Source organism: Bufo bufo, chromosome 3 (assembly GCF_905171765.1).
Source record: "Bufo bufo chromosome 3, aBufBuf1.1, whole genome shotgun sequence".
In the NCBI taxonomy this organism is placed as follows: domain Eukaryota; kingdom Metazoa; phylum Chordata; class Amphibia; order Anura; family Bufonidae; genus Bufo; species Bufo bufo.
This window is the reverse complement of record NC_053391.1, coordinates 233,896,085-233,968,173: the sequence shown is the minus strand read 5'-3', so window position 1 is coordinate 233,968,173 and position 72,089 is coordinate 233,896,085. Positions and strand designations below refer to the sequence as shown.

Here is a 72,089-nt window from a genome sequence, read left to right as displayed (position 1 = left end):
CTAGTTCTCCTAGCCAGATATACATGGCCCTGGCCACGGATGTTGCTGCTATATTCGTTTTGATTCCAAACATCACAGACTCCCAGGACCTTTTTAGTAGCCCATCCGCTTTTCGATCCATTGGATCGCCTAGCTGAAAGGAGTCCTCAAAAGGTAAAGCGGTTCTCTTTACCACCTTGGCTACGTGTATGTCAACCTTAGGGGTCTCATTAAATAATTTGCATTCCATCGGGTCAAAGCAGAGTCTATTTCTGAACTCCTTGGGGACCCCTAGCCTCTTCTCTGGATCAGACCACTCTTCCATAATCATCTCCCGTATGTTTTCGTTTATTGGGAAAACAATGGAAGTTTTTGATTAAAGACCTCCAAACATCTCGTCTTGGACAGTACAGGGCTTAGGGGTGTCCTCAATCCCCATTGTGGACCTGACGGCCCTAAGCAGTTCCTCCATTTCATCTGAGGAGAAGAAATATTTTTTATCTTCCTCCACGATCTACCCTTCTGATAGGTGGTCCTCGTTATGTATCTGTCTAGATGAGACGGAGGCTTCTTCCGCATCCTCGGCATCAGAAGAGGAAATAACGGAGAGCTTGCGCTTTTTGGGAGGGTTAGGGGTACTGGCGGGAGTTGACATAGTGGCCAAAGAAGACTTCATCTCGTCCAGAATAAACGACTTCATTTCTGTAAGAATATCTGGTTGTTCTTCTTTCCAGATCTCTGCCGTGCAGGATCTGCACAGTCTTTTCTTGTAATTCTCGGGGAGCCTTTTGGAGCACGCATTACATTTTAGAAATCTCACTTTTGTTTTAGACTCTTTAGTGCCCTGGAAGTTAGGGAACAACCAGATATTCCACAATTAGCAACTAAACTATAAGTGCTGACTTAGTAATACAACCCCCCCGGAGGGGACTCACGGTATTAATGGCAGAAGGATCAGACCCTTCCTGGCGGGGAGTAGGTGTCTCTGACATCGTGGTGCTTGCAGGCAAAGGCTGGCTGGAACCGCGATTCTTTTAAACATTCCCCGGGTTCTGACATCATTCAGCTGCGCCCCGGGCTGTTGGCGTGTACCTGCGCCGCACCAGCCCTCTATAGGTATGTGCGTCAGCGCGGCCCGCCTCCTAATGTTCGCGCTCCATGCGCCGCACTTACTCGCCTGGCCGGACACGTCATTCTAGTAGGGAGGACGCCAAACGCAGCGTGCAAACCTCCCTGTGAAGCCGGCAACCCAGACTGCTTCCCGATGTAAGGAAGGGGGTCTAAAGGTAAGGAAGGACCGCAGGCCCCAGCATAAGCCGAGACGAGGGTCCTTGTTGCTCCATGCTGTCCAGCCTTAGCCCCTTCTGCGGGAGGATAGCAGGAGATTCCTGTGAAAGAACAAAGTTACTACCCTCCTGATAGGAGGGCTCTCTCCACATGTTGGCCCCTGTAGGGGCAGGAAAACACTGAGGAGGTGGAGGGGTGGGGGGAATTTAAACTCTCTTCATGTGTTCCTGCCCCTACAGAGGTCAAGGGTCAATCTCATTGTGGGCCGTCATGGTGGATGAAATGGAAAATATGGTAATTAATTATAACTTTTTGTGAATTGGGACATTTAAACTTGCTTTTTTAATTTTTTATTCCAATTTAAATCTAGTAGGAGTCGGTTCATTTTTTGCCGACTCCAACTCCTCGACTCCGACTCCACAGCCCTGGTAAATACTGTATATATAGGGAGGAGTGTATATAGTGTATATAGAGGGAGGGCTGGAGGAGAGTATATAGCGTATATAGAGGGAGGACTGGAGGATGGTATATAGTGTATATAGGGGAGGACTGGAGGAGGGTATAAAGTGTATATAGGGGGAGGACTGGAGGAGGGTATAAAGTGTATATAGAGGGAGGACTGGAGAAAGGTACATAGTGTATAGAAAAGGAGGACTGGAGAAGGGTATATAGTGTATATAGGAGGATTGGAGGAGGGTATATATAGAGGGAGGAGGGTATATAGTGTATATAGAGGGAGGACTGGAGGAGGGTATATACTGTATATAGAGGGAGGAGTGAAGGAGGGTATATAGAGGAAGGACTGGAGGAGGGTATATAGAGGAGGAGGGTATATAGTGTATATAGAGGGAGGACTGGAGGAAGGTATATGTTGTATATAGAGGGAGGAGTGTATATAATGTATATAGAGGGAGGGTATATAGTGTATATAGAGGGAGGACTGGAGGAGGGTATAAAGTGTATATATAGAGGGAGGAGGGTATATAGTGTATATAGAGGGAGGAGGGTATATAGTGTATATAGAGGGAGGAGGGTATATAGTGTATATAGAGGGAGGAGGGTATATAGTGTATATAGAGGGAGGAGGGTATATAGTGTATATAGAGGGAGGACTGGGGGAGGGTATATAGTGTATATAGAAGGAGGACTGGGGGAGGGTATATAGTGTATATAAAGGAGGAGTGGAGGAGGGTATATAGAGGGAGGGGTGGAGGAGGGTATATAATGTATATAGAGGGAGGAGGGTATATAGAGGGAGGACTGGAGGAAGGTATATAGTGTATATAGAGGGAGGGCTGGAGGAGGGTATATAGAGGAGGAGTGGAGGAGGGTATATAGTGTATATAGAGGGAGGAGTGGAGGAATGTATATGGTGTATATAGAGGGAGGAGTGTATATAATGTATATAGAGGGAGGGTATATAGTGTATATAGAGGGAGGACTGGAGGAGTGTATAAAGTGTATATATAGCGGGAGGAGGGTAAATAGTGTATATAGAGGGAGGAGTGGAGGAGGGTATATAGTGTATATAGAGGGAGGACTGCGGGAGGGTATAGAGTGTATATAGGGGGAGGAGTGGAGGAGGGTATATAGAGGGAGGGGTGGAGGAGGGTATATAATGTATATAGAGGGAAGAGGGTATATAGAGGGAGGACTGGAGGAGGGTATATAGTGTATAATATAGAGGGAGGAGGGTATATAGAGGGAGGACTGGAGCAGGGTATATAATGTATATAGAGGAGGACTCGAGGAGGGTATATAGTGTATATAGAGGGAGGACTGGAGGAGGGTATATAGTGTATATAGGGGGAGGACTGGAGGAGGGTATAAAGTGTATATAGAGGGAGGACTGGAGAAAGGTACATAGTGTATAGAAAAGGAGGACTGGAGAAGGGTATATAGTGTATATAGGAGGATTGGAGGAGGGTATATATAGAGGGAGGAGGGTATATAGTGTATATAGAGGGAGGAGGGTATATAGAGGGAGGACTGGAGGAGGGTATATACTGTATATAGAGGGAGGAGTGAAGGAGGGTATATAGAGGAAGGACTGGAGGAGGGTATATAGAGGAGGAGGGTATATAGTGTATATAGAGGGAGGACTGGAGGAAGGTATATGTTGTATATAGAGGGAGGAGTGGAGGAGGGTATAAAGTGTATATATAGAGGGAGGAGGGAATATAGTGTATATAGAGGAAGGAGGGTATATAGTGTATATAGAGGGAGGAGGGTATATAGTGTATATAGAGAAAAGAGGGTATATAGTGTATATAGAGGGAGGACTGGGGGAGGGTATATAGTGTATATAGAAGGAGGACTGGGGGAGGGTATATAGTGTATATAGAGGAGGGTATATAGAGGGAGGGGGTGGAGGAGGGTATATAATGTATATAGAGGGAGGAGGGTATATAGAGGGAGGACTGGAGGAAGGTATATAGTGTATATAGAGGGAGGGCTGGAGGAGGGTATATAGAGGAGGAGTGTATATAGTGTATATAGAGGGAGAAGTGGAGGAAGGTATATGGTGTATATAGAGGGAGGAGTGTATATAATGTATATAGAGGGAGGGTATATAGTGTATATAGAGGGAGGACTGGAGGAGGGTATAAAGTGTATATATAGAGGGAGGAGAGTAAATAGTGTATATAGAGGGAGGAGTGGAGGAGGGTATATAGTGTATATAGAGGGAGGACTGGGGGAGGATATAGAGTGTATATAGAGGAGGAGTGGAGGAGGGTATATAGAGGGAGGGGTGGAGGAGGGTATATAATGTATATAGAGGGAAGAGGGTATATAGAGGGAGGACTGGAGGAGGGTATATAGTGTATAATATAGAGGGAGGAGGGTATATAGAGGGAGGACTGGAGCAGGGTATATAATGTATATAGAGGGAGGACTCGAGGAGGGTATATAGTGTATATAGAGGGAGGACTGGAGGAGGGTATATAGTGTATATAGAGGGAGGACTGGAGGAAGGTATATGGTGTATATATAGGGAGGAGTCGAGGAGGGTATATAATGTATATAGAGGGAGGAGGGTATATAGAGGGAGGACTGGAGGAGGGTATAAAGTGTATATATAGAGGGAGGAGGGTATATAGTGTATATAGAGGGAGGAGTGGAGGAGAGTATATAGTGTATATAGAGGAGGAGTGGAGGATGGTATATAATGTATATAGAGGGAGGAGGGTATATAGAGGGAGGACTGGAGGAAGGTATATAGTGTATATAGAGGGAGGACTGGAGGAGGGTTTATAGTGTATATACAGGGAGGACTGGAGCAGAGTATATAATGTATATAGAGGGAGGACTGGAGGAGGTTATATAATGTATATAGAGGGAGGACTGGAGGAGGTTATATATAGTGTATATAGAGGGAGGACTGGAGGAGGGTATATAGTGTATATAGAGGGAGGACTGGAGGAGGGTATATAATGTATATAGAGGGAGGACTGGAGGAGGGTATATAATGTATATAGAGGGAGGACTGGAGCAAAGTATATAATGTATATAGAGGGAGGACTGGAGCAGAGTATATAATGTATATAGAGGGAGGACTGGAGGAAGGTATATAGTGTATATAGAGGGAGGACTGGAGGAGGGTATATAATGTATATAGAGGGAGGACTGGAGGAGCGTATATAGTGTATGTAGAGGGAGGACTGGAGGAGGGTATATAGTGTATATAGAGGGAGGACTGGAGGAGGGTATATAATGTATATAGAGGGAGGACTGGAGGAGGGTATATAGTGTATATAGAGGGAGGACTGGAGCAGAGTATATAATGTATATAGAGGGAGGACTGGAGGAGGGTATATAATGTATATAGAGGGAGGACTGGAGGAGGGTATATAGTGTATATAGAGGGAGGACTGGAGCAGAGTATATAATGTATATAAAGGGAGGACTGGAGGAGGGTATATAGTGTATATAGAGGGAGGACTGGAGGAGGGTATATAATGTATATAGAGGGAGGACTGGAGCAGGGTATATAATGTATATAGAGGGAGGACTGGAGCAGAGTATATAATGTATAAAGAGGGAGGACTGGAGGAGGGTATATACTGTATATAGGGGAATGAGTGGAGGAGGGTATATAGAGGGAGGACTGGAGGAAGGTATATAGTGTATATAGAGGGAGGACTGGAGGAGGGTATATATAGTGTATATAGAGGGAGTACTGGAGCAGGGTATATAGTGTATATAGAGGGAGGACTGGAGCAGAGTATATAATGTATATAGAGGGAGGACTGGAGGAAGGTATATAGTGTATATAGAGGGAGGACTGGAGGAGGGTATATAGTGTATATAGAGGGAGGACTGGAGCAGAGTATATAATGTATATAGACGGAGGACTGGAGCAGGGTATATAATGTATATAGAGGGAGGACTGGAGCAGAGTATATAATGTATAAAGAGGGAGGACTGGAGGAGGGTATATAGTGTATATAGAGGGAGGACTGGAGGAGGGTATATAATGTATATAGAGGGAGGACTGGAGGAGGGTATATAGTGTATATAGAGGGAGGACTGGAGCAGAGTATATAATGTATATAGAGGGAGGAGTGGAGGAGGGTATATAATGTATATAGAGGGAGGACTGGAGGAGGGTATATAATGTATAAAGAGGGAGGACTGGAGGAAGGAATATAGTGTATATAGGGGGAGGACTGGAGGAGGGTATATAGTGTATATAGAGGGAGGACTGGAGGAGGGTATATAATGTATATAGAGGGAGGACTGGAGGAGGGTATATAGTGTATATAGAGGGAGGACTGGAGGAAGGTATATAGAGGGAGGACTGGAGGAGGATATATAATGTATAAAGAGGGAGGACTGGAGGAAGGTATATAGTGTATATAGGGGGAGGACTGGAGGAGGGTATATAGTGTATATAGAGGGAGGACTGGAGGAGAGTATATAATGTATATAGAGGGAGGACTGGAGGAGGGTATATAGTGTATATAGAGGGAGGACTGGAGGAGGGTATATCATGTATATAGAGGGAGGACTGGAGGAGGGTATATAGTGTATATAGAGTGAGGACTGGAGGAGGGTATATAGTGTATATAGAGGGAGGACTGGAGGAGGGTATATAGTGTATATAGAGGGAGGACTGGAGGAGGGTATATCATGTATATAGAGGGAGGACTGGAGGAGGGTATATAGTGTATATAGAGGGAGGACTGGAGGAGGGTATATAATGTATATAGAGGGAGGACTGGAGGAGGGTATATAGTGTATATAGAGGGAGGACTGGAGGAGGGTATATAGTGTATATAGGGGGAGGACTGGAGGAGGGTATATAATGTATATAGAGGGAGGACTGGAGGAGGGTATATAGTGTATATAGGGGGAGGACTGGAGGAGGGTACATAATGTATATAGAGGGAGGACTGGAGGAGGGTATATAGTGTATATAGAGGGAGGACTGGAGGAGGGTATATAGTGTATATAGAGGGAGGACTGGAGGAGGGTATATAGTGTATATAGAGGGAGGACTGGAGGAGGGTATATAGAGGGAGGACTGGAGGAAGGTATATAATGTATATAGAGGGAGGACTGGAGGAGGGTATATAGTGTATATAGGGGGAGGACTGGAGGAGGGTATATGGTGTATATAGGGGGAGGACTGGAGGAAGGTATATAGTGTATATAGAGGGAGGACTGGAGGAGGGTATATAGTGTATATAGAGGGAGGACTGGAGGAGGGTATATAATGTATATAGAGGGAGGACTGGAGGAAGGTATATAGTGTGTATAGAGGGAGGACTGGAGGAGGGTATATAATGTATATAGAGGGAGGACTGGAGGAGGGTATATAGTGTATATAGAGGGAGGACTGGAGGAGGGTATATAATGTATATAGAGGGAGGACTGGAGGAGGGTATATAGTGTATATAGAGGGAGGACTGGAGGAAGGTATATAGAGGGAGGACTGGAGGAGGATATATAATGTATAAAGAGGGAGGACTGGAGGAAGGTATATAGTGTATATAGGGGGAGGACTGGAGGAGGGTATATAGTGTATATAGAGGGAGGACTGGAGGAGAGTATATAATGTATATAGAGGGAGGACTGGAGGAGGGTATATAGTGTATATAGAGGGAGGACTGGAGGAGGGTATATCATGTATATAGAGGGAGGACTGGAGGAGGGTATATAGTGTATATAGAGTGAGGACTGGAGGAGGGTATATAGTGTATATAGAGGGAGGACTGGAGGAGGGTATATCATGTATATAGAGGGAGGACTGGAGGAGGGTATATAGTGTATATAGAGGGAGGACTGGAGCAGAGTATATAATGTATATAGAGGGAGGACTGGAGGAGGGTATATAGTGTATATAGAGGGAGGACTGGAGGAGGGTATATAATGTATATAGAGGGAGGACTGGAGCAGGGTATATAATGTATATAGAGGGAGGACTGGAGCAGAGTATATAATGTATAAAGAGGGAGGACTGGAGGAGGGTATATACTGTATATAGGGGAATGAGTGGAGGAGGGTATATAGAGGGAGGACTGGAGGAAGGTATATAGTGTATATAGAGGGAGGACTGGAGGAGAGTATATAGTGTATATAGAGGGAGGACTGGAGGAGGGTATATAGAGGGAGGACTGGAGGAAGGTATATAATGTACAGGGAGTGCAGAATTATTAGGCAAGTTGTATTTTTGAGGATTAATTTTATTATTGAACAACAACCATGTTCTCAATGAACCCAAAAAACTCATTAATATCAAAGCTGAATATTTTTGGAAGTAGTTTTTAGTTTGTTTTTAGTTTTAGCTATTTTAGGGGGATATCTGTGTGTGCAGGTGACTATTACTGTGCATAATTATTAGGCAACTTAACAAAAAACAAATATATACCCATTTCAATTATTTATTTTTACCAGTGAAACCAATATAAAATCTCAACATTCACAAATATACATTTCTGACATTCAAAAACAAAACAAAAACAAATCAGTGACCAATATAGCCACCTTTCTTTGCAAGGACACTCAAAAGCCTGCCATCCATGGATTCTGTCAGTGTTTTGATCTGTTCACAATCAACATTGCGTGCAGCAGCAACCACAGCCTCCCAAACACTGTTCAGAGAGGTGTACTGTTTTCCCTCCTTGTAAATCTCACATTTGATGATGGACCACAGGTTCTCAATGGGGTTCAGATCAGGTGAACAAGGAGGCCATGTCATTAGATTTTCTCCTTTTATACCCTTTCTTGCCAGCCACGCTGTGGAGTACTTGGACGCGTGTGATGGAGCATTGTCCTGCATGAAAATCATGTTTTTCTTGAAGGATGCAGACTTCTTCCTGTACCACTGCTTGAAGAAGGTGTCTTCCAGAAACTGGCAGTAGGACTGGGAGTTGAGCTTGACTCCATCCTCAACCCAAAAAGGCCCCACAAGCTCATCTTTGATGATACCAGCCCAAACCAGTACTCCACCTCCACCTTGCTGGCGTCTGAGTCGGACTGGAGCTCTCTGCCCTTTACCAATCCAGCCACGGGCCCATCCATCTGGCCCATCAAGACTCACTCTCATTTCATCAGTCCATAAAACCTTAGAAAAATCCTTGAGATATTTCTTGGCCCAGTCTTGACATTTCAGCTTGTGTGTCTTGTTCAGTGGTGGTCGTCTTTCAGCTTTTCTTACCTTGGCCATGTCTCTGAGTATTGCACACCTTGTGCTTTTGGGCACTCCAGTGATGTTGCAGCTCTGAAATATGGCCAAACTGGTGGCAAGTGGCATCTTGGCAGCTGCACGCTTGACTTTTCTCAGTTCATGGGCAGTTATTTTGCGCCTTGGTTTTTCCACACGCTTCTTGCGACCCTGTTGACTATTTTGAATGAAACGCTTGATTGTTCAATGATCACGCTTCAGAAGCTTTGCAATTTTAAGAGTGCTGCATCCCTCTGCAAGATATCTCACTATTTTTGACTTTTCTGAGCCTGTCAAGTCCTTCTTTTGACCCATTTTGCCAAAGGAAAGGAAGTTGCCTAATAATTATGCACACCTAATATAGGGTGTTGATGTCATTAGACCACACCCCTTCTCATTACAGACATGCACATCACCTAATATGCTTAATTGGTAGTAGGCTTTCGAGCCTATACAGCTTGGAGTAAGACAACATGCATAAAGAGGATGATGTGGTCAAAATACTCATTTGCCTAATAATTCTGCACGCAGTGTATATAGAGGGAGGACTGGAGGAGGGTATATAGTGTATATAGGGGGAGGACTGGAGGAGGGTATATAGTGTATATAGGGGGAGGACTGGAGGAAGGTATATAGAGGGAGGACTGGAGGAGGGTATATAGTGTATATAGAGGGAGGACTGGAGGAGGGTATATAATGTATATAGAGGGAGGACTGGAGGAAGGTATATAGTGTATATAGAGGGAGGACTGGAGGAGGGTATATAGTGTATATAGAGGGAGGACTGGAGGAGGGTATATAATGTATATAGAGGGAGGACTGGAGGAAGGTATATAGTGTATATAGAGGGAGGACTGGAGGAGGGTATATAATGTATATAGAGGGAGGACTGGAGAAGGGTATATAATGTATAAAGAGGGAGGACTGGAGGAGGGTATATAATGTATAAAGAGGGAGGACTGGAGGAGGGTATATAGTGTATATAGAGGGAGGACTGGAGGAGGGTATATAATGTATAAAGAGGGAGGACTGGAGGGGGGCGGAGCTAGCTGCAGAGCTTACCAGAAGCAGCTTGTGGGAGCTCTGAAGAAAGTGTGGTTATAAACTGATATAACTCGGCAAAATCAGGCTTAATTTCGCCTAAAACATCAGGTCCTGACTCAGGTCATCGCCTGGATCAACAGGATATAATTTTTTTCCTGAAGCTGAGACGGCGAGAAGTTGCGGCCTACAAAACCCTGGTGAGCACCGGACTTTATTAGAGCGCCCGGGTTGCAGAAGCCGTGCCCCGCGGTTTATGTGCCACCTGCCACCGGATTTAATAGAGACCCTAAGCGAGCGATTGGGCTATCTAAAAGGAGTGAAGCTCAGCAGGCTAGAAATCCTGTGAATCGGCAGCGCTGCTGGATGCGGGTCTGACAGAGCCTAGGACTGGCGCAAGTAGATCCGGCCTAAATCGTGGCCGGCCTGAAAATAAAAAGACATCAGAACACCACTCCGGACACCTCTGATCAAGCGGTCATAGGAGCGGTAAGTGCCCTGAACAGCCCCTAACAAAGCGGCAGTGAAATATAAGATCTTTACAGAACTCTTACCTGCTCCAGATAATCGCCATTAGCACTGAGCAGACTGGACCTAGTAGCCTCACCACCAGATAGATCAATCCGCCGGCCCTAAAAGAAGCGCGGCATTCAAATTGAATGCACTGCTAATGTTCATAGCAGAGATCAGCTGCAGCCAGAAGAAGCCATTAAAGCTGTTAACTAAGAAACACATCTACTGTTATATAATTTAAAGGCACAGCAGCACAATACTGATAAGGCACATAAGCTCCCACTAGTGCCATCAGCCAGTAGTGGTCTCTGACTAAAGTGTTATTACAATCTTGACTCTGCTACATTAGGCTAAACTGCGGCAGAAATCCTGCTTTTACCCGCGGTTTATGATCTATGAACAGTCAACATAATAAGAAACCCTAAAAGGTGATTGGAAAACATCTGAGAGGGATATGGAGCTGATATAATATGCAATGAGTGTTGCTCCGGAGCCCTGACCCAGCTATATTCACAACTCATTCAGACAATGAGATGAAAAGATACTTATTGGGCATCACATCAGCCTCCTCTTCTTTTTTTCATATATATATGTAACTAAAGCAGGACAACTACCCCCATCTGTTAATTTCCTCTTGAGTGATTTCGGATTACGGTTCTTTTGAGAGATTATGGGTAAATCCAGAGGTCATAACACAGAAGATAAGATCGCTAAAACGCCAAGAAAACCCTCAGACCATCTTAAAAATTTGCACAATACACTTGCAAACGACGAGCCTAGCGGCGCCAAAATGAAAAACAAAAGTAAATTCTTTGCCTCTCATGACCCAGGCTCAGAATCTGAAGAAGAAATCCTAGAACAGGATCAGAGTGATCAAGAAGATTTAAAGAAATACATTAAAACACTGCCGACTACTGACCATATGAGGGACTTGTTCAAAGAATTTACCAATACCCTTAAGACAGATCTGGCAGAAATAAAAGCCGATGTAAAACAAATATACACCAGAGTTTCCACTCTTGAAGACGCAAATGAGAAAATTGCTCAACATGCGGCTCAACTTGAAGACACGGCACAAAGACAACAAAAAGAACTCTATGAGCTCAAACTACATGTTGATGATCTAGAAAATAGATCAAGACAAAATAACCTACGTGTCAGAGGTTTAACTGAGCAAGTGGAAGATAAAGATGTTCACGGTGTTCTCCAGCAGATCTTTCTTGAACTATTAGGCAAAGAAGGGGAAGAAGACCTAGGAATTGAACGGGCGCATAGAGTATTTAAACCAAGGAATGCTCCTAAAGACTCTCCAAGAGATGTTTTATGCTATATTTTGAGTTTTCGTCTTAAGGAGGACATTCTCAGGAAGGCTCGCCTAGCCAAAAGTATTAACTACGAAGGTGGGGAAATCACTATTTTTCAGGACATTTCCAAATATACACTTGATAAGCGCAGGCAACTGTCGACCTTCACTAGAGCGCTGAGGGAAAATAGAATCAAGTACAGATGGCTATATTCTTTCGGGATACTGATAACGCACAATGGCAGACCTTTTACGGTCAGAACACCTGACGAACTGGCAACAGTTATCCCTAAACTCAACATTGGACAATTTGAAGTCCCGGACTGGACCCAGGAAAGTTCTACGGATCCATTCCCAGGCCTACCTGAAACTGAAAGATGGGAAAGACAGTATACGCCCAAGCAGAGAAGGACGGGAGGTTTTGAGACGCCTCTCCCCAAAGCACCCAGGAAAAATGCCAGGGGGTCCCTGCCAGGCTGATGTGAGCCATATATTCTTTTACAATGTCATACAACTGTTAATGTTTACATGTTTCTATCGCACTGCTCTGTCTGAAATTTAATATGTCTTTATTGCTGCTGGGTTGGTACACCAGGTTTTCACTCGTCACGTCTTCTTAACTCAGAAATACTGACGTAGTTTGGTGACGGTTGGTGTCCCTACCCTTGTTGTGGAGGCACTAGGTGTTACCTGAATATATTGGATTGTTCTCTCAATATATTCTTAGAATGCCACTTGGTGTTACGTACTTTATCTCCCCCCCTCACCAAGTGGATTATCCAGTGTGAAAAACTCTGACCCACTAGGTTCTTGACGAAGTCTCCTAGTGGATCAGACACTGTTTTGTTTCCCTCAGTACTATACTCAAAGGTTTGAGGTGTACTGACAATGTTATCGCTCTGTTCTATGTTTACATACCAGTCGTCTAAACCACTAGATAAGAAAACAAAGGTATATGTAACATGACAGAAATATCATGTGTTTCTTTTAATGCAAATGGCTTGAATATCCCAGCAAAAAGAGCCCAAGTCCTAAGGCTTTTCCATAAAAACAAAGTTGATGTATTACTGTTACAGGAAACTCACTTTAAGAAATCCTTCACTCCTATTACTAAGCATTACTTTTACACACAATGGTTCAATGCATGCTCACCAACACCAAAGAGAAAGGGCGTTTCAATAGTTTTTAACAAAAACATACGCTTCATAAAATCGGATCTAATGGTGGACCCAGAAGGGCGGTTTATTTTTATTAAAGGGAAGATAAACGAAAAATTATTTACCTTCGCTAGCGTTTATGCCCCTAACGATAACCAAACTCCCTTTTTTAAACATCTATTTAACAAACTGGAGGACTTTGCAGAAGGTTCACTGATTGTAGGGGGAGATCTTAATATTCCCCTGGAACCAAACCTAGATAATTCTCAGGGTAGAACTCACGTTGCTGCCCGTACTCTGAGGGTAGTTAAAAAACTTTTCCAACAAAATCAGTTGGTGGATGCTTGGAGAGCAATGAATCCTACAGTTAAGGATTATTCATTCTTCTCCAAAGTTCATCAAACATACACTAGGATTGATTACCTTTTTGTCAATCAAAATGACTTAGGTTTTATCAAAAAGATTGAATATGACCCGATCCTGCTCTCTGACCATGCCCCGCTTAGAATGACCTTGACCTATGGCCTTACCAATAAAACTCCAGGACTGTGGAGACTGAATGAAAGTTTGCTGTCGAGAAAGGAGAATGTGGCTCTATTGTCTAGCCATATTAATAACTTTTTTAATGAAAACCTGGGAGATAGTAAATGTAACGCCCTCATCTGGGAAACTCATAAGGCAGTTTTGAGAGGCGCCCTAATTCAGATAGGTGCGAGGGAGAAAAAGGCCAAACAAAAGGAAATGGATGAAATTTTGCATAAAATTAGACTTTTGGAAAGCTCGCATAAAAAGGCAGTAAATAGTGTATGTGAAGTGGACATTACACGCCTAAGAATAAGACTGAAGGAAATTTTGAATGCCCAATCACAGAAATTTTTGTTTATGGCTAAATATAAGCACTACATGTATGTGAACAAATGCGGAAAGGCCCTGGCGAACTTAGTTCGCAAGGCTAGATCTGCCACGAATATCCCCAAAATCAAACCGGATCCTACCTCGAATAAAATCCTTTATGAATCAAAAAAAATTGTGGAGTGTTTTAAAGAATACTATAGCAAACTTTATAATCTAAACAAGGCAGAGAACAACCCAGAGATCAGAAAAAAAGCAATTGGTAAATATCTTGAGAATGTCAACTTTCCTGAATTATCTAAACTTCAACTAGAACAATTAGAAGCCCCTTTTACAATAGACGAGATTAAGCAAGTTATTAGCTCGCTAGAAAATGGGAAGTGTCCTGGGCCAGATGGCTTCTCAGCCAGTTACTACAAAAAATTCTAAGATGTATTGGCCCCTTACATGGAGCAGTATTTAAATGGTGTCTCTCTGGCCCCTCTGCTCAGAACAGAATCTACGTTGGCTCACATTTCAATTATTCCGAAAGAGGGTAAGGATAATATGCTATGTATGAATTACAGGCCTATTTCGTTACTAAATGTAGACGTTAAGATTTTTGCCAAATTGATCGCAGATAGGTTGAAGAAGCTGATGCCCCTTTTAGTAGATCCTGACCAAGTTGGCTTCATAATGGGTAGAGAGGCCAGAGACAACACCATCAGGGTGTTCCATCTGATTCAACAAGCTAAAATTAAAAAGATCCCCCTAGTTCTAGTTTCGACTGACGCCGAGAAGGCGTTTGATCGCCTCAACTGGCACTATCTTCAGTCGGTACTCCATAAAGTAAAACTCCCACAAATCTTAATTGACAAAATTATGTCTCTTTATGTTTCGCCTTCTGCTTGCGTCAAAGCCACTGGGGTTCTGTCTTCTCCTTTCTCGATAGCAAATGGAACCAGACAGGGTTGCCCCTTATCCCCGTTATTTGTTCTATGCTTAGAACCTTTCTTAAGGAAAATAAGAACCAACTTTGATATTAGAGGCTTTCCCGCCCACTCTAGGGAACACAAGATTGCAGCGTTTGCTGATGATACACTTCTTACAATAACTGAACCATTGACATCTATTCCAGAAATTCTCAAAGAATTTGACACGTTTAATGAGGTTTCGGATTTTAAAGTTAACTTGAATAAATCCGAATTATTCAATATTAATATAGATGCTAGCACATGGAGTAAGATTGTTAGAAGAAGCCCACTAAAACACACGTCCAATTTTATTACTTACTTAGGTGTCAAAGTTTATAGAGACCTTCCAGAAACGTATTGTAAAAACTTTCTACCCCTACTGACTAACACTGAAACTCTATTGAAGGAATGGGATTCTAATTGGATTTCCTGGTTCGGCAGAGTCAACTTAATTAAGATGGAAATTTTACCCAGATTTTTGTATTTGTTTCAGACACTTCCGGTGGAAATCCCCCCTGTTTTTTTTTTTAAAACTCAAAACGATTTTGACAAAATTTATTTGGCAAAACAAACAGAATAGAATCAAATATGCTACACTGACTAGACATAAATTAAAGGGAGGTATGGGGCTTCCAGATTTTGAACTCTACTATAAAGCATCAGTTCTAACTAGAATATTAGATTGGATCCCAAACCCTACTACCAAAAGGTGGGTAGAATTAGAACAGGATTCAGTTAAGACATCGCTGTTTGCATTACTCTGGAGGACCCCTCAATATACCAAAAACCTGGCTATGGTGGATAACCAAATTACCAAAGCCACACTTGGGAAGTGGCACTCTATTATACGTTCCCTAAAGATTCCAACTAGGAAAGATACCAGAGCCTTTCTCTGTAGCTCTATACCCCATGACTGGCATGCCTTAACTAAATTTCTAAAAGTAAATAAGAAATTAGCGAGAATGCAAGTGAGAAAGTTTTTTAGAGGGGGACGCTTGATTCCCATAAAGGACTTTATCACCAACTTTGGGAAAGAGATGATCACAAACGATCAATATGGTTTATTGGCTGCTCAATTGACAAGTTGGTTTAAGGATCATGTTGATCCATTGGATACGGTTCCTTTGTATCGATTACTATTAAACGACTCCCCTGGAGACCATTTAATCTCCAAATGTTACAAAATATTAAATGATACAGACACAACCCCGCCCCATCTTGAAAGCTGGAATAAGGAATGAGACAAACAGTTTAATGAAACACAAACAGAATTCTTGTTAAGCAGAACACTTACCTTCTCTCAATCCTACAGATATCAAGAGATGCAATATAAACTAGTTACACGTTGGTATAGAATTCCTACTTTGCTTCATAGGATTAATCCAGATATTTCAAACCTATGCTGGAGATGTAGTAGTGGAATAGGAGACTATACACACATTTGGTATTCTTGTCCTAAGATTGCTCCCTTTTGGGAAAAGTTTAATGATATCATTAATGATGTTTTTAAGTCTAAGGTTAAAATCTCGGCAGAATTAGTCTTGTTTTGCCTATTTGATGTAAGTCAGATACCTATCAGAACCGATTTGTGTTTACACCTCCTTAACGCGGCCAAAATATTGGTGCCTAAGTATTGGCTTCAACAGGATCCTCCAACGATAAGAGATTGGATATCGGAAGTACTAAAGTTACGTGATTTTGAAAGCTCAAATGGACCCTGGCGCAAAATCTCTCGAAATATATTGATATTTGGGACGCATGGAACACTTACTTGACCCCGGAAAAATATGCATATTTGTACTCAAGTCCGAATACATGATTCTGTTACACTGATTACTGATAATAACCCTTTGCTTTAAGACAGCTACTCATATTAATCAGCCAAATGACTGATATTCCTTATATGTTCTTCCTTGTTTTTTGCCGTTTGTTCCGTTTATACCCCCCTTACCCCCCCCCACTACCCCTAGTCTATGTCTTTCTTTCTATTTTCGATTCCTAATGTTTATTTCTTGTCGAAATTTTGCAACTAACATATCCTGTTTTCAAATGGTGTTTTATGCTTTGAAGTGAATTAACTCCAAACATGCACTATATTTCTTTGTTTTATAACAAAATTTCCTTGATAATAAGATGAAGAGAAAACACTTAAGTGTTATAAAAATTATAATAGCCTTTTGTTTGCTACTAAAAATAAAAAATTTACATATAGAGGGAGGACTGGAGGAAGGTATATAGTGTATATAGAGGGAGGACTGGAGGAAGGTATATAGTGTATATAGGGGAGGACTGGAGGAGGGTATATAATGTATATAGAGGGAGGACTGGAGGAAGGTATATAATGTATATAGAGGGAGGACTGGAGGAGGGTATATAGTGTATATAGAGGGAGGACTGGAGGAAGGTATATAGTGTATATAGGGGGAGGACTGGAGGAGGGTATATAATGTATATAGAGGGAGGACTGGAGGAGGGTATATAGTGTATATAGAGGGAGGACTGGAGGAAGGTATATAATGTATATAGAGGGAGGACTGGAGGAGGGTATATAGAGGAGGAGTGGAGTAGGGTATATAGTGTATATAGAGGGAGGACTGGAGGAGGGTATATAATGTATATAGAGGGAGGACTGGAGGAAGGTATATAGTGTATATAGAGGGAGGACTGGAGGAGGGTATATAATGTATATAGAGGGAGGACTGGAGGAAGGTATATAGTGTATATAGGGGGAGGACTGGAGGAGGGTATATAATGTATATAGAGGGAGGACTGGAGGAGGGTATATAGTGTATATAGAGGGAGGACTGGAGGAAGGTATATAATGTATATAGAGGGAGGACTGGAGGAGGGTATATATAGTGTATATAGGGGGAGGACTGGAGGAGGGTATATAGTGTATATAGAGGGAGGACTGGAGGAAGGTATATAGTGTATATAGGGGGAGGACTGGAGGAGGGTATATAATGTATATAGAGTGAGGACAGGAGGAGGGTATATAGTGTATATAGAGGGAGGACTGGAGGAGGGTATATAGTGTATATAGAGGGAGGACTGGAGGAAGGTATATAGTGTATATAGAGGGAGGACTGGAGGAAGGTATATAGTGTATATAGGGGGAGGACTGGAGGAGAGTATATAATGTATATACAGGGAGGACTGGAGGAGGGTATATAGAGGGAGGACTGGAGGAAGGTATATAATGTATATAGAGGGAGGACTGGAGGAGGGTATATATAGTGTATATAGGGGGAGGACTGGAGGAGGGTATATAGTGTATATAGAGGGAGGACTGGAGGAAGGTATATAATGTATATAGAGGGAGGACTGGAGGAGGGTATATAGTGTATATAGAGGGAGGACTGGAGGAGGATATATAATGTATATAGAGGGAGGACTGGAGGAGGGTATATAGTGTATATAGAGGGAGGACTGGAGGAGGGTATATAGTGTATATAGAGGGAGGACTGGAGGAGGGTATATAATGTATATAGAGGGAGGACTGGAGGAGGGTATATAGTGTATATAGAGGGAGGACTGGAGGAGGGTATATAGTGTATATAGAGGAGGAGTGGAGGAGGGTATATAATGTATATAGAGGGAGGACTGGAGGAAGGTATATAGTGTATATACAGGGAGGACTGGAGGAGGGTATATAGTGTATATAGAGGGAGGACTGGAGGAGGGTATATAATGTATAAAGAGGGAGGACTGGAGGAGGGTATATAGTGTATATAGAGGGAGGACTGGAGGAGGGTATATAGTGTATATAGAGGGAGGACTGGAGGAGAGTATATAATGTATATAGAGGGAGGACTGGAGGAGGGTATATATAGTGCATATATCTACTGTGAGGGGGCACTAAAGGGGCACATCTACTGTGATTAGCATAACTAATGTGTGGGGCACTTAAGGGGGCATCACTGTGTGGAGGACACTAAGTGGACATCCTGCTATGAAGGGGGGGGGGGGTCACTTACTGGCATCATACTCTGGGGGGGCACTAAATGGGCATCATACTGCCTGGGGGCACTAAGGGTGGTTTTACATCACGTTTTTCCTGTCCGTTCAACGTATACAAAAAACGTATACGTTACACGGATGTCTCAGACTGATCGCATACAGTGGCATCCGTTTCCCATTTGAGTTATAAACTTTTTTTTACTGGACTGTGCAGGATATAAGAACGTGGTGCGCAGCGTTTTTGTATCCTTTTTTATAACATGTACATCAAACAGAGGCATAAAACGTGATTTGAAGCCTCATTCACAAGTCCGTGTCCGTGCTCAAATCCGTGAGAAGGTGGTCAGTGATGCATCCGTGAAGGATCTGTGTATGGTCCGTGTGCCATCCGTGTTTCACTGATCCTGCACAGCTGAAAAACTATTTTCAAAGCATATCTTCTTAATGATCCGTGAAACACGGATGTAACATAGATGACATCCATGGTCTTCATGGACCCATAGACTATAATGGCAGTGATGGCTCTGTGAATATGGGACAAAATAGAGCATGCTTCCATGCTAAAAACACGGATCATGCTAAAACACTGATGTATAAATACAAAAATGAATGGGGATGTGTGCTGTCCGTGGAACACTCAAGTGTGAATGAGGCTTTAAGGGACATCCCTCTGGTAGATGGCAATCAGTGGACATTCTTATTGTGTTGGGGCACAGAGGAGATTTGATGGGATCAGAGGCATGGCTTACTGCAAAAATGTGTGTGGACGACAGTGCACTCAGCAGGCAAAACCATAGTGTAGGGGGGGCACAGCGGAGGCAAAACAACAGTGTAGGGGCGGCACAGCGGAGGCAAAACAACAGTGTAGGTGGGCACAGCGGAGGCAAAACAACAGTGTAGGGGGGGCACAGCGGAGGCAAAACAACAGTGTGGGGGGCACAGCAGAGGCAAAACAACAGTGTGGGGGGCACAGCAGAGGCAAAACAACAGTGTAGGGGGGGCACAGCAGAGGCAAAACAACAGTGTAGGGGGGGGCACAGCAGAGGCAAAACAACAGTGTGGGGGGGCACAGCAGAGGCAAAACAACAGTGTAGGGGGGCACAGCGGAGGCAAAACAACAGTGTAGGGGGGGCACAGCAGAGGCAAAACAACAGTGTAGGGGGGGGCACAGCAGAGGCAAAACAACAGTGTGGGGGGCACAGCGGAGGCAAAACAACAGTGTGGGGGGGGGCACAGCGGAGGCAAGACAACAGTGTGGGGGCGGCACAGCGGAGGCAAGACAACAGTGTGGGGGGGGCACAGCGGAGGCAAAACAACAGTGTGGGGGGGCACAGCGGAGGCAAAACAACAGTGTGGGGGGCACAGCGGAGGCAAAACAACAGTGTGGGGGGGGGCACAGCGGAGGCAAAACAACAGTGTGGGGGGGGCACAGCGGAGGCAAGACAACAGTGTGGGGGGGGCACAGCGGAGGCAAAACAACAGTGTGGGGGCGGCACAGCGGAGGCAAGACAACAGTGTGGGGGGCACAGCGGAGGCAAGACAACAGTGTGGGGGGCACAGCAGAGGCAAAACAACAGTGTAGGGGGGCACAGCGGAGGCAAAACAACAGTGTAGGGGGGGCACAGCAGAGGCAAAACAACAGTGTAGGGGGGGCACAGCAGAGGCAAAACAACAGTGTGGGGGGCACAGCGGAGGCAAAACAACAGTGTGGGGGGGGCACAGCGGAGGCAAGACAACAGTGTGGGGGCGGCACAGCGGAGGCAAGACAACAGTGTGGGGGGGGCACAGCGGAGGCAAAACAATAGTGTGGGGGGGCACAGCGGAGGCAAAACAACAGTGTGGGGGGCACAGCGGAGGCAAAACAACAGTGTGGGGGGGGGGGGCACAGCGGAGGCAAAACAACAGTGTGGGGGGGGCACAGCGGAGGCAAGACAACAGTGTGGGGGGGGCACAGCGGAGGCAAAACAACAGTGTGGGGGCGGCACAGCGGAGGCAAGACAACAGTGTGGGGGGCACAGCGGAGGCAAGACAACAGTGTGGGGGGCACAGCGGAGGCAAAACAACAGTGTGGGGGGGCACAGCGGAGGCAAAACAACAGTGTGGGGGGCACAGCGAAGGCAAAACAACAGTGTGGGTGGGCACAGAGAAGGCAAAATCACTGCGGAGGGGGCACTAAAGGAGGCAAAACCACAGTGTGGAGGGGGCACTAAAGGAGGCAAAACCACAGTGCGGAGGGGGCACAGAGAAGGAAAAACCACAGTGTGGAGGGGGCACAGAGAAGGAAAAACCACAGTGCGGAGGGGGCACAGAGAAGGAAAAACCACATCACGGAGTTAAAATGTATGGTGAGCAATGTAACTGTGGGTGACTTTATAAAAGCTTCTGGCAGCTCTCACACCCCTCATATACTCCACTACAAACTACATAGAAAACCAGAAATCACGGACCACAGCATACTGTAAGTGCTCTGCTGCTAGTCCTTACAGCTCTTGTCCTGCATCTGGCACAGTCTGGAAGGGGCGGGAGGAAGCAGTCACATGATCCCATGACGTCATGCCCTCAAAAAAGCCAATCCATTCTAGGCTTTACCATTGTTGTGCGGTGACAGGTTGTAGCTCCGGTAATGCTGCGGCTCCGCTGTAAGACCCGGGAGGGCACTCACCTGCTGCAGGGGCTGACCGACCTCTCCAGTGTCCGGGAGCTGCAGGAGCGGATAGCCGGGCTGACCGGCATCTCGGGGCCCACACAGCGAGTAATGGTGGGCTACCCCCCGGCCAGCCTGGACCTCAGTGATGGGGACGCCGCACTACGAGATCTGCCGATCAAATCGGGTGAGAGGAGATTTGCTGTCACTGTCGGTGGCCTGCACATAATAACACTGTATGGCTCCCCTTTATTTATACCCTAAGGAGTGTTCACACCTGGCAGTTATAGGGGAGATGTATCAAACTGGTGTCAAGTAGAACCAATCAGATTCCACCTTTCATATTCCAAAGGAACTGTGAAAAATCAAATGTGGAATCTGATTGGTTGCTAAGGGCAACTAAGCCAGTTCTACTTGACACCAGTTTTGAGAGATTGCCCCATGGTTGGCTTTAGCAGCAATTTGTGGCAGGTACTGCGCTAAGTCTGAATACTCCCTGATGTAATCTAGGTCTGTACTCCTCCACCCTGGCGTATGCACACGGACATAGTTTCTGTCCGTATTCAATCTGCATTTCAACGCGGCCGTGTGCTGTCCACATCCGTATGTCCGTGTGCATGAGCCCCTCAGGCTGTGGTCACGTTCCAGGTGAAGCTCCAGTAGGATCCTCCATCAGACTAGAAACTAGCGCAGCGTGCTGTACTGTCCTAGCAACGGAAATGACCGACACCCAGCAGACCCATGGGAATTGTCCACACCTGGACATATGGGTGCACTAGAAAGGCGCCAGAGACCTGCTGAATCTAAAAGTGTATATGCGCTGAGTGCGTAAGACGCAGGGTTTTTTCTGCGGAAAATCTGCACTATAATACTTTACCAGCAAAGTTAAAGGGGTTTGCCGGGATTTTAATATCAATGACCTATCCTCAGAATAGGTCATCAATATTACATCGACGGGGGTCCGACACCCAGCACCCCCGCCGTTCAGCTGTTTGAAGGGAAGGTGCATGCATGCCGTCTCCCTCATCTTTTTCTGCTCGACATAGAAGCAGTGAGCAGGAAGAGAGATGGCATGTGCGCGCCTTCCCTTCGTACAGCTGATCGGCGGGGGTGCTGGGTGTCGGACCCCCGCCGATGTAATATTGATGACCTATTCTGATAGGTCATCAATATTAAAAGCCAGGAGAACCCCTTTAATTAAATTTCCAAATCCCACATGGTGCATTTATTTTATTTAAAGGAATTGTCCACACCTGGACATATGGGTGTACTGTACTAGAAGGGCACCCACTTTTTTTTAGCCAGCGACCTGCAGAAGATCATGATTGTAATTGTCGTCCATGGATTATTAAAGGGGTTTTGCCATCTTAGACAATGGGGCCATATCCATTGTCTGATGGGTGCGGGTCCCGCACCTACAATGAGAACGGAGCCGGAAAATGAATGGAGGGCGCACTTCGCATGCGCAGCCGCCCTCCATTCATTTCAATGGGGCCTCCGAAAATAGCCGAGTGCTGGCTCAGCTATTGCCGTCTGCCCCATAGAAATGAATGGGAGCATGGGCCGCGCATGCACTGTGCTCTCCTATTCATCTCTATGGGAGCAGCGCTTGGTGGTGGATGGACCTCGGGAAATCCAGGGTCCTCCAGCCACAGTGCTCCCCGCTTCGTTCTCGTTGTAGGTTCGGGTCCCAGCGGTGGGACCCTCACCTATCAGACAATGGGGGTTGGGGGCATATCCTAGCGATATGCCCCCATTGTCTATGATGGGAATGTCCCTTTAATCTCATTTACACGCTGCGCTTGCAGTGCTGGTTTAGAAATCCACAGCATGTCCATTGTTTGTGTGAAGGTTCAGTGCAGATTTCACCCTTAAGATCGGCTCAAATTGGCATTAAAATCTGCAAGTACCATGTGGGTTTTGGTGCGAAATCCAGGAAAATATGCTCAAACTACTGCTGGCCATACACCTTAGATGGCTGTCATCCAAGTGCAAAGTGGGCCGACAGCTGTTACTCCTGAATGCCCCTACCTCTCCCAAGCATGCCGTTTTCAATGGTGCAAAATGAAATTAGGCCCTTCCAAACACTTCGAGCATCAGCTTTTCTCCATTGAGAACTAAGGATTCAGCATGCCTGGTCCTTCTTCTCCTTGTATCTGCCATTGACAAAGAGTCTGGACAACCCCAAACAAAATAGATGGTCGGCCAATCCTACAGAAATTGGCGGGTGCAGCCAAAAGTTATCTGATGTGTAAGACTACCTTAAAGGGTTTCTTTAAGATTTTTTTTATTTTTTATTGATGGCCTCCTTAACCACCTCAGCCCCCAGTGCTTAAACACCCTGAAAGACCAGGCCACTTTTTACACTTCTGACCTACACTACTTTCACCGTTTATTGCTCGGTCATGCAACTTACCACCCAAATGAATTTTACCTCCTTTTCTTCTCACTAATAGAGCTTTCATTTGGTGGTATTTCATTGCTGCTGACATTTTTACTTTTTTTGTTATTAATCGAAATTTAACGATTTTTTTGCAAAAAAATGACATTTTTCACTTTCAGTTGTAAAATTTTGCAAAAAAAACGAGATCCATATAGAAATTTTGCTCTAAATTTATTGTTCTACATGTCTTTGATAAAAAAAAATGTTTGGGTAAAAAAAAAATGGTTTGGGTAAAAGTTATAGCGTTTACAAACTATGGTACAAAAATGTGAATTTCCGCTTTTTGAAGCAGCTCTGACTTTCTGAGCACCTGTCATGTTTCCTGAGGTTCTACAATGCCCAGACAGTACAAACACCCCACAAATGACCCCATTTCGGAAAGTACACACCCTAAGGTATTCGCTGATGGGCATAGTGAGTTCATAGAACTTTTTATTTTTTGTCACAAGTTAGCGGAAAATGATTTATTTTTTTATTTTTTATTTTTTCTTACAAAGTCTCATATTCCACTAACTTGTGACAAAAAATAAAAAGTTCTATGAACTCACTATGCCCATCAGCGAATACCTTGGGGTCTCTTCTTTCCAAAATGGGGTCACTTGTGCGGTAGTTCTACTGCCCTGGCATTCTAGGGGCCCAAATGTGTGGTAAGGAGTTTGAAATCAAATTCTGTAAAAAATGACCTGTGAAATCCGAAAGGTGCTCTTTGGAATATGGGCCCCTTTGCCCACCTAGGCTGCAAAAAAGTGTCACACATCTGGTATCTCCGTACTCAGGAGAAGGTAGGGAATGTGTTTTGTGGTGTCATTTTACATATACCCATGCTGGGTGAGAGAAATATCTTGGCAAAAGACAACTTTTCCCATTTTTTTTTTTTATACAAAGTTGGCATTTGACCAAGATATTTATCTCACCCAGCATGGGTATATGTAAAAAGACACCCCAATACACATTCCTCAACTTCTCCTGAGTACGGAGATACCAGATGTGTGACACTTTTTTGCAGCCTAGGTGGGCAAAGGGGCCCAAATTCCTTTTTAGGAGGGCATTTTTAGACATTTGGATACCAGACTTCTTCTCACGCTTTGGGGCCCCTAAAATGCCAGGGCAGTATAAATACCCCACATGTGACCCCATTTTGGAAAGAAGACACCCCAAGGTATTCAATGAGGGGCATGGCGAGTTCATTGAAAAAAAAAAATTTTGGCACAAGTTAGCGGAAATTGATTTTTTTGATTTTGTTCTCACAAAGTCTCCCTTTCCGCTAACTTGGGACAAAAATTTCAATCTTTCATGGACTCAATATGCCCCTCAGCGAATACCTTGGGGTGTCTTCTTTCCAAAATGGTGTTATTTGTGGGGTGTTTGTACTGCCCTGGCATTTGAGGGTCTCCGCAATCATTACATGTATGCCCAGCATTAGGAGTTTCTGCTATTCTCCTTATATTGAGCATACGGGTAATGAGATTTTTTTTTTTCCGTTCAGCCTCTGGGCTGAAAGAAAAAAATGAACGGCACAGATTTCTTCATTCGCATCGATCAATGTGGATGAAAAAATCTCTGCCAAAAAAAGAAAAAGGAGGGGAAAGGCGTCTGCCAGGACATAGGAGCTCCGCCCAACATCCATACCCACTTCAGCTCGTATGCCCTGGCAAACCAGATTTCTCCATTCACATCAATCGATGTGGATGAATAAATCATTGCCGGGATTTTTTTTTTTATATATACAAAGTGTTTGCCAAAGTATATGAACACCGCCACCTCCTCAGCTCATATGCCTCGGCAAACATATCTTTTACTGCAGAGGAAAAATCTCGTCTTGCAGCGCCGCATACACCGACTTGCGTGTAATCTGACAGCAGCGCAATGCTTCTGTCCGAATGCACATCAGTGCTGCAGCTGGTCGATCGGTTGGTCCACCTGGAAGGTAAAAAAAACAAAACAAAAAAGAAAAAACCAGGCCGCAAAGCAATAACTTTATTAACTTTAGAACAGAACATATTAACTTTTTTTAACTTTTTTACTTACCGGTAATTTTTTTTTTGTTTTGTTTTTTTTACCTTTATAGAACAAACCTCTCCTTCCCCATGGGACAATGTGCAAAGCGCAAATCGCCCAAAGATGTGGCGAAGTACGTTATGCACTTTATCCCAGGTGAAAGGAGAGGTTTGCAGCAGCTGTGAGAGAAAGGGCCCTAATAGCCCTGTGTGCCTGTCCTGGTGAGATGTGATCCCTATGCTAGGTGTACCTGTGTGTGGTACTTCCGGAAACACTCTCCTAAGCATAGGGCAGGGTGGTCCGGACAGTCAGGACAGAAATAGCGGGTGTCACGCCTTATTCCACTCCTGCTACAGACACGACATTTTTTTCGGGGTGGCGGTTGGGTTGAGGTACCAGCAACGACACTGGGGAAATGTCGCTCGTGTAGACAGCTAACTACACTGGTGGATGGGGCCACGGAACCTCCTGGGTAAAGGAGGTTCTCGATGATCTCTTCCTGGAATTTGAGGAAGGATCGTGTTCTCCCAGCCTTACTGTAGAGAACAAAACTATTGTAGAGCGCCAATTGAATTAAATATACAGACACCTTCTTATACCAGCGTCTGGTTCTGCGGGAAACTAAATAGGGAGCCAACATCTGGTCATTGAAGTCCACCCCTCCCATGAGCAAATTATAGTCGTGGACTGAGAGGGGCTTTTCAATGACACGGGTTGCCCTTTGAATTTGTATTGTCGTGTCTGCGTGAATGGAGGAGAGCATGTAAACGTCACGCTTGTCTCTCCATTTCACCGCGAGCAGTTCTTCGTTACACAAGGCAGCCCTCTCCCCCCTTGCAAGACGGGTGGTTACAAGCCGTTGGGGGAAGCCCACGCGACTAGTTCGCGCGGTGCCACAGGCGCAAATCCGTTCTAGAAACAAATGCCTAAAGAGGGCCACACTTGTGTAAAAATTGTCCACATAAAGATGGTACCCCTTGCCGAATAAGGGTGACACCAAGTCCCAGACTGTCTTCCCACTGCTCCCCAGGTAGTCAGGGCAACCGACCGGCTCCAGGGTCTGATCTTTTCCCTCATAGATCCGAAATTTGTGGGTATAGCCTGTGGCCCTTTCACAGAGCTTATACAATTTGACCCCATACCGGGCACGCTTGCTTGGGATGTATTGTTTGAAGCCAAGGCGCCCGGTAAAATGTATTAGGGACTCGTCTACGCAGATGTTTTGCTCAGGGGTATACAAATCTGCAAATTTCTGGTTGAAATGGTCTATGAGGGGCTGAATTTTGTGGAGCCGGTCAAAAGCTGGGTGGCCTCTGGGACGGGAGGTGGTGTTGTCGCTAAAGTGCAGGAAACGCAGGATGGCCTCAAATCGTGTCCTGGACATAGCAGCAGAGAACATGGGCATGTGATGAATTGGGTGCGTTGACCAATATGACCGCAATTCATGCTTTTTTGTCAGGCCCATGTTGAGGAGAAGGCCCAGAAAAATTTTAAGTTCGGAAACTTGGACTGGTTTCCACCAGAAAGGCTGGGCATAAAAGCTTCCCGGGTTTGCGGTTATAAATTGTGTGGCATATTGGTTGGTCTCTGCCACGACTAAGTCCAAGAGCTCCGCAGTCAAGAACAGCTCAAAAAATCCCAGGGCCGTACTGATCTGAGCCGTCTCAACCCGAACTCCAGACTGGGCGGTGAAAGGGGGAACTACTGGTGCGGCTGAAGTTGGTGACTGCCAATCAGGGTTTGCCAGCACCTCAGGGATTCTAGGGGCTCTACGGGCCTGTCTGTGCGGTGGCTGCGACGGGGTAACTAGTGCACGTGCCACCGTACCAGCTTCAACTGCCCTTCTGGTGCTCGCTACTTCACCATGTTGTACGGCAGTGCTGGTACTAGGTCCAGGAAGGGCTGCGCTGCTGGTGTATGCCTCACCACGTGATCCGGCAGCGACAGCCCCACTCTGCTGCTCTTGAAGCGGATCCTGCATAACCTGTGGTCTAGCGACACGGGGCCGGGTACGCCTGGTGCTGCCAGGGACCTCAACCTCCTCGTCCGAACTTTGGGTCAGAGAGCCACTGCTTTCTACAGGTTCATATTCTGACCCGCTAGATTCGTCAGATGAGGGTTCCCACTCCTCATCCGACTGGGTCAGAATCCTGTAGGCCTCTTCAGAAGAATACCCCCTGTTTGACATTTGGACTACTAAATTTAGGGGTATTCCCTGAGACTACCCAAGAAAAAAAGCAAGCCTGTCTTACAAAGGGGAGGCTAGCGAAGTACCGGAGGCCGCTGCGGTTGATAAAAAATATCAAAACTGATTTTTTTTATCGCCGCAGAGCGTGTAAAGTGAATGTGCAGTGATCAAAAAAAAATAATTTTTTGTCACTGCGGTGGGGCGGGCGTGGGTGAACGCACGTGTGGGCGACCGATCAGGCCTGATCGGGCAAACACTGCGTTTTGGGTGGAGGGCGAACTAAAGTGACACTAATACTATTATAGATCTGACCGTGATCAGTTTTGATCACTTACAGATACTATAAAAGTACAAATGCTGATTAGCGATACGCTAAACAGCGAATAAAAGTGACTGCGGTGCGGTGGGGTGGGCGCTAACTGACGCTAACTACCTAACCAAGGGGCCTAAACTATCCCTAAAACCTAACAGCCAATACTAGTGAAAAAAAAAAAAGTGACAGTTTACACTGATCACTTTTTGTCTTTCACTAAGTGATTGACAGGGGGCGATCAAGGGGTTAATTTGGATGATGGGGGTGATGGATGGTGATCAGGGGCTAAGGGCAGTGTTTGGTGTGTACTCACAGTGATGTCTGCTTCTCTGCTGGATCCAACCGACGAAAAGGACCAGCAGAGGAGCAGAGAAGCCATATAACAGATCATATTTACTAATATGATCTGTTATCTGGCTTGTGATTCGATTTTTTTAAAAATCAGCAACCTGCCAGCGACGATCATTGGCTGGCAGGTTGCTGATGCAATAGTCCTTTAACTTTTGCCGGCCCGCGATGCGCATGCGCGGGCCGGCTGTGACCGAAATCTCGCGTCTCGCGAGAGGACGCGCCGGCGCGTCCAGGAGGAATTAAACAACCACCTCCAGGACGCGTCTGTGCGTACAGCGGTCCGGAGGTGGTTAAGATAGATCATGAATATCTGTTGGGTGGGAGTCTGACTCTGGGTACCCCCTCCGATCAGTCGCTCTGCAGTGGCTCTTGAGCTACCAGTTCCATTAACTACACAGTGGATGGAGCTGTGTAGTCACGGCGCTGGAGCCACAGTAGAAACGCTGATCGGCCGGGTTGCCCCAGAGTCGAATCCTCTCAGATCTGTTAGTGATGGTCTCTCCTGAGGATAGGTCAGCAGTAGAAAAGTCCCAGAGAACCCTATCTAAGACTCTAATTCCGATGCGGTTTTATTGCATCTGCACTGCAAAATACAACAAAGGGTGAAATTGACAGTTTCCGCCACAGAATAAGGTCAGATTTCCGCATGCCATTTTTCAGGTACTTTTATTTAAAGGATAACTGTCGTATTTATTTATTTTTGGAGTATTGGATTGTGGTGAATAATATCTCCTTGGTGGCCCTATTTCAACTTTTCACTGTGTATTCAATTACCCCTTAATTCCACAGTTTTGTTCCCTGTACTGCCTACTTTTACCTGTGCTTAAAATAGGGTTGCTAGGCATGGTCCATCTATCTGTTGAAGGAGGGAGGACGCAGAAGCAGGCTGCGTGCAAGGTCAGATTACTGACAGCCAGGGACTAAGTAAATTATTAAAGCCAGGTCCTCCCCAGCAGCTGATAACAGTGCCTGGGCTGTGTGCACTTCTCCCTGTCCCTGTGCTTGGCAGACGCTCCCTCACTCAGCAGAGCTGGAGAATGCAGAGTTGAAGCAGCACACAACAGGTAAGGGAGATCTGCCATCTGCTCAGTGTATAAATGAAAGCAACATGTGGTAAGAGGACCCCTTTGTGCTGCAGGAGATTAACCCTTTAGCGGGGAGGACTCTGGTTACTGACACTTTTGGGGGGCTATTGTTACTGGCTAGTGAGGGCAGGCGGGATTAGCCTCAGGGTGAGGGCATTGGCGGCCATCTTAACTGAATAGTGAAATTGCAGTTTTATGCAGACTGGTTGCTAAGGGCTGAATCTTATTAAATATGGGGTAAGTCAGTCTAATAGTAACTGATTCTGGAATATCATGTTATTGGTAACTACATATATGAAAATTGAAATTAGGGTCTAAATGTGACAGTTATCCTTTAAAGGGGTGATCCGATATCTAAAATAATCCCCCCCCCCCCAATGCCTGGGTCCCAATAGCAGACCCCGACGGTGACCAGCCTCAAGGGGGCTATCTCCGTCACGGCCTGCTTTTGGCTGCTCTCAATTGGCTGTCCTGAGAATATGCTGTCATGAGGGTGGCATATTATCATGGCTGGTCCAACCAAGCTTTCATACCAAGTGGTGGTTTGTATAATAGCTGCTAAGGAAGAATAACAAGGTCCTCCAATGGATTTGTAATACATGGCCCCCGTTTCTGAGTGTATCATTATGAACCTGCAGATGGTAATCCCAGGCCTTATGTTTCCTTTCTGTCTTTCTTCTGTAACAGGGGACACTCTTATTGTGGAAGAAGATAAAAGTAAACCTACAACTACCTCAATACATAGTATGAACGATCGAACCATAATAAAACGTCCACAGATTGTCCGACGGGTGGTACCAGCTGACAATTCTTGCCTCTTCACAAGTGTTTATTATGTGGTAGAGGGTGGCGTGTATGACCCAGCCTGTGCCCCAGAGATGCGAAGTTTAATTGCTGAGATTGTTGCCAGTGATCCGACAAGTTACAGTGAAGCAGTTCTAGGTAAGAGCAATGAAGAGTATTGTGCCTGGATACGCAGAGAGGACACCTGGGGCGGTGCCATAGAAGTATCCATACTTTCCAAGTTTTATCAGTGCGAGATCTGCGTTGTGGACACCCAGACAGTGAGGATTGACCGTTTCGGGGAAGATGCTGGCTACAGTAGAAGAGTTCTGCTGATTTATGATGGGATTCACTACGACCCCTTGCAGCGGCAGTTTCCAGATTCCGACATGCCACCCATGACCATTTTTTCCACGTCTGACGATGAGGCGTTGGTGCAGGCCTTAGAGCTTGCAGATGATGCCAGGCGAAAGAGGCAGTTTACAGATGTTAACAAATTCGCCCTGCGCTGTATGGTTTGCCAAAAAGGATTAACGGGACAGTCGGCAGCAAGGGATCATGCCAAGGAAACGGGCCATACCAACTTTGGCGAGGTGTAACTACGGCACCACTCCTAATAGGATTGGTGGAAGCTACCTCACGTCTGAACCCAGGTTACAGAAAAGGAAAACTCACGAATGAGATTTGTCCTTTTCTTGGCTTTGTTCCTGGATCAGAAAGCAGTAAAACTGTTCAATCTTCACAGGTTTACCTTATTGTACGAGCATCGTATCCTCCCATTGCATTCCCTCGTCTGTCAGTTTGGTCTGAGGGGGTCCTCTAGAATACCCTTGACCAAGATCAGTGTTTCATGAGCTTTTAACCTAGACATGACTGTTTACAAGCCGAGCAGATGTTACGTATTTATTATTTGTCAGCATTGCATGTTATATGATGACCGTCGCACCCATCATCATCTAATTTACTACATTATATGTAGCCGTGATACAGCCCTTGGCGTAAGGCGGCTGCAGGCAAGTATTGGGAAAGTCTGGAAATGTTTTTACATTTTTATGCTCCCATCCATGCTGGAATTGAGTTTTTATTTTACAGTGTGTATTTGGTTGGTGTAACCAGCTGCTGTACTACTCCATACTTGCACTAGATGAGCCTTTATATCACCATGTTTCAGCTAAGCGTAATAACTGAGCGCATGCTGCGTCCGATTACAGTATTTAGCTGGAATAAAGTGCCGATGTTGGGATGAGAAGGACTCTACTCCTTTTGATATTTGTGTTTTTATAAGCTACTTATTCATGAACTTTCCTTTTCATTTGACTGAAAAAATCTCCAGGGACAGTCATGTTGTCCTTGTCCGTAATATTAACCTGTGACAATCTACAAAGCCTAGAATGTGCAGAAGAGAAGTGCTGCCTCTTTATGTCTATGTGATTACCAATGTCATAAGCAACAGTCCTTTCCATAAATCCATCTATGTCACATACACTCACCTAAAGAATTATTAGGAACACCATACTAATACGGTGTCGGACCCCCTTTTGCCTTCAGAACTGCCTTAATTCTACGTGGCATTGATTCAACAAGGTGCTGATAGCATTCTTTAGAAATGTTGGCCCATATTGATAGGACAGCATCTTGCAGTTGATGGAGATTTGAGGGATGCACATCCAGGGCACGAAGATCCCGTTCCACCACATCCCAAAGATGCTCTATTGGGTTGAGATCTGGTGACTGTGGGGCCATTTTAGTACAGTGAACTCATTGTCATGTTCAAGAAACCAATTTGAAGTGATTTGAGCTTTGTGACATGGTGCATTATCCTGCTGGAAGTAGCCATCAGAGGATGGATACATGTTCTCATTCTGTTTACGCCAAATTCGGACTCTACCATTTGAACGTCTCAACAGAAATCGAGACTCGTCAGACCAGGCAACATTTTTCCAGTCTTCAACAGTCCAATTTTGGTGAGCTCGTGCAAATTGTAGCCTCTTTTCCCTATTTGTAGTGGAGATGAGTGGTACCCGGTGGGGTCTTCTGCTGTTGTAGCCCATCCGCCTCAAGGTTGTGCGTGTTGTGACTTCACAAATGCTTTCCTGCATACCTCGGTTGTAACGAGTGGTTATTTCAGTCAACGTTGCTCTTCTATCAGCTTGAATCAGTCGGCCCATTCTCCTCTGACCTCTAGCATCCACAAGGCATTTTTGCCCACAGGACTGCCGCATACTGGATGTTTTTCCCTTTTCACACCATTCTTTGTAAACCCTAGAAATGGTTGTGCGTGAAAATCCCAGTAACTGAGCAGATTGTGAAATACTCAGACCGGCCCGTCTGGCACCAACAACCATGCCACGCTCAAAATTGCTTAAATCACCTTTCTTTCCCATTCTGACATTCAGTTTGGAGTTCAGGAGATTGTCTTGACCAGGAGCACACCCCTAAATGCATTGAAGCAACTGCCATGTGATTGGTTGACTAGATAATTGCATTAATGAGAAATAGAACAGGTGTTCCTAATAATTCTTTAGGTGAGTGTATATCGCTCCCACCGAAAATGAGATATGGCATCTGCTTAATAGGTATAGGGTCAAATCGTGTACATTGGAGTACTCTCATGGTTACAACCAGCCTTCTAATTAGGGCTTCTCTAATACTATCGTTTTTAAGAACTGCTACAATAATATAATAAAATGAGTAATTCTCAGCTTACCAATCCCTCTGCCTATACTTCTCTGGTACCCTTCCCGTCTGTGCAGGGGTGGCGTGGAGTGTCAGCATGTGACAGTTGTGTCAGTGACATGTCCACACCAGTGAGGTCACTGCTGCTGCCAGTGATTGGTTGTTCCAATCCATGTTGTCACAGGGAGTCAGCAAAGAGTTGGTATACGGGCGGAGGGTATTGCGAAGGTCAGTATTACTATTGTTATATCATTTTAAGTGTTTTATGGAAGTAACGGTAATCCTATTTGTTATTCTCCACTTTGTAAATCTACTTTCTTAAGGAAGTTTTTAAAGGGGAATTCTGGTAGGTAAAAGTTATCCACCGTATCCCCTGCAGCTCTCCTGAAATGACTTGAGCAGCCGGTAGCACATGCATGTGACCGCTCCATTTATTTCTATGGGATTTCTGGAGATATCCGAGTAGAGTGCTAATTTTAAAGAGCCTGCAGGACCTCCATTCTTGTGATCGGTGGGGTCCCAATGGTGGGACCCCCACTGATCTAATAGTTACTGGATAGGGGATAACTTTTTTACCAACTGGAATACCTCATTAAGTGAGATAAACCTGCTGTGGAGGTGTCTGGTAGTGGCTCATTGACCCATCCCTATTGCGAATGCATGTACACGAAGTCAAGTATGCATGTGTATGGATGGGTCTGATGGAAAAGCTGTGTGCTAAAGTAGCATTCAGCAGATAGCCATCTAAGGCGACGTTCACATCACCTTTTTGTTTTCTGTTCTTCTGACCCTTCAGAAAAACAGAATATAAAAATGGATTCTTTATTTTGAGCATCCGTTTTAGTCAGTTTCATCAGAGATCTGTTATTTTACGATTTAATTTTTTTCTCCCATCTAAAATAACACATTTCTGATGGAACTGACAAAAACAGATGCAAAATGAGAACAATGGATGCTAATAATAAAGGATCTGTTTTTGTTTTTTATTTTTCTGTCCTGATGGCACACACTACGTTCTCATCAGCCACCACAGTGGAGAAGGAGGCAGTCTCTCCCTCCTCGCTGTGACGCCACTGCCACCAATAAGAAAAGAATACTGAGAGGGGGGGGGGGCTGTGGCCACTGCGCCACCAAATAATATAATTAACCCCCTAAACAAAAATGTGGGCGGCCGGCACCCGGCCTAAATGACAGAGCACTGCGATCCCGTAAACCACGTTAATTAACCCCTCTGGTGCCGCACCTTTGGGGGTTAATTGACGCGGTTCGTGGGATTGCCTTGCCCTGCCGCCCAGATTTGTATTAAGGGGGTTAATTATCATCATTGGTGGCAGTGGCAGCTTCTGATCGAAGCCCCAGCAGTGTAACCCTGGGGCTCCGATCGGTTACCATGGCAGCCAGGACGCTACTGAAGCCCTGGCTGCCAAGGTAAGCTCCCTGCTGCTGTGTGCACTATGCACAGGGCAGCAAGGAGAGTGTGAAGTACTATTCACCCTAATAGAGCTCTGTTAGGGTGAATAGGACAAAGGATTAAAAGATCCCAGGTTACTAGCCCCTAAGGGGGAAAATGGTTATTAAATAAAAAAAAACGAAATATTAAAAGTTAAAATCACCCCCTTTCCCAATTTTACATATAAAATATATAAACAATAAAAAATAAACCTATTGCGTATTGCCACATCCGAAAAAGTCAGAACTATTAAAATATTTAAAAAATATCTCCTATGCGGTGAACACCGTAACGGGAAAAAAAAAAAAAAAAAAACACGCTATTTGCCATTTTTAAGTGACCTTGTCCTCCCCAAAATATAGGATAGGATTGTTCTATTACAGGCCGAATGTTCCATAAAATGCAATGCACAATGCTTTTTTGGTGTTTTATTTTTTTCGTGTGGTATCGAAATCAAATCAAAATTTTGGTATCATGACAACCCTAGTTTGCAGCCGTAAAGGTGGTCATACACATTAGTCTATAGGCCAGTTTACGACTCTCCTGATAATTGCCCTGTGTAAAGGTTACTGCCACTTATCCGATTAATGAACAAACACTCATTCTTCGGGTCATGGCATCATTATTGTGGCACCGGAAATCATAGTTTGTGGGCAGCAGATTTCCCTGTGTTAACAGGAATGTGTTGCTTGCAAACCTATTGGCAGGAAGCCAATTATCACAAATGGTTCGCTCCTGATAATTGCCTTTGTCAGTTGGTCCATACAAAAGGACCTTCACCGGGTGTCATTGAACACGTAGGGCCAATTTGAATGTTCACCAGGTTATCCTCTGGTCAGCCGTCTACCTAATGTCTATTGTGTATGGCCATTTTAAGGACAATTTACAAGAAAGTTCCCACCTTGACAAAAAGTGACTCTCATTGCTAAGTGTAAATCCAGCATACTGTGCGTCTTGAATCAGGAATGCATACAATGTTCCAGCCTTTGATGATCTCCTCCTTTTATTGAAGGCCTCTGTCTCATGTTATGTAATGTAACTTGAGCAACCGTCTGCATCTTGTATCCGGTACTAAATATAATGTTTAATGTTTTAGATGTTTACTGACCTACTTCCATATATTTAAGTTACAATTAAGAAATTCTTTATACCACGTCCACTTGAGCCTTAGGCTTGCAGCCGACAACTTTCTACGTCCATGCTATCAGTTCATACATGGGGGGGGGGGGGGGGGGGCTCCTGTGAGAGCTACCAGTTACATAGTCTTGATATAAGCTATAAAACACTCAACCTCGTTGCCAAGTGGTGGAAAGCTCTACTTTATAAGGGTACTTTAACCCTACGTTTTTCTTGGAGGTATACCTCAGGAGCATTTCCAGATGAATACCTCCCACTACTGTTACAGGTAGATTGTTTGAACAGCAGGCTGTTGGGCCTATGTGCTGTGGAACCATCCTAGGTGGCAACCTGTAAGTCGGGCCAGGCCATACGCACGCTTGTGTTTCCACCTTTGCCGTCTGTTGTCCATGGCACTTTATAAGAAGAGATGGACAGATATGGCAATGCACCGAGGGGAAAGGCAGCAGGCGTATAGCTCTGAAATGTTACTTGTATTACCCTGCCACTGAGTAGATCAGTTTGTGTTGTCTTTATACCGCCGTGGTTTTGTTATAAGCTGTATTTATTGATAAGGTTCTTTGGTGTGCATTGTGTCCTTGTAGGTAGCACTGATGGCATGGAACAGGGCTCAGAAGCTTCCGTTCATTTCATCATGTGGCTAGGATTTCTCTTTAATCCATTCTTCTACACAGTAGCATCCAGACCAGACACCTAAGTAATACAATGGTTTTCTTAACCGACTTTAAAGCCGGGGTAGCAAAGGAAAGTAAACAAGTGGAGTCGTCCAAATGTGCTCACGAGTGCTCCACTTGGATTAAGTCCTATTGAACATGATTGTATTTTAAATCCGCTGAAACGCTTGACAGTGACAAACCAAAAGCAAGGCTTTCCCTGAAGTGTTGGCGTCCGGAGCCTGCTGCAGTGAATGAAGTCGTGGATATTTGAAAATGTCAGGCAAACCTTTGTCTAAACCTTGTCTGTGAAAGAGATTTTTAAGTTTGGTTTTGTCGAGTATGGATTCTTTTGTTATTTTTACCACATTTACAGGGACTGTTTTTGTTTAGCTCGGAAAAAAAAAAAACTTTAAGCAAAGAAGCTCTTTCAAATCAATGGCTCTTTGCGTCATCATTCATGAAAACCTTTTTAAGTGGTGATTTGGGTTTGGGTGATTTTATAGTTTTGGAAATAAGCGAAGGTACCAGCTTAGAGAATTCATGATGTGATCTACTGACCTGTCCTTACTTTGTGGGAGAAGGGACCCTCAAACCAGAACTATTGTACCACCAGGGAATAACTTTATAAAGATACACCTGTATAAATTGTCAGTTTCAGCATTATGTAGAAAATGAATTTATAATGTAGCGCCCGTTGTATGCTAATTAGGGTTTTATAGTCATGGGGCCGGTCCAGCTACAGTATCCTGAAGAGTTAAGCAGTCTGGTCTTCAAACCCTCCCTTCCAAGTCTCAGACTGTTGTCTTGTACCCTGCCAGTGCGCAGGGCAGCAAAGTGTATTCTGCCCAACTTTTATTGCTGCATGGTGCATCCAAGAGACGTATGCATTGGAGAACTACTTGAAAAAATGTATGAGTAGAAGTCCTTGAAATGTATGGAAAATCTTTTAATGTTCTATTCTGCTACTTCTGACTTTTTTGGCCTCCTACAGTGATAGATACTGATTATCCTATTGCAGTACCATAAGGCATAGTATCCCTGAATAAAGCTAAGGTATTTAGTTCTGTTCGGGCAGTCTATTGTACTGCACAGTGGTATTTAGTTCTGCTCGGGCAGTCTATTGTACTGCACTGTGGTATTTAGTTCTGCTCGGGCAGTCTATTGTACTGCACTGTGGTATTTAGTTCTGCTCGGGCAGTCTATTGTACTGCACTGTGGTATTTAGTTCTGTTCGGGCAGTCTATTGTACTGCACTGTGGTATTTAGTTCTGTTCGGGCAGTCTATTGTACTGCACTGTGGTATTTAGTTCTGCTCGGGCAGTCTATTGTACTGCACTGTGGTATTTAGTTCTGCTCGGGCAGTCTATTGTACAGAACTTTGCCATTTGGTTTTGCTGCAGAACCATATACCAAAGTGTCGCACAATATGCTTCCTATATATATATATATATATATATATATATATATATATATATATATTTTTTTTTCCAGTCTGCCCCTGGGTGTAATACTTGATACAACTCATGGGCAGGGCAACAGTGGCATGCTTTCTGCCAATAACTTTTAAAGGGAACCTGTGGTGAACACTGACGTTTCCCATGACAATATTTACTTGAAACCATAATCCTGACTCCAATTTTGTCCAACTTGTAGCAAAGAAAAAGCCCATGAGTCCAAAGGATGACCACACCAAGATATCCATCTCACACCTAACTTTACCATGAACTACATTTCTGGGCACTTATATCCATTAATCCAAAACTTTGGTTTGAAGCGATTTCCATCTGTACTTATCTTCTTGACAAATGCTTGAATTGTATGCCTTCACTTGGTGCATGACCCCTATATTATATTGTGAATGTTATCTATATACCTGTCTTTATGGCATAGCCTTAAACACACATGTACACAACTGTATGGACTGCTTGAATTTACATTTACATGTATGTACATGCTCAGTGTAATCCGTGAACATGCTGTACGAGTTCTGCACCAAGTATTTTAGACTTCTTGTACTTCACCCACATTTGGATCATGACATGGTGTAACCTCATATATTGCTATTAAGGATGAGCGAATCGACTTCGGATGAAACATCCAAAGTCAATTCGCATAAAACTTTGTTAGAAACTGTTCGGAGCAGGCGCTCCGTACAGTATTAGAATGTATTGGCTCTGATGAGCAGAAGTCATTAGGTACCACTTGGAACCGAACCCGAGTTGGGTAAAAGGTTTTTTACAGTAGAAATTCATTTCTGAATTGGCTTATCGGAGCCAATACATTCTAATACTGTACGGAGCGCTCGCTCCGTAGAGTGTTCTAACAAAGTTTCATGCAAATCGATATTTATTTAGTTTTGCACCCTTGTGTTGGGTGCAGTTTTCAGTTGGCCATGTACACAATACTGTACATTATATACAGTTCATAATACTATGCTGATTTTCTCTGAGGTGCTGCTTGACAATGAATTCTACCTTGAACACATTTTGATAAGAAGACAGTGACTCGCTTTGTGTGTTGGTTTTGCCCGGATATAAATAAAGTCACTATTTAATCAAATGTGTGTGTGTGTGTGTGTTGAGTGATGAGTTAAAAGTTTAATTATTACCTATGTGTTAAAATTGCTACTCTAGGAGGGAGACTTTAGTGCAGAAAAGACGCAAATTGTGGCACAAGTCCTGCTTTATACCCACTTTCTACGTTTGGTTGGGCAGGATCTCCGCAGCCCAACACATTTACCAGCATGTGCACCAGAAAACGGGTGCACATTAGACATACGGTAAAGGGAGTTATTTATACGCCTAAATTGGGCATATTTCTGCCGCAGATGCGGTTCATAGGTCCTTTGTGCCGCAATCTGTGACTTTTCCCTGCTCTTGCCAGGTTTAAAAAAGTGGGCTTGGCGGGGAAGTGGGCAGGCCTGGAGGCCAGTCTCATTTATTATTTTATGCCTGTTTTAGGCATAGGAAATGGTCTAATTGTAGCAGCAACAGTTAGACCATCATTACATTTCGAAGCGGCAGTGGATCCGACAGTTATGCCAAGGCTGGTGCCTCTACATAGCGTCTAAAATGCTGGTCTTAATAAATGTGCCCCAAATACTACTCCAGCTCCTGGCTAGAGTAATTTTTCATAGAATTTTTTTTTAATTCTTTTTTTTTTTTATCATATCAATTTTCATTGACATTCTTATCAAGTTTTAACAAGAAAGGAAAAAAAAACCCAGATCAACTAACCCTCCTCCCAACATCAGGACAATCCAACATCATATGGAGTAAATGCTTTTCCTGGGGCAATACTATCAAGGTTATGGGGTTTTATAGACTTTAGTAGAACTAATTGGGACATTTTTTTGTGCCTCAATGAAGGATGCAAACAGAACAGCAGCGAGGACACTAAGCCATTGCTTACCCGAGAGAACCAGTGGATCTTTCCCACTTTGACCTGACCAGCAATGGGAACTTAGGCCTCCTGCACACGGCCGTTTTTTTTCCCCGTTTACTGGCCGTTTCTTGCGTTCCGTATACGGAACCATTCATTTCAATGGTTCCGCAAAAAAAACGGAATGTACTCCGTATGCATTCCGTTTCCGTATTTCCGTTTTTCCGTTCCGTTTTAACATAGAACATGTCCTATTATTGCCCGCAAATCACAGTCCGTGGCTCCATTCAAGTCAATGGGTCTGCAAAAAAAACGGAACACATACGGAAATGCATCCGTATGTCTTCCGTTTCCGTTCCGTTTTTTGCTGAACCTTCTATTGAAAATGTTACGTCCAGCCCAATTTTATCTATGTAATTACTGTATACTGTATATGCCATACGGAAAAACGAAACGGAACAGAAACGGAAACACAACGGAAACAAAAAACGGAATAACGGATCAGTGAAAAACGGATCGCAAAACACTGAAAAAGCCATACGGTCGTGTGCAATAGGCCTTACGCAGATAAGAAGGCAAATGTTGATAAAAGGAGACAAGCCCTTTGGTGCCTCCCAATGTTGCTATATTACCCAGAATGGGGGAAGAAGTAATCAAAAAATCTACTGACTTGCAATGAACATCCAATGCATACTGGGAAAGACTTATTTTGTAAGTCGGACATAAACTTAGGGGCACATTTATTAAAACCTAAGCTGGCGGTAGTTCCAGCGCCACTTCTAAATGTAAGACTGCCTCCTAGCTATTGTACATTTAGACCTTTTTCTGTACCTAAAACAGACATAGAAAATGATATATGAGATGGGCCTCCCTGGCCGATCCCGCCCATATCACGCTCGCTTATATAGACCTGGCATGAGCGGGCAGAAGTCGCAGATTGCAGAGTAACTAACCGTTGAACCGCAATCTGCGCCTGAAATACGCCTAATTTGGACGTATTTCAGATTGATAAATTACCCCTTAGGCCTCATGCACACGACCGTTGTGTGCACCCGTGGCCGTTGTTCCGTTTTCCGTGATTTTCTGCGGACCCATTGACTTTCAATGGGTCCGTTGAAAACTCGGAAAATGCCCCGTTTGTCATCCGCCTCCGTGATCCATGTATCCTGTCCTTAAAAAAAATAAATATGACCTGTCCTTTTTTTTTTGACGGACAACGGTTCACGGACCCATTCAAGTCAATGGGTCCGTGAAAAAACACGGATGCACACAAGATTGGCATCCGTGTCCGTAGGCTACTTTCATGCAGACGGATCCGAAGATCCGTCTGCATAAAAGCTTTTTCAGAGTTGAGTTTTCACTTCGTGAAAACTCAAATCCGACAGTATATTCTAACACAGAGGCGTTCCCATAGTGATGGGGACGCTTCTAGTTAGAATATACTACGAACTGTGTACATGACTGCCTCCTGCTGCCTGGCAGCACCCGATCTCTTACAGGGGCGCTGTGATCCGCACAATTAACCCGTCAGGTGCCGGACCTGAAGGGGTTAATTGTGCGTATAATAGCCCCCTGTAAGAGATCAGGGGCTGCCAGGCAGCAGGGGGCAGACCCCCCTCCCTCCCCAGTTTGAATATCCTTGGTGGCCAGTGTGCGGCCCCCTCTCCCTCCTTCTATTGTAATATCATTGGTGGCCAGTGTGCGGCCTCCCCCGGCCCCCCCCCCCCCCCTCCCCCCCTCCCTCTATTGTAATATCATTGGTGGCCAGTGTGCGGCCTCCCCCGGCCCCCCCCTCCCCCCTCCCTCTATTGTAATATCATTGGTGGCCAGCGTGCGGCCCCCCCCTCCCTCCCTTTATTGTAATATCATTGGTGGCCAGCGTGTGGCCCCCCCTCCCTCTATTTGTAATATCATTGGTGGCCAGTGTGCGGCCACCAATCATACTTACCTGCTGCGCTGTCTGTGACCGGCCGGGAACTCCTCCTACTGGTAAGTGACAGATCATTAAGCAATGCGCCGCACAGACCTGTCACTTACCAGTAGGAGGAGCTCCCGGCCGGACACAGACAGCGCAGCAGGTAAGTGTGATGCTTCTAATATTGTAATATTGCTAAGTAACCATGGCAACCAGGCCTGCAGTAGCGTCCTGGTTGCCATGGTTACCAATCGAAGCCCCAGCGATTAAACTGGGACTCCGATCGGAACTCTCCGCTGCCACCAATGATCGGGGGGGGGGGGGGAGAGGGGAGGCCGCACACTGGCCACCAATGATATTACAATAGAGGGAGGGGGGGCCGCAGGCTGGCCACCAATGATATTACAATAAAGGGAGGGAGGGGAGGCCGAACACTGGCCACCAATGATATTACAATGGAGGGGGGGCCTGGGGAGGCCGCACACTGGCCACCAATGATATTACAATGGAGGGGGGGCCTGGGGAGGCCGCACACTGGCCACCAATGATATTACAATAGAGGGAGGGGGGGGCCGCACGCTGGCCACCAATGATAGTCCCTCCCTTTATTGTAATGAGGCCGCACACTGGCCACCAATGATATTACAATAGAGGGAGGGAGGGGAGGCCGCACACTGGCCACCAATGATATTACAATAGAGGGAGGGGGGCCAGGGGAGGCCGCACACTGGCCACCAATGATATTCAAACTGGGGAGGGAGGGGGGTCTGCTGCCTGGCAGCCCCTGATCTCTTACAGGGGGCTATGATACGCACAATTAACCCCTTCAGGTGCAGCACCTGAAGGGTTAATTGTGCTGATCACAGCCCCCTGTAAGAGATCGGGTGCTGCCAGGCAGCAGGGGGCAGTCATGTACACAGTTCGTAGTATATTCTAACTGGAAGCGTCCCCATCACTATGGGAACGCCTCTGTGTTAGAATATACTGTCGGATCTGAGTTTCACGATGTAACTTAAATCCGATGGTATATTCTAACATAGAGGCGTTCCCATGGTGATGGGGACGCTTCAAGTTAAAATATACCATCGGATTGGAGAAAACTCAGATCCTATGGTATATTAACTCCTGACTTTACAATGGGGGACGGATCCGTTTTCAATTGGACCATATTGTGTCAACGTCAAACGGATCCGTCCACATTGACTTGCATTGTAAGTCAGGACGGATCCGTTTGGCTTCGCACGGCCAGGCGGACACCAAAACAACTTTTTTTTCATGTCCGTGGATCCTCCAAAAATCAAGGAAGACCCACGGACGAAAAAACGATCACAGAAAAACAGAACCCGTTTTTGCGGACCGCAAAAAAAAACGGTTGTGTGCATGAGGCCTTCATCTTTTCCTATTCTCTGGGGCTTAATCACTGAACCAATCTCCAATGCCAGAGGTTTGCCTCCCACCAAATATGCAACTCTGATTTCCCCTCCAAGCCCAGGGAATCGATCCTCATCCTAAGAAATACTGAGATTGGGCTTCTAGAATATATATATATATATATAGCCAAAGGTTTGGAACAGCAAGACCTCCTTACTCCTTTGTAAAGTTTCCAATTTAATGTGTGGGCTTTGTTTATTCAAATTAAGGTTATGGAAAAGTCTTTGGATTTTGCAGAAGTATCTCACAGAGATCCATACAGGGGCATTGTGTAATATGTAAAAATAAATTGTGGTTAAAGGACCATTTTAACCAGAGTAGCTTTGCCTATTACTGAGCACTTCTCTTCAGGAGGGGGACAACATTAAAGGGGTTGTCCACTTTTATCTATTGATGACCTATCCTCAGGACAGGTCATCAATATCAGATCAGCTGGGGTGCATGTTTGGAGAGAAAGCAGTGCTCGTACAAGCTCTGCCTTCTTTTCTCTGTTTACCTGCTCACCGTCGCAACTGTAGCAGTGAGCAGGTGTAATTACAAGTATGGTGTCCCATTCACTTCTATGGGAAGGCTCTGTCTGTTCAAGTGAATAGGACTGAACCATCCCATAGAAGTGAATGGGGACAGCATAGCTGTAATTACACCTGCTCACCACGTCAAATGCGACGGCGAGCAGATAAACCATAAAGAGCAGGCAGCGTTGCTTTCTCTTCAAACAGCTGATAGGTAGAGGTGTCGGGAGTCGGCCCCCTGCCGATCTGTTATTCATGACCTATTCTGAGGATAGGTCATCAATAGAAAAGGGCAGACAACTCCTTTATGAGCAACAGAATCCTAAAAACGAACTGAAATCTGAATACCCATGTACCTGAATGTACATACTACTTGTAAAGTAAGTGTAGATAAAAGTTGAAGAGCAGCACCCACGGACCTCGGCGACCACACCGGAATACACGAGCCCAACCACGACCGCAGATCCTCAGCGATCCACAGATCAGCAATCAAAACACGGTCACGGCAGCATCTCCGGTTCCATCTTTATTTCATGTACTTAAAAAGAATGTGTACAAAACAGCTCTAACAATCTATATATAGTGAACATAGTCCCTCCCCAAATGGTAGGGAACCAATCCAGTGGGTGTCACAACCCCCAATAGCACCTGCACATAATCGGGCTCATTAATCCCTCATTTCACCTCCCATAGTAGACATCCGATGTAGACAGCTATCAAGCGTCCTCATCACCATAGAAATACACTTCTATGGGCGGAATGGATACAGCGGCGCTTACTTATGTACGGGCACATTCAATGGGACTGTTATCTACATATTTAAATTTTTTTCAAAAATTCGCTATATTGCTAAAACAAGAATATATAGCGAATATACGAAAAAAAAAAAAAATATAGAGCAAAATTCGCAAACAACACTACTCCTAAAGTCAAGTATATTGCAGCCTTCTTATTGGCCGACAAGCTAGAAGCAGGGAGGGATCATGTGTACTGATTATAAAAAAAATATAAAAAATCGAATATTCGAAATTACGAATATATATCACTATATTTGAAATATTCGCGAATTTTGGAAGTACCTATATTCGCGATAAAAATTCGAATATTCGTGATCAACACTACTTCTAACAACCGGAGTACCCCTTTAAGGCCTTTTTCACATGAGCAATAGCGATTTTGTCAGGATGTGATTAAGGAAAAACAAAATCAGCTTTTTCTGGGACTGCGTTCAGTGCGTGCGTTTTTCATTTCGGATTATATCCAGATACAGTAGCATGAATTTTTTGCATATGTGAAGAAAAACTGAAGAATAAAAATCTACATCTCCTAGCAACCATCAGTGAAAAACACATTGCATCCGGATGCCTTCTGTTTTTTACACAAGCCCCATTCATGGAGCCAGGGCTGCATGAAAAACGCACAGTATAGAACATGCTGTGATCTTTCCTGAACTCGGAGATGATGTGTGACAAAAGAGGCTCATGTACACAGACACATGAATGGGTCAGTATCCAGTCCAGATGCTATGCTTTTACTACATGTATCGCATCTGGACAGAAAACTCGCTCGATTGAAAGAGCTCTAAGGCCTCTTTCACACGGGCGTCGCGTGTGAGGGCCAGATAAGATGCGGGTGCGTCGCGGGAAAATGCACTATTTTTCCGCGCGACTGCAAAGCGTTTTAATGCGTTTTGCACGCGCGTGAGAAAAATCGGCATGTTTGGTACCCAAACCCAGACTTCTTCACAGAAGTTCAGGTTTGGGTTCGGTGTTGTGTAGATTTTATTATTTTCCCTTATAACATGGTTATAAGGGAAAATAATAGCATTCTTAATACAGAATGCTTAGTAAAATAGGGATGGAGGGGTTAAAAATAATAAATAATAATTTAACTCACCTCATCCACTTGTTCGCGCAGCCTGGCTTCTCTTCTGTCTTCTTCTTTGATGACCAGGAGGAAAAGGACCTGTGGTGACGTCACTGCGCTCATCACATGGTCCATCACATGGCCCATCACCATGTTGTTGTTTTTTAACCCCTCCATCCCTATTTTACTAAGCATTCTGTATTAAAGAATGCTATTATTTTCCCTTATAACCATGTTATAAGGATAAATATAAGGATAAATAATAATGATCGGGTCCCCATCCCGATCATCTCCTAGCAACCATGCGTGAAAATCGCACCGCATCCGCACTTGCTTGCGGATGCTTGCGATTTTCACGCAGCCCCATTCACTTCTATGGGGCCTGTGTTGCGTGAAAAACGCACAATATAGAGCTTGCTGCGATTTTCACGCAACGCACAAGTTATGTGTGAAAATCACCGCTCATGTGAACAGCCCCATAGAAGTGAATAGGTCGGTATTCAGTGCGGGTGCAATGCGTTCACCTCACGCATTGCACCCACGCGGAAATCACGCCCCTGTCTAATAGTTAAGGGGCATTCTGGTTATAACAAGCTGTGGATAGGGGATTGATGGGATTCTACTGCTGGGACCTCCACTGATCATAAGGACATGGGCCCCGTACCCTGTGGAGTCCCCCTAAAATGGACGGAGCAGCTGGTGGTCGCCGCTCCACTCATTTGTATGGGCACACCGGAGATAGTCGAGCACTGTACTTGGCTATCTCCAGCGCTCCTATAGAAATTGATGCAGCTGACGCCTGCATTTCCAGGGGGGTTCAACAAGGTACGAATCGGTATCTTTTTGGGATTGGTGGGGGTCCCAGCGGTAGGACCCCCACCAATCTGATAGTTATCCCCTATCCTATGGATAGGGTATAGTTTCTTATAACCGGAAAATCTGCTGCGAAAAATCTAGGAGTAGCCCCAGCCTTAGCAATGGTATGTGTTTGAAGATGTATTTCTTGCCTTCTGCCAGCAGATGGTGCACCATTAATACAAGACCGAGACATGTTATAACTGCAGCCATGGATTAATTTCATCTGTCAGCATTAAAGAGGACCTTTCATGGGTCCAGACTTTATAAACTAAGTATCAGGGTATGTAGGGCATACAGCGGGATCTAATAACGCTTACTATTTTTTCTGGGTGCGCACCGTTCACCCGCTGTGGCCCCCGTTAAATTCTCCCGCCCTGTATGCTTCGCATCGGTACAGGTAGGAGGAGACTGCCCTGTTTCTCAAAGGGCGTCTCCTTCTCCCTGGCTGTGAGCTGTCCAATCGCAGTGGAGAGCATCACAGCCAGGGAGAAGGTGGTTTTTCTTTCTCCCTGGCGCTCTCTGCTGCGATTGGACAGCTCACAGCCAGGGAGAAGGAGACGCCCTTTGAGAAACAGGGCAGTCTCCTCCTACCTGTACCGATGCGACGCATACAGGGCGGGAGAATTTAACGGGGGCCACAGCGGGCGAACGGAGCGGAGCCCAGAAAAAATAGTAAGTGCTATTAGATCCCCGCTGTATGCCCTACATACCCTGATACTTAGTTTATAAAGTCTGGACCCATGAAAGGTCCTCTTTAAATAGATTGCCTCCTTTATATGTACTGTCCTGTGAGGAGCTTGGACAATAAATACACGGACTTCCTAGTATATTATAGAATTTACAGTAGTCACAGTGGATACTGATATGCTAAAAGTACTCTATATATACTGTGTCATTTCGGGGGCCTCCACAGGGTATGAGATCCATGTCCTCCCTTCTCCTCCTCAGACAAGTGGCTGGAGCAGAAACCTCCTTGCTGTGTCCTGTCTGCAGGAAGACAAAATATGGTTTAGCCCCACCTCATCTTGGCTAAGCCCAACCCCCTCAGTCAGTCTCCAGCCACAGATGCGTTGCGATCTCTTCATACAGCTGATCGATGGGAGTGCCCGGAGTCAGACCCCCATGGATCTGTTATATGGGGAAAGCAGAAAACCCCTTTAAGGATTGGCACCGCTTAGTCTGCCATGTGGCACTCACTAAAATCTCTCTCTTTGGCCTCATGCACACAACTGTTTTTTTTTTGCGGTCCGCAAAAACGGGTTCCGTAGTTCAGTGATCCGTGTCCGTTTTTTCTTCCGTGGGTCTTCCTTGATTTTTGGAGGATCCATGGACATGAAGGAAAGTAAAAAAAAGTCGTTTTGGTGTCCGCCTGGCCGTGCTGGGAGCCAAACGGATCCGTCCTGACTTACAATGCAAGTCAATGGGGACTGATCCGTTTGATGTTGACACAATATGGTGCAATTGCAAACGAATCCGTCCCCCATTGACTTTCAATGTAAAGTCAGGAGTCTCTACTAATATACCATCGGATCTGAGTTTTCTCCAATCCGATGGTATATTTTAACTTGAAGCGTCCCCATCACCATGGGAACGCCTCTATGTTAGAATATACCATCGGATTTGAGTTAGATCGTGAAACTCAGATCCGACAGTATATTCTAACACAGAGGCGTTCCCATAGTGATGGGGATGCTTCAAGTTAGACTATACTAAGGACTGTGGACATAACTGCCCCCTGCTGCCTGGCAGCACCCGATCTCTTACAGGGGGATGTGATCCGCACAATTAACCCCTCAGGTGCCGCACCAGACCCCCCTCCCCAGTTTTAAATTCATTGGTGGCCAGTGCGGCCCCCCTCCCTCCCCAGTATTATATTCATTGGTGGCCAGTGCGGCCTCCCCTCCCCCCCTAATTAAACCCCCCCCCCCATCATTGGTGGCAGCAGAGAGTTCCGATCGGAGTCCCAGTTTAATCGCTGGGGCTCCGATCGGTTACCATGGCAGCCAAGACGCTACTGCAGTCCTGGCTGCCATGGTTACTTAGCAATTTTAGAAGCATTATACTTACCTGCGATGTCTGTGACCGGCCGGGCGCTCCTCCTACTGGTAAGTGACAGGTCTAAGCAATGCGCCGCACAGACCTTTCACTTACCAGTAGGAGGAGCGCCCGGCCGGACACAGACAGCGCAGGTAAGTATAATGCTTCTAAAATTGCTAAGTAACCATGGCAGCCAGGACTGCAGTAGCGTCTTGATTGCCATGGTAACCGATCGGAGCCCCAGCGATTAAACTGGGACTCTGATCGGAACTCTCCACTGCCATCAATGATGGGGGGGGGGGGGGGTGTTTTTAATTAGGGGGGGAGAGAGGGGAGGCCGCACTGGCCACCAATGAATATAATACTGGGGAGGGAGGGGGGGCAGCACTGGCCACCAATGAATTTAAAACTGGGGAGGGAGGGGGGTCTGGCCCCTGCTGCCTGGCAGCACCTGATCTCTTATAGGGGGCTATGATACGCACAATTAACAGCCCCCTGTAAGAGATCGGGTGCTGCCAGGCAGCAGGAGCAGTTATGTCCACAGTTCTTAGTATATTCTAACTTGAAGCTATACTGTCGGATCTGAGTTTCACGATCTAACTCAAATCCGATAGTATATTCTAACATAGAGGCGTTCCCATGGTGATGGGGACGCTTCAAGTTAAAATATACCATTGGATTGGAGAAAACTCTGATCCGATGGTATATTAATAGGGACTCCTGACTTTACATTGAAAGTCAATGGAGGACGGATCCGTTTGCAATTGCACCATATTGTGTCAACGTCAAACGGATCCGTCCCCATTGACTTGCATTGTAAGTCAGGATGGATCCGTTTGGCTCTGCACGGCCAGGCGGACACCGAAACGACTTTTTTTTTTACTTTCCTTCATGTCCGTGGATCCTCCAAAAATCAAGGAAGACCCACGGAAGAAAAAACGGACACGGATCACGGAACTACAGAACCCGTTTTTGCGGACCGCAAAAAAAAACCGGTCGTGTGCATGAGGCCTTTAGCTGTTGAGTGGTGAACTCTACTATATTTAGCATCAAACACTTGACAGTGTTTAATTACAGTTTTTGTATCGGATGTTCTCTCTTAGTAGCTTTGTCTGCATTATTGTATTTCTTTGGCAGGCGTTCAAATAATTTGTACTTCTGATAATTAAAATCATTATGTAACATTTCTCCATGGTGAATATTATAAAGCCTTAAAAAGTCCATTATTCTTTGTAGCAGTCACTTGTTTGTGCAGTTACTTATTTCGGTTTACAAATATAGTATTAGTATTTTATTTGCTTGAAGGACATTTCCAAATGTGAAATATTGGTGGCCTATTTGCTGAATAGGCCATCAACCTCAGATTGGTAGGGCTTTTACTCTTGGCACCTCCTAGCTATATGCCCCCATTGTCTGTGATGGCACAACCCCTTTTAATAGGACAAAGCTGCTCTGCTGCTACTAAGTACATGGTGGGAAGGTAAACAGCAAGGAGGCCATATGGCCATGAGTCACAGCCCCCAAGATCAGATATTAATGGCCTATCCTGAGGATAAGCCATTGATATTCCAATCCCGCGACACGTGTACGTACATGTACAGCGCTAGTGGACGTGACTTAGGAACCAGCATTGTACATGTACGTACAACAGGCTTATCGGGCGGGTGCAGGAGCTGCGCCCGTCCAATCAGTGGCACAGACCCGGTAGTCACTTACAGCCGTACCCCTGCTGCAAAACACAGATGCCGGTGTATTAACCCTTTGTATGCCATGGTCAAAGCTGATCGCGGCTTGCAGATGGTTTGCGGAGGTTACAGGTGCCTTCCACATCTCCATCGGGTCCCTGTGCTGCAGTGACGGGGGACCCGATGGCAGAGAAAGCAGCCCGATGCCTTCCATAGGCATCAGGGATTGCCTTCTACGGAAGCCTGTGAGATCCAGCACCTTAGGCTGGGTGTCACAGGCAGGCTGTCAGTATAAAAGCTGACAGTCAATGCATTACAATACAGGTCTTTTATTGTAATGCATTGCAGAGGGGGTCAGACCCCAGAAGTTTAAGTCCCAGAGTGGGATAAAAAAAAAAGTGTTTTTCATAATAAAAAATTAAGTTTCAAGTAAAAAAATTTATAAATACATTTTCCCAAAATAAAACACATAAAATTGAAAAAAAAAAAGAAAAACAGACATATTGGGCATTGCCGCATCCGTAACGACCGGCTCTATAAAAATATTACATGATCCACCCCCTCACCTGAACGCGTAGAAAAAATAAAATAAAAACTGTGCTAAAACAATAATTTTTTTATCACCTTACATCACAAAAAGTGCAACACCAAGCGATCAAAAAGGTGTATGCCCCCCAAAATGGTACCAATCAAACCGTCATCTCATCCAGCAAAAAATGAGACCATAACTAAGACCGCCCAAAAAAAAGAAATAGGGCTCTCAGAATATGGAGACACTAAAACATGATTTTTTTTTGTTTTAAAAATGCTTTTATTATGTAAAACTTAAATAAATAAAAAAAAGTATACCTATTAGGTATTGCTGCGTTCGTAACAACCTGCTGTATAAAAAATCATATGAACTAACCACTCAGGTGGACACTAAAAAAAAAAAAAAAACGGTGTCAAAAAAGCTATTTTTTGTCACATTACATCAGAAAAAGTGTAATACAAAGCGATCAAAAAGTCATACGCACCCCAAAATAGTACCAATAAAACCGTCATCTCATCCCGAAAAAAATTAACCCCTACATAAGACAGTCACCCAAAAAATTAAAAAAAACTTTGGCTTTCAGAATATGGAGACACTAAAAAAATCATTAAAACAACTATTGTTTGTTACCTTGTCTCACAAAAAGTGTAATATAGAGCAACCAAAATGTACCCTAAAATAGTACCAACAAAACTTCCACCTTATCCCATAGTTTCCAAAATGGGGTAACTTTTTGGGATTTTCTACTTTAGGGGTGCATTATTATGCAAATTATCCCAGTGAAATCTGCCCTCCAAAAACCACATGGAGCTCCTTTCCTTCTGTGCCCTGCTGTGCGCCCGTACAGCAGTTTACAATCACAAATGGGGTGTTTCTGTAATCTACAGAATCAGGGTAATAAATATTGAGTTTTCTTTGGCTGTTAACCCTTTCTTGGTTACTGGGAAAAAAAAATATTAAAATGGAAAATCCGCCAAAAAAGTTAAATTCTGAAATGTCATCTACATTTTCTGTTAATTCTTGTGGAAAACCTAAAGGGTTACCAGTTTGTAAAATCAGTTTTGAATACCTTGAGGTGTGTAGTTTCTAAAATGGGGCCATTTATGGGTGGTTTCTATTATGTAAGCCCCACAAAGTGACTTCAGACCTGAATTGGTCCATAAAAATTTCAAGATTTGCTTCTAAACTTCTAAGCCTTCTAACATCCCCAAAAAATAAAATGGCATTCACAAAATTATCTAAACATAAAGTAGACATATGGGAAATGTAAAGTAATAACTTTTATATGTGGTATTACTTTCTGTTTTAAAAGCAGAGAAATAGAAATTTGGAAATTTGCTAATTTTTCAAATTTTTGTGCAAATTTGGGATTTTTGAAAAAATATTGACAGAAATTTACCACTATCATGGTGGTGCAATGTGTCATGAGAAAACAATCTCAGAATGGCTTGGATAAGTAAAAGCGTCCCAGAGTCATTATCACATAAAGTGACACATGTAAAATTTCCAAAAAACCGCCTGGTCCTTAAAGAGGACCTTTCATCGGTCCAAACATTGCGAAATAAGTATCATGACATATACAGCGATACAGCGGCGCCCAGGGATCTCACTGCACTTACCTTTATCCCTGGGCGCCGCTCCATTCTCCCGTTATGTCGTCCGATATGTTCGGGGACTTGGTTATAGTAGGCGGAGACTTAGGGGACTTGTTTATAGTAGGCGGAGTCTGCCCTTGTTCTGCCTGGCGTCTCCTTCTCCTAGGCTGTAGCGCTGGCCAATCGCAGCGCAGAGCTCACAGCCTGGGAGTTTTTTTCTCCCAGGCTGTGAGCTCTGCGATGCGATTGGCCAGCGCTACAGCCTAGGAGAAGGAGACGCCCAGCAGAACAAGGGCAGTCTCCTCCTACTATAACCAAGTCCCCGAACATACCGGAGGAGATAACGGGAGAACGGAGCGGCGCCCAGGGATAATAGTAAGTGCAGTGAGATCCCTGGGCGCCGCTGTATATGTAATGATACTTAGTTCACAATGTTTGGACCGATGAAAGGTCCTCTTTAAGGTGAAAAATGGCAGGGTCCTGAAAGGGAGAAAGTCTCATGCGTATTAATATGCATGAGACTTCTTTTTTGGGGAGACCAAAATTGCCTGTACAGTTGTCTAATTACAAATTATTTCCTTTCAAATATTGTCAGATTTAGTGATTGAAATCTATGAGCAATGCCGAAGGGGTTTATGTGCTCTATAGAGCTTTTCATTCTAGTTAGTTTGAAAAGGCTTCACATTGTGATCTTCCCTCAGGTATCTATTGCATATTAGAAGGCCTGTTCTCTGAATTTCCCCTTAAAGGGGTTATCCAATCAATATAATGACCCCCAGAATGCCTGGGCCCCCCCTCTACAGCTTACTTACCTGCTCCCCGACACACGCGTCCCTCCAGATCCCTGCACGGGATGCGGAGGTAGAGAATACTCAGAGTGGTCCGTGTCCGTTAATGCTGTGTTTGTGGTTTCACGTCACCGTTTGTTTTTCCGTTCTTCTGATCTGAAAAAAAACGGATCCTGTATTTTAAGCATCCGTTATGCTCATTTATGCACATTTGGCATCTGTTTTAGCCATATTCGTCTGAGATCCGTTATTCATGCAGGACTTTGTTTTCCATCTAAAATAACGGATCTCAGACAAAAATTACTCAAACAGATGTCAAATGCTTTTAACACAGGATCAGTTTTTTTTTTTCTTTATTTTTTTGTTCTTCTGACGGATCAGAAGAACGGAAAAATAAACGGTGATGTGAACCCGTCCTAACATGTGTGTAGATAGAACATCACATTTCCAGTCCAATAGGGACCGGAATCAGAGAAAGGGAGCTCAGCGCTGGCACCGGATTGTAGGTGACCCCTGCCTGCTCACATAAAAAGGGGTTCCTTGGTCTTTAACCCAGCAGATGCAGTGTCATTTATTACATCTCCACATTTCAAAAGTCATAACCTTTTCATGTTTCTGTCATGTTCTGAAGGAGAGCGCGTTCCACATCAGTCAGCGTCACCGGCATTCAGTTGTCAGGACGGTGGGGACGGTCCTCCTGGTGCAGGAAGCTCCAGCCTATTAGAGGTGGCACAGACACATCTGTCATGTGGCTGTATCGGTGTTTGTGTTTTTGCAGGATTAGTTGTATTTTTAATGCCAGAATTTTAGGGTATAAAATGTATTACTGTATTGAACTTTTCATTTTTTCTCCTGGGGGTGTGAAACAACAGCAATCCCGCCATTGTTTTTTGTGCAATATTCACATTGAAGCATAAATAACACTATAACTTTATGTTATGGGTTTTTACAATTCCAACAATACCAAATGTATATAGTTTTATGTCTTTTTCTACTGTCGCACAACAAAACAGTATGGGGGAGATTTAAGACACTAAACTGACTGACTAAACGGTAAACTGTCTTTGTTGCCCACAGCAACCAATCACAGCTCAGCTTTCACTTTTTTAAGGGCTGAATATGAAATTAAAGCTGAACTGAGACTTGTTGTTGTGGGCAAAAAACACAGTTTTTCTTTTAGACAGTTTCATAAATCTCCCCCTTTGTTTTTAAAATACTTTGGGGGTCATTTACTAAGACTGGCGATTTAGATGCCAGTCTTAGTCCATGTCCGCTGACCCTTGATGGGCCTAGGTTTTGTAGAGGCGCCGGCCTCTACATAACTTAGGCGCTGGCAGCATGTCTTGGTTAAATCTATGCCAGCTCTCTTGTTGGCGTAGATTCACGTAATTTTCAACACCAAAAACAGGCGTAGAAAATAAAAGATGAGATGGTCCGGCCCGCCACCTTCCACACCCACTTCACTCCCTCTTTTTCTGCCACCTCGGAAAACTGGCTCAAGTGGGGGGAAAAAAAATTGCAGATATGGCTGGAAATCCCTTTGCAACCAAATTTGCAACAAAAGTACGCCCAAAAGTTTGCATCGTAAATTACCCCCTTAGTTTCTGTACCACTGCATGCAAAGACGCATAACATTTATACTTTTCCCTCAGTGGAGCTGTGGGGGGTGGTTGTCCTTTTGACCACTTTTTATTCTATTCTTAGGCGGCATGATTCACAGAAACAGCAATTTTAACCATTGTTCACTGTACAGAATAAATATTGTGTACTGATGAACGTGACGTCACATGGCCTAGGCAAAGCTGCGGGAAGGTCACGGTGCTACTGCAAGCGTGGTGCCTTCTCAAACAGCTAATCAACGGGGCTCCCGGTTGTCGGACCCCAACCAATCAGATACTGATAACCTATCCAGTGGATAGATCATCAGTAAAAAAAAAAACTCTCGGAAAACCCCTTTAAAGTTTAAATTGTCATATTAGGCCGAAATTGTCAATTTGCATTCATTCAATGCTTAGTAATGATGACATACGAACACCAAAAAATTATATAAATAGTCACTTGATGATGGTGGGAGAAAAACGACTATTAAGAAACTACAAAATGTTTGATAATCTATAAAAAGCAAGAAGAAAACTGAAGCCTGCAGGACGTGTTAGGTTACATTCTTATAAGACAAATCAGTTTATGATTGTTTGTATGAATACACCCCAAGACCAAAATATCTGTTTTCACCATTCACCTGTAAAATTAGAAGTGATAATATCAAGAATTTCCAGTTTGAGATCAAGTTTGAAGCTGTCACACCCTGCGTTCAGCCATGGTAAAACTATGCACTATATAGAGGAAATGAAGAATGACATATGCAGCTATTGTAGGTGGCTACAGCCAAGTGTTTAATCAGAAAAATATGTATTAGGCCTTATGCACACGACCGTATGTGTTTTGCGGTCCGCAAATTGCGGATCCGAAAAAAACAAACTGATGATGTTCCGTATGGATCCTTGTCCGCAAACTAGCAAAATATAGGACATGCACTATTATTTTTGCGGGGAAACTGAACGGACATACTGATGTGGACAGCACACGGTGTGCTGTCTGCGTTTTTTGCGGACCCATTGAAATGAATGGGTCCGCATCCTACCCGCAAGAAAAAATGGAACGGACACGGAAACAAACAGCGTTTGCGTGCATGTAGCCTTAGGCCTCATGCACACGACCGTAGTTATGGTCCGCATCCGAGCCGCAGTTTTTGCGGCTCGGATGCGGACCCATTCACTTCCATGGGGCCGCAAAAGATGCAGACAGCACTCCGTGTGCTGTCCGTATCCATTGCTCCATTCCGAGGCCCCGCAAAAATAATATAGCATGTCCTATTCTTGTCCGTTTTGCGGACAAGAATAGGCATTTCTACAATGGGCCGTCCGTTCCGTTCCTCAAATTGCGGAAAGCACACGGGCGGCTTCTATTTTTTGCGGATCCGCGGTTTGCGGACCGCAAAAAATGGCACGGTCGTGTGCATGAGGCCTTACACTGTAATGGGGTTGTATGCCAGGTGCTTTGCAGGATGCTGTCAGGATTTAGGCACAAATTCTGTACCTAAATCCTGACAGAATCTGTTGACATTCCCCCAGGAGAGGATGTTATTTGGGTAATTTACACTCATTGACAAAAAAATAATGCACCAAGAAGGAGTTTTTGGAATCAAATGAAACTTTATATTTGTGAATATGTAAGTGATTACAGCATTAGAGTGAAAGGACAGGATTATAGGCGAAAACTGTACAATGAAAGAAGGCTCTAATGGGTGGGCCACCTCTAGCCTGGATATAAGATGAGATATGGGTGGACATGGAGTTATACAGGTTCTGTACGGTATCCTGTGGGACATTTACTCACTGATGTTGCAGCTGGGCCTGTAGATCCTGCACACTGGTAGGTTGCCGAAGCTGGCGTCCCAGCTGGTTCCATAAATGCTTGATTAGAGATAAATCTGGCGACTGGGCAGGCCAAGGAAGTGCAGTCTGGAGAAAACATTCCTGAGAAGAATTTGCTGTGTGTAGGCCAACATTATCCTCCTGAAAAATGCCAGCTGTAAGCCCTGCCAGCAGTTGGGGCAGTGTGTTGCTCCACAGCAAAGGCAGGATTGAATCACTCACCACCAAGCCTCCATACTTGAACAGTACCTGGATTAATTACTAAAGACAATATGGTTCCAGTCAATAGCAGTCCAGGTTTCTCATTCATAACACCATTACAATTGAAGGCGACACTAAATTTCCTGCTAAGCACCTGAAAATGGTTCGGGCAGAGATACGGGTGTATAATAAAGGTGCCACCTGTGACTGGATGGTGAGCAATGAAACTATGGGAACTGCTTGTGCTTGTCAGCAGATCAAACAATCCGCTCTACTGGTGGTCTGTCTGAGTGATCTAGATGCTGTTCTTCATGTGTGTCCGTGTACTCACATAACCACTGCTTCTGACACTTCCTGACAGTTAGGTCAGAATGGCCTAGATGGCAGGCAATTTGATTGAACAAATATCCTGCTTGTCTCAGTCCAAAAATGTGCCCCCTCTAAAAGTCTGTCAACTGGGCAGAATGTCTTCAAATGTGTTGTCGAGGTATGTCTAGCAGGTACACTACGCAAAAGTAGCCTCTGAGAGCATTGTTATAATGCAATGGGGGAAGCACTTTTACACCCTCTTGTGGCAAGACCCAGTGTCTAATCACACCACATCTATAATTATATTGACATATCATGCATGAAACATAACTGCATACTGGGTGTGTTTTTTTTTTTGTTTTTTTGTTAGTGTATATCCCGTTCACATACTTAGTAAAATATCTGCATGTAATAAGTTACAGAATTCTGTGAAAAGCTGTGGATTAGCTTCTTTGAATTGTAATGAGGGTAACCTGTGTACTATTCCACTGGCAAATGGAAAATCCATGAAGCATGAATACTGCCTAACACACTGACATCACTAATACAGTGTGGGAGCTGTAGTAACAAATTCTGTATATCTCAGACACATTATCATATGAGAATATCAGTTGCGTACATACCATTTAGGCAGACCACGTGAGTGCTATGCAGCCCAAGTGGAGGGCGGCCATGGGGAAAGTCATGCTGGCACTGAACTACCTCTCTCATTCCGAACATACTGTAGATTCAGTCCATTTTCCTTCAGCCGCCAATAGGGGACATAAAGATTTTTCATTGATTTCAATAATATCTGTATAAATTCCTGTACATGGAACTCCCCCTAGTGGTGGCTTCAGACAGACAGATTTATAATATTCTGCGTGAAGGGAAGCAGGAGAGGTTGTCAGTGCATTTATTACAGTTGTCTGTTGTAAATACATTGAGAAATACAGTGTTCAGAAAGAGTGCCATATTTATGAAAGATCTGTTCCTCCTTTTTCCAAGACAGAAGATGGATGCAGAGTGTGGCTTTTTTATAACATTTTTTTTTAATTAAAAATATCTTCTTCTTAATAAAAATTAATTGCAAATTAGTCAGAAATCTGGGAAATCGTGCTGTACGTTCCATGTTGCCTGGCAGGGATGCACGTATACTGGGAAACTGAATAGGGCATCAAGGCTTATATTAATGGTTTCTATAGGGCCCTATGAGATCTGTGTATGCCCCTGAAGAATAAGGTAAAAGTCAAACAGTTGCCTATAGCAATCCATCAGGTTATTGGTTTAGTTTTTTTTAAATGGTCTTTCAAAAATTAAAGCTGATATGCAAGAGATGAGTGCTCTCAGGGCATCTAACTGGACAAATTGTATGCTTAATTAGCATAATACATGGCACTTCAGATGCCCCTTGATATAGCCTATGGACGTGTGCTTGTTCTCATAGATGCAACAACTTAGTTCTGTTGACAGATGCCATTTCAAGACCATAGAAAACAATGATCTTAGGGAAACTTCTATATCTCCAAGCCTACCTCTAACATGGGGCTTCATACCGTGATGTATTTAAATTATTATAGGAAGGTTAGGCCTTCATGGCAACTTTCAGGTACCAAACTATCTCAATAAAAATTGTTTATTTGACCATTGCACAACTTCAATGTTTGCTTATGGAAACAGTTTTGTGACCATATCAAAATTCTTGATTTTTACATGGTGATGTGATTAAATCTTGCCATGGAGGCCGTTTCTAAATAATTCTGATAATGTGAACCGGGAAGTTAATTCTTGTAAATAAATTATTAGTTATATCTCTGGAAGTGACTGCTTGTTTCTCTAAAATATCAATCAGGTATACAGCATTTAGGAATTAATTAGTCTTCATTGGAAAAACCTTTGCACAGTCCATTTTTGTTAAGCCACGTAGAAAGGTTATATCATCAGATTTCCTCTGCAAGCCATACTATAATCACTAATTGGGGCTGCTGGTACAAGGCACAAGTATATACCCCCTGTGATATATCTTCCTCTGTAGAGCAACTTCTTCTGTAGATTGGGAAAATACATTAGTCGAAAAAAACACCATGCAAAAATTATAACGATGCCAGTGACCTGAAAAATGAATCTCCAAGGTGATAAACACTACTACAAAAAATACCCGTTTCTGCTGCATTTAATATTTTCCATGGCATAACATCAGGAGCTGTGATTTTTAGCCAAAGAAAGCCTGCAAAATATGCCAGCCAATAAAGGAACTTCAGGAACTTAAAAACCTCTCAAAAACACTAGAAAAAGCATTCCATATTTTTCGCTCCATAAGATGCACTCCCCCCCCCCCCCAAACTGCATCTTATGGGGCGAATACTAATGAGCACTTCCATTATGGAAGCACTCATTAGTACCGGAGGACCAGCAAGCAGTGAAGGCTCTGTACTCACCTCTTCCTGGTCCTTGGCTGTCAGCTGTGCAGTGGCTACGCACAGCGTGAGGGCGCTCTGTGATCTCACGCTGTGCGCGCCAGTTCACAGCACAGCCGACAGCAGGAGGAAGAGAATCGCACTGGAGGAGAGGAGCCGCAGTGTCCAGGAGCAGGAGAGGTAAGTGGTTTATTTATTTTGTGATCTGAGGCTGGGGCCTGCTGAATAATGGCTGGGGGCTTATAAATAATGGATGGGGGCTGATTATATGACTGGGGGCTAATTATATATATGACTGGGGGCTGATTATATGACTGGGGAATAACATATGGCTGGGGGCTGATTACATATGGCTGAGGGCTGATATGAGGAATGGAGGACTGATATGATGCATGGGGGTCTCATCTGAGGTCTGATTGGGGGTCTTCTTTATATTGGGCTCTGATCTGAGGTCTAATCTGATGTCTTATTAACATTGGGGATCTGACTGGGGCTATGAGCTGAGGTCTGATTAATATTGGGGGACTGATTGCTGATGTGATCTGAGGTCTAATGAAAAATATTTTTTTCTTATTGTCCTCCTCTAATACAGTACCTAGGTGCGTCTTATGGGCCAGTGCATCTTATAGGACAAAAAATACGGTATATGTGACATCAGGCTTAGTTTATAAATTTCAATGAACCGCAAGTGACTCTTGTAGTGTTTCCAGGGACTATTCCCTAATTTAATCAACAAAAAAGACCTTTGAAATAATAAAGAGTGTGATAATATTTCACTATACCCACACCACCATCAGTAACCAAGGGAAAGGAGAGCGTCTCAACCAAAAATAAAAAAAGAGAGAAGGGAAAACCATACAGGGCAGAAAAAGTCAACGTGGCAGGTGACCCAGACGAAATGGTGGAACCACCTCCATAGTTCTCTAACCAATAATGGAGTTGATAGGGGACACCTGTAGATGTGCAGCAGACCTGTGAAGGGGTAATGTGGAAGACATGAGTGCTGGTAGTGGCTATGATGGTGGTAGTTGGACCCATAGTGACAATCCTCACTTTGGCACTCCCTGTGTCGTGCAGCACAGGAGGGCAAGAGACAGGGGCTGTCGGATGGTGGAAGCCATCACTAGGTCTGTTTGGTTAGTATAAATAAAGCCTCTCTTTACTGCACAGATGATGGGAGGTACAGTATAAATGCAAGCAGCAGACAGAGTTCACAGGTATTGCACAGAAATTAACACAATACCGACTAAGATTGAGCCAGTAGTAAGCTTATTGGTGTGCCAAACCTTGCACACCTATCAAAAATACATGGCACAAGGTATAATAAAGTATAATGAAAATATAAAAACTTGTGATGTGTTTTTTTGGTGGGAAATATTGCACAGATAAAATCAAAGATATGGAGGACGGCTCACCCTCTTGTCGCTATGGTAAGGTGCTCTAATCTCTTGATACACCCTAATCAACAAATAAAAATAAAATGGAATTAGATAGGCACTCTAACACCTGGAATCACTGTGAAAAGAACTCAAGTTTAATAAAGGACAACTATAAAAAACAACTGTAAAAAACATATAGGTCGACATACAATGGATGCATTTAATGCTATTTAGCGTTGTACTAAATAGTACGTGGCGTACTGTATAACAAATGGAATTTCATAGCATTGGATACATAACTTCAGATATCAATAATTAAAAGCTAATGTTATATATAACTCCTAAAGATATGTGTAGTGATTTTATAGCATCAATATTATGTATTAATTGTTAAGATGTCAGTAGATGGGGGCAATCTATGTGCCTAGTCATTATACGAGCTAAAAAATAAAAATAAATAAGAATACAGATCCCACAATCCAATTCCTGGAGAGGATGATCATTTTTATATTTCCTTTAAATAGCAAAAGTATGGTACCGTGTCAGCCACACGTTTATACTTGTTGCCCATATTCTTTAAGTTATTTAGAATTTTCTGCCATATAGATGACAATGATGACGAAAAACTTTCCTCCTCAGGGATACCAGAAGTATCTGAACCAGAAAATGTGCTAAACTGCGGGTGAAACCCATATGCCCCAAGAATCTACGAGAGATTAGGTCGGCAGTGGATCTACTCCCAGGGTGTCCCATAAGAACCGTACAGTGATGTTCCTCAAACACCTTGTGACGTAATTCCGATGGCACAAACAGTTTCCCAGAGGGACAAGAATCTGGTGCGTCTCCCTGGGCCTCTATCACCTTCACCTCTAGGTCAGGGTAAAGAGCGGATATCACCACCCCTTCTGACAGTATAGGACTCAGATTTTTAAAATCACCACCTCCAGGAAAACTACGTAACAAGGCATCTGCCTTGACGTTCTTAAACCCAGGACGATAGGTGACAATGAAATTAAATCTGGTGAAAAACAAAGACCATCTGGCTTGTCTCGGGTTCAGTCATTTCGCCGACTCCAGGTAAGCCAGGTTTTTGTAATCTGTGAACACCGTGATTGGAGGAATCGCCCCTTCCAACCAATGACGCCATTCCTCAAAAGCCAACTTAATGGCCAGTAACTATCTGTTACCCACATCATCATTTCTCTCTGCGGAAGAGAAATTTTTAGAGAAAAAGTCACATGGACGCCATTTACCAGGTGATGGGCCCTATGATAAAACTGCTCCTACCCCCACCTCGGACGCGTCCACTTCCACAATGAAAGTTTGCGCTACATCCGGCTGCACCAATATAGGGGCAGAAGAGAAGCATTCCTTAATAACAGAAAAGGCTTGCAACGCCAACTCAGACCACACTGAGATATCTGTCCCTTTCTTACATATGTCTGTTAAGGGTTTTACTATTGTCGAATAATTCTGAATACATTTTCTGTATAAGTTGGTGAACCCCAAAAACCGCATAAGAGCCTTCAGATTTTCGGGTCGATCCCAGTCCAATACAGCACAGACTTTCTCTGGATCCATTCAAAAACCTGAAGATGACAGCAGCACATCGTGTACAGCAAAAACACTTTTCTCTAATTTTGCGTTCAATTTATTGTCCTTTATGATCTGTAACACCTGTCTAAAGTGATCCTGATGTGTTTCCACATCTGGAAAATAAATTAGAATGTCATCCAAATACACGACTACAAACCTCCCCACAAGGGGATGAAAAATGTCATTCACAAAATGCTGGAAAACCGCAGGAAAATTGGTCAACCCGAAAGGCATGACCAGGTTCTCAAAGTGCCCATCAGGAGTATTAAAAGCAGTCTTCCATTCATCCCCTTCCTTCATTCTAACCACAATCCCAAAAAAATATACCATACCGCATACTAAATAAATTCACTTTATTAATAAATAGAGATGGCCTTGCGGTTTGCCCCGGCGGTCGTTTTGCGGTGAACTTTGCTCGTTCGCGATTCACTGAACATGCAAACATATGGCGATATTCGCACGTGCCATATTTCTTTGCATAGCTCTGAACTTTGACCCATGACACATCCATCAGGTGGGACAGGACAGCCAATTGAGACGTTTCAGCACATGAACACACCCCCTACCCTATAAATAAACCCGATCTAGCAGCCATTTTTTCATTCTATTTTTTGCCAGTATAGAGAGAGGTTGCTGTGTGGAGCAGGGACAGACTGTTAGGGACACCAAACGCTAGCTAATAGGGCCACAAAAGTCCTTTTAAGGACTGGTATAGGTGTGCTATCATTGTGTGCGGTTCTGCTAAGATACTGCAGCTAGATAGAGGGACAAACGCTATTTGAAGTAACTAATTGCAACTGGTGTGATATACCTGTTGCCCCCAAAAAAACGAGTGAGGGGTGAAATATACCTATAATATACCTTCTAAGGGTACTTTTACACTTGCAGCAGAGGGATCCGTCTCACAAATGCATTGCAAAACCGGATCCGTCTTTCCAGTTGTCATCCGGAAAAACGGATCCGGTATTTATTTTTTTCACAGATTTAATGGTCTGCGCATGCGCGGACGGAAAGGACGGATCCGTTTTGCCGCAACACTTGGGGCTGGATCCGGCATTAATGCATTTCAATGGAAATTCATGCCGGATCTGGCATTCCAGCAAGTGTTCAGGATTTTTGGCCGGAGAGAAAACTGCAGAATGCTGCGGTATTTCCTCCGGCCAAAAAACGTAAGAAGGACTGAACTGATGCTACCTGATGCATACTGAACGGAATACTCTCCATTCAGAATGCATTAGGATAAAACTGATAATTTTTTTCCCGGTATTGAGCCCCTAGGATGGAACTCAATACCGTCAAACAAAAATGCTAGTGTGAAAGTACACTAACATAGAAAGTAATATGTAATAATATGTAGTAATACTCATTAAGGGGTTCTATATACCTGTTTCCACAAAATACTGATAGAGGGGATTGATATACCGGCTTCCATCAAATATTGATTGAGGCCTGCGATACACCGGCTTCCGCCAAATATTGATTAAGGGGTTTGATATACCAGCTTCCACCAAATATTGATTGAGGCCTGCGATATATCTTCTTCTACAAATACTACTCTACTATAGGATCTTTGTCACAGGATCATTTTGAAAATGACAGGCAGAGGAAGAGGCAAGCCATTCTGCAGGGGTGGTAGGGATCGGGCAGGTGAAGGTGTGTGTGATTACGTCAGCCTTCCACTTCTGCACCCTCCTCATCCTCTGTATCTGCACCCTCCTCACTCTCTGCTGTGTGCACCCCCAAAGACACCACCACCACCACCATAGCCCCTCCACTCAAGTTATTTTCCCATCCATTCCCAGACCTTACCGATGCGCAGCCATTCTTGGCATCGGATCAGGAAGAGGAGGTAGCAACGGCCGCCAGCCAGCGGTCTGACGACAATACCCAGATCAGCCCAAGGACGGAGGTCCCCGCTGTTGCTGCCTACTCCGAGATCTCTAATGTCAGTGGTGGTGAAGGTGACGATGATGACATGTCGATGTCACGTGGGTGCCCACAAGAGAGGAAGAGGAGGGGAGTTCAGAGAGAGATACAGAGCAGCAGATAGGGGGGGAGAAGCAGGCAGAACTCGCAGTGCATAGGAGGCAAAAAGCAGACTGCAAATGTATCTGGAGCGAGCCATTCACCATGCACAGTCACATCTGGCACTCCCAGAACGCCCCCACATGGGTCCACATAAGTTGCGGTAAGCCCAACACTCACCTAGGGACGACCACCATAAGGCACCTGGCCTCCCATTACTGAGCCCAGTGAGAGCAACACCATCAGAACCCACAAAGCCACACTCCCAGCGCTCCACGTCCTGCCTCTTCTCCTTCTCCTCTCTCCTCCCATTTGTCCTCCACTCCACCTTCCACCGTGCCATAGTCGCGTTCATCTGGCAAAAGGCAGGCTTCCTTTGCCCAAATGTTCGAACGTAAAAAGTTGATGACGCTGTGTAACCCTGTTGCCCAACGGCTGACCACTGGCTTGTCGGAACTGCTAGCCCGCCAACATATAAACTGGTGGACTTGGAGGCCTTTAGAAAATTTGTTGCCATTGGCACACCACAATGGAAGGTCCCCAAAAGGAAATATTTCTCCCAGAAGGGCATCCCAGAGCTATATGGCTATGTTCAGTGGCAAGTGAATGTATCTCTGGCACACAGTGTCAGTGCCAAGATACATTTGACCACAGACACATGGTCTAGCAGACACAGGCAGGGAGGGTACACAACTTTTACTGCCCACTGGGTGAACCTTCTGACGGCTGTCAAGCATCAAACCCGTGGCACCCGTGTGGATTTGGTGTTACCGCCACGGATTTCATGCAGGTCTGACTCTTCTTCTCCTCTTCCTACTCCATCCACTGTCTCCTCCTCGGCTGACTCCTCCTTTTCCACTGCTACTGCCTCTTCCGCTGCACCCCCCAAGCTCCCCAGAACCTATTCGACGTGCCAGGTGAGACGTTGCCATGTTGTGCTGCGGCTGTTGTACCTGGAAGCTAAGAACCACACCGGTCCTGCACTGCTTTCAGCTCTGCGGTCACAGGCCGATCAGTGGCTAACTACGCTCAATTTGACAGTTGGCAAAGTGGTGTGCGACAACGGTGCCAATCTGCTGAGCGCGCTGAAACAGGGCAAAATGACACATATGCTGTACATGGCACACGTCCTGAACTTGTCGTGCAGCGATTCGTTGCCAAATACCCCGGGCCCAGGACGTCTTGCAGCAGGCCAGGAAAATCTCTGGCCATTTTACAAGATCTTACACGGCCATGGCTTGCCTTGCTGATGTTCAGCGGCGACACCACCGGCCTGTCAGATGTTTGATTTGTGATGCGCTGGAACTCCACCTTGTATATGCTTGATAGGCTGCTCCAGCAGCAACGTACCGTTAATGACTAGCTGTATGAACTCTGCAGCAGGACCTTTTTTCACTGCGCCAGTGGCTGCTCATGAGCGATGCATGAAAACTTCTTCAGCAATTTGATGAAATCACCAAACTGGTCAGTCGCAGCCAGGGCACCATCAGTGACATCATACCTTACGCCTTCTTTCTGGAGCATGCATTGTGTCGTGCCATTGATCAATGCACGACACAATGCACGTTCTCCTCTGCCCTGCTCCTCACCCTTCACGCGGCGACACCACGTGGGACGCCGCGTGAAGGGTGAGGAGCAGGGCAGAGGAGAACGCCGTGAAGCGGGAGGCCGGTAAGAGACGCCGACTACTGGGAGGCGGGCGAGTGGCACATCGAGAGTCCGGTAAGAGACACCTACTTCTAGCTCCGGACAAAATAGTGCACTATATAGCCGTCAGGCTGATACATCTAGTGCAGCTAAACAGAGCAGCATACTTTGCTACAAGTAAGGTTGAACTGACTGTATAGTGTTATTGGAATACAACCGGATTAAGATACACAAAGCTGTATGGACTGCTTTTATTATCTGATTATATTACTGCACCTTAAATGAGAACTGCATCATTGCACTTTAAACGGAACTAGGACATTGAACAGCTTTCCTAGAGAAATATAGTGCTACACTTGAATTCAAGGACTAACTATTCTTGACCACAAGGAGGAGTTATATATATAGTGGATTATTTTCTTATCTTCCACATAATGGCAGATTTTAGCATTGTATTGTATGACTAATTGATGTGTTTTATGTTTGGGGAAATATTTTACTATTTTAATCATTTATTTTAGGGCAAACTTATTGTTATTGTCATTTGCAGTGAGGATATTAAATACTAAATTCTATCATATCCATTTTGTGTGTGATCCCGTATGTAGAGAGTGCCCCTCTTATTTTCGTACAAATACTCTTTCTTTATATAGGCCTGGGGTAAGGCCTCTAGAGGTGAGCACCTCGTATCCAAAGCTGATTCGTGGGTGTAGCTGCTGGTTGCTACTTTATATACAAGTGTTTATTCACGTCTAAAATTGTATAATGTCAACCAAAAAATGTAACAGAAAAATTATTGAAACTTTTTAAGCTGTCAACTATGTAGAGGAGGGGTATATTACACCCAAAAATTGGTGGATTTCACCAAAAAATGTAACTGACAATTTTATTTTTTTCCGGTCTACTAGGTATAGGAGTGGTACATCACACCCAAAAATTGGTGAATTTCACCAGAATATATAACTGACAATTTTGTTTTTGTTTAACCTGTCTACTAGGTATAGCACATAGCAGTGGTACTATACACACCAAAATTAGTGAATTTCACCCTAAAATGTAAATGACAATTTATTTATTTTTTAACCGGCCTACTAGGTATAGCAGTGGTACTATACACATACAAATTGGTTAATTTCACCAGAATATATAACTGACAATTTTTTTTTGTTTAACCTGTCTACTAGGTATAGCAGTGGTACTATACACCCAAAAATTGGTGAATTTCACCCGAAAATGTAAATGACAAAGTAGTGAAATGATATAAAATGAAACACGTACAAAAAAAAAATTTGATTTATGAGGTGAAGTTCCATATTGAGTAGGAGTTTGAGGAGGCGTTGGACGTAGCGGAGTAGGTGGAAGCGGCGGTGGAGGAGGACGAGATAGCCAACACAGGTTTTTGGTTTTAATTTAATTTTGTAAAATTAACCCCTTTAAGGACATAGGACGTACCGGTACGCCCTATTTCCCGAGTCCTTAAGGACACAGGACGCACCGGTACGACCTGACTTAAAATCGGGATTCCGGCGCCGCGGGGGTTAATCGGAACGGGATGCCGGCTGAAATCATTCAGCCGGCATCCCGTAAAACAATGCAGGGGGGGTCATTTGACCCCCCCCCCGTATCGACGATCGCAGAAAACCACAGGTCAATTCAGACCTGCGGTTTTATGCGTTTCCGGTCCATTCGGGTGTCCTGTGACCCGATGAATCGGAAAAAGACTGTGATCGGTGGCGTAATTATACACCACCTATCGCAGTCCGAGGATTTGGAGAGGCAGTGCTGGTGCTGATGCCTGCTGTCCAGGGTGCTGATTGGTGCAGGGGAGAGAGGCGCGAGATTCAAACTTCCTGCACTCCTCTCTCTCCTCCTCTTCCTGTTCTGCACGAGCACCCGGCAGCATCGTCCAGCACCAGCTCCTGAGTCCCCCCTAATCGCCATCCATCACCCTCCTGCACCCATCGCCACCCAGGTAGGTTAGGGTCAGTGAGGGAGAGGCACCGTTAGGCAGGGAAAGACGGGAAAAGTTAGTTAGGAAAAAAAAAGTACTTTTATTCAAAACTTTTTTTGATCCACCCATCAGACCCCAGACCCACCCCGCCACCGGCCCACCAAATAAGTCCACCGGAGCCCCCTGCCGATGAACTTAGCTGGTGTCCCCCAGTGGACTTTGAGCCCGAGATCCTGGAATCCAGATTCCCACAGTGGGGTTTACTGAAATTGACTATTTTAGTTTTTTTTTCAGTAACCCACTGGTGAATCTGATGGTGGAGCAGACGAATCTGTACGCCCAACAGTTCGTTGCTCAGAACCCAGGCTCATTTTTGGCTAGAACCGGTGGCTGGACGCTGGTCAGTGCAGCCGAGATGAGGACATTCTGGGGCCTCGTGCTGCATATGGGTCTAGTCCAAAAACCCAGTGTCAGGCAATACTGGAGTGGGGACGTCCTATACCAGACCCCACTGTACAGTATGGTCATGACACGCTCCCGGTTTGAGGCCATCCGGAAATGTCTGCATTATTCCGATAATGCAGCATGTCCACCCCGAGGTGATCCTGCCTATGACCGGCTGTATAAGATATGGCCGGTCATCGATCACTTTGGGGCCAAATTCATGGAGGCCTACGTACCTGGAAGGGAGGTCGCGGTTGATGAGTCTCTCGTTGCGTTCAAGGGGAGACTCAGTTTCCGCCAATATATTCCCACAAAGCGGGCGAGGTATGGCGTGAAGCTATACAAAATTTGTGAGAGTACCTCAGGGTACACTTACAAATTTCGTGTGTACGAGGGGCGAGATTCCCGTATTCAACCCCCAGAATGTCCCCCCACTCTGGGTGTTAGCGGGAAACTCGTGTGGGACCTTATGTACCCACTGCTGGATAACGGTTACCACTTGTACGTGGATAACTTTTATACCAGTATCCCCTTGTTCAGGTCCCTTGCCCCCAGATCCACGTTCGCTTGTGGGACCGTGCGGAAAAATCAACGCGGCCTCCCTGCCTACCCCCTCCAGGTACCTATCCCCAGGGGTGAGACCTGTGCACTTACCAGTGGAAACCTGTTGCTGGTCAGGTATAAGGACAAGAGGGATGTCCTTATGCTGTCCACAATCCACGGTAACAGCACCCCCCCAGTCCCTGTGCGAGGTACCGCGGCAACGGTCCTCAAGACCGATTGTATCGTCGACTACAATCGGTATATGGGAGGAGTTGATCTCTCTGATCAAGTCCTCAAGCCAAATAACGCCATGCGCAAAACCCGGGCATGGTACAAAAAAGTTGCGGTCTACTTGGTGCAGGTTGCCATGTACAACTCTTTTGTACTATCCCGAAGCGCTGGCAGCACAGGGACATTCCTCCAATTCTATGAGGCAGTCCTCAAGGACCTGATCTTTTCGGACCGGGAAAGAGCAGGCCGGAGTACCTCGGGAACTGGAGGCGCCCGGATCGTCCCTGGCCAACACTTTCCAGGTGTGGTCCCCCATACTGGAAAGAAGGGACGAACCCCAAAAAAGTGCAGAGTGTGTCACAAGAGGGGGATACGGAAGGACACCACCACTCAGTGTGACACGTGCCCCGATCATCCGGGCCTCTGCGTTATCGATTGCTTCAGGGAGTACCACACTTCCATGGAGTACTAAATTTTTATAATCCCCAACAGTCCACTAGAGAACATAAAAAACTATGTCTCTCAGACTTTGGAGACACGGAAACAATTTTTCTTTCCCCAAAAAATATTAGTTTTAGTGCAGGCATCCTCAAACTGCGGCCCTCCAGATGTTGTAAAACTATAACTCCCAGCATGCCCAGACAACCTACAGCCATCAGCAGGGCATGGTGGGAATTGTAGTTTTACAACATCTGGAGGGCCGCAGTTTTAGGATGCCTGCTTAGTGTCTCCAAAGTCTGAGAGCCATACATATTGGGCATCGTCGCGTGCGTAAAAGTCGTCGCTATAAAAATTACTTTTGACCAAACGCCTCGGATGAACGGTGTTAAAAATATAAAATAAAAACGGTGCCAAAACACCCATTTTTGGGCAAAATTTCAATTTGAATCCATTTTGCCGGTAATAAAGCAAGGGTTAACAGCCAAACAAAACTACATTTTTATGGCCCTGATTCTGTAGTTTGCAGAAACACCCCATATGTGGTCGTAAATGGCTATATATCCGCATGGCAGGGCATACAACGAAGGGAACTCCATATGGTTTCTGGAAGGCAGATTTTGATGGACAGTTTTTTTTTTTTTACACCATGTCCCATTAGAATCCCCCCCTGATGTAGCCTAGACTAGAAACTTCAAAAAAGTGACCCCATCTAAGAAACTACACCCCTCAAGGTATTCAAAAGTTACTTTACAAACTATGTTAACCCTTTAGGTGTTCCACAAAACTAAATAGCGAATGTAGAAACAATATTAGAATTTAATTTTTTTGTTACATTGCCTCAAAAAGAGTAATATAGAGCAACCAAAAATCAAATTTACCCCTAAAATAGTCCCAAAACAACAACCACCTTATCCCGTAGTTTCCTAGATGGGGTCACTTTTATGGAGTTTCTACTCTAGGGGTGCATCAGGGGGCTTGAAAGGGTACATGGTGTAAATAAACCAGTCCAGCAAAATCTGCCTTCCAAAAACCATATGACGTTCCCCTTCTTCTATGTCTTGCCGTTTAGCCAAATAGTAGTTTACAACCACATATGGGGTGTTTCTGCAAACGACAGAATCAGGGCAACCCATTTTGAGTGTTGTTTGGCAGTTAACCCTTGTTTTACTCCTGGAAAAAATTGATTATATTGGAAAATTTTCCAAAAAATAGAAATTTCGAAATTGTTTCTCTATCTGCCATTAACTCTTGTGGAACACCTAAAGGGTTAACAAAGTTTGTAAACCCAGTTTTGAATACCTTGAGGGGTGTACTTTCTTAGATGGAGTCACTTTTTTTAAATTTCTATTCTAGGGGTGCAACAGGGGGCTTCAAATGGGACATGGTATAAACAAAACCAGTCCTGCAAAATCTGCCTTCCAAAACCCATATGGCGTTCCCCTCCTTCTATGTGCTCCCGTTCGGCCAAACAGTAGTTTACGACCACATATGGGGTGTTTCTGCAAACTACAGAATCAGGGCAACCCATTTTGAGTGTTGTTTGGCAGTTAACCCTTGTTTTACTCCTGGAAAAAATTTATTATATTGGAAAATTTTCCAAAAAATTGAAATTTCGAAATTGTTTCTCAATCAGCCATTAACTCTTGTGGAAGACCTAAAGGGTTAATAAAGTTTGAAAAAACTGTTTTGAATACCTTGAGGGGTGTAGTTTCTAGAATGGGGTCATTTTTGGGAGGTTTCTATTATCTAAGCCTCACAATATGACTTCAAACCTGAACTGGTCCATAAAAAGTGGGATTTTGAAGATTTCTGAAAAATTTCAAAATTTGCTTCTAAACTTCTAAGCCTTGTAACATCCCCAAAAAATAAAATATCATTCCCAAAATGCTACAAACATGAAGTAGACATATGGGGAATGTAAAGTCATCACAATTTTTGGGGGTATTACTATGTATTACAGAAGTAGCGAAACTGAAACTTTGAAATTAGGTGAAATAGGGCTGTGTCCTTAAGGGATTAAGGTACACTCCAAAAGAGTGTGAAATATCCAAAATAAAAACATGAGCAATTGCGCTGCAGTATATTAATGGCTGCTTAGAGCCGGTATACATGTCTATTCTGCACAAGGTACGGACAAGTCCTGAGGGATCCATGCCTGGTTCATTTTAATGAATGTGAACTTGTCCACATTGGCTGTGGACAGGCAGCTGCGCTTGTCTGTGATTGCCGTGCTAAACACACGTTCAGATAATACACTGGCTGCAGGGCAGGCCAGCACCTCCAAGGCGTAAAGGGCAAGCTCAGGCCATGTGCCCAATTTGGAGACCCAGAAGTTGAAGGGGGCAGACCCGTCATTCAGTACGTGTAGGCGTGTGCACACATACTGCTCCACCACGTTCCATATCAGCTGGTGGTGCTGGTTGTTGTGGCGTGCTGACAAAGCTTTTCCACATT

The 72,089-nt window shown here is 44.5% G+C and overlaps 1 protein-coding gene and 1 long non-coding RNA gene across 2 annotated transcripts; both read left to right on the top strand.

Annotated features, from left to right (window-relative positions):
- Positions 1-21,298: 21,298 nt before the first annotated feature.
- On the top strand, positions 21,299-31,996 carry YOD1 (YOD1 deubiquitinase). Its single transcript, XM_040424039.1, has 2 exons — positions 21,299-21,545; positions 30,424-31,996. Exons 1-2 carry the CDS (start codon positions 21,338-21,340, stop codon positions 31,116-31,118), a joined length of 903 nt encoding a protein of 300 aa, XP_040279973.1. The 5' UTR covers positions 21,299-21,337; the 3' UTR covers positions 31,119-31,996.
- Positions 31,997-37,077: 5,081 nt separating this feature from the next.
- Positions 37,078-63,010, top strand: LOC120995063. Its single transcript, XR_005777521.1, has 3 exons — positions 37,078-37,491; positions 60,359-60,365; positions 62,997-63,010. It is a non-coding gene; the product is annotated as an uncharacterized LOC120995063 (long non-coding RNA).
- Positions 63,011-72,089: the final 9,079 nt, after the last annotated feature.

Excerpts from the sequence above, each read along its gene's own strand:
- YOD1 (XM_040424039.1), top strand. The coding sequence starts at position 21,338 with ATGCTGCGGCTCCGCTGTAAGACCCGGGAGGGCACTCACCTGCTGCAG. Across the intron at positions 21,546-30,423 it reads AGATCTGCCGATCAAATCGG|GGGACACTCTTATTGTGGAA; the intron begins GTGAGAGGAGAT and ends CTTCTGTAACAG.